The 70,855-nt window shown below is 34.6% G+C and overlaps 6 protein-coding genes across 7 annotated transcripts in view; 1 reads left to right on the top strand and 5 right to left on the bottom strand.

Annotated features, from left to right (window-relative positions):
- Nucleotides 1–15,134: 15,134 nt before the first annotated feature.
- LOC142607887 (outer envelope protein 61) lies at nucleotides 15,135–21,768 on the bottom strand. Its single transcript, XM_075779546.1, has 11 exons — nucleotides 21,384–21,768; nucleotides 20,853–21,083; nucleotides 19,849–19,905; nucleotides 19,572–19,700; nucleotides 19,164–19,241; nucleotides 18,975–19,045; nucleotides 18,475–18,524; nucleotides 18,138–18,336; nucleotides 16,860–17,427; nucleotides 16,304–16,447; nucleotides 15,135–15,686 (listed from the first exon to the last, which is right to left on the bottom strand). The coding sequence occupies exons 1-11, from the start codon at nucleotides 21,477–21,479 to the stop codon at nucleotides 15,540–15,542; spliced, it is 1,770 nt and encodes a 589-aa protein (XP_075635661.1). The 5' UTR covers nucleotides 21,480–21,768; the 3' UTR covers nucleotides 15,135–15,539.
- A 2,083-nt stretch (nucleotides 21,769–23,851) lies between these two features.
- LOC142606948 (protease Do-like 10, mitochondrial) lies at nucleotides 23,852–30,168 on the top strand. Its single transcript, XM_075778325.1, has 8 exons — nucleotides 23,852–24,563; nucleotides 24,774–25,019; nucleotides 25,126–25,321; nucleotides 26,152–26,411; nucleotides 26,904–27,031; nucleotides 27,931–28,134; nucleotides 28,501–28,551; nucleotides 29,592–30,168. Exons 1-8 carry the CDS (start codon nucleotides 24,101–24,103, stop codon nucleotides 29,826–29,828), a joined length of 1,785 nt encoding a protein of 594 aa, XP_075634440.1. The 5' UTR covers nucleotides 23,852–24,100; the 3' UTR covers nucleotides 29,829–30,168.
- A 945-nt stretch (nucleotides 30,169–31,113) lies between these two features.
- LOC142608346 (kinesin-like protein KIN-12E) lies at nucleotides 31,114–43,932 on the bottom strand. 2 transcript variants are annotated; one of them, XM_075780100.1, is made up of 22 exons: nucleotides 43,585–43,932; nucleotides 42,925–43,080; nucleotides 42,741–42,824; nucleotides 42,453–42,572; nucleotides 41,740–41,853; nucleotides 41,398–41,490; nucleotides 41,020–41,109; nucleotides 40,840–40,910; nucleotides 40,658–40,732; nucleotides 40,438–40,525; nucleotides 39,183–39,241; nucleotides 38,836–38,899; nucleotides 38,429–38,494; nucleotides 37,341–37,496; nucleotides 37,155–37,259; nucleotides 36,092–36,327; nucleotides 35,511–35,580; nucleotides 35,357–35,413; nucleotides 35,198–35,263; nucleotides 34,054–34,110; nucleotides 33,860–33,939; nucleotides 31,114–33,641 (listed from the first exon to the last, which is right to left on the bottom strand). In XM_075780100.1, exons 1-22 carry the CDS (start codon nucleotides 43,858–43,860, stop codon nucleotides 31,451–31,453), a joined length of 4,374 nt encoding a protein of 1,457 aa, XP_075636215.1. In that variant the 5' UTR covers nucleotides 43,861–43,932; the 3' UTR covers nucleotides 31,114–31,450. The 2 variants fall into 2 exon arrangements, with proteins under 2 accessions (XP_075636215.1, XP_075636214.1); XM_075780099.1 differs by having other exon boundaries at nucleotides 34,054–34,113.
- Nucleotides 43,933–50,486: 6,554 nt separating this feature from the next.
- LOC142607105 (strigolactones hydrolase CXE15-like) lies at nucleotides 50,487–54,435 on the bottom strand. Its single transcript, XM_075778522.1, has 2 exons — nucleotides 53,610–54,435; nucleotides 50,487–50,987 (listed from the first exon to the last, which is right to left on the bottom strand). Exons 1-2 carry the CDS (start codon nucleotides 54,302–54,304, stop codon nucleotides 50,681–50,683), a joined length of 1,002 nt encoding a protein of 333 aa, XP_075634637.1. The 5' UTR covers nucleotides 54,305–54,435; the 3' UTR covers nucleotides 50,487–50,680.
- A 4,908-nt stretch (nucleotides 54,436–59,343) lies between these two features.
- On the bottom strand, nucleotides 59,344–62,491 carry LOC142607134 (uncharacterized). Its single transcript, XM_075778558.1, has 4 exons — nucleotides 62,037–62,491; nucleotides 61,898–61,934; nucleotides 60,219–60,302; nucleotides 59,344–59,721 (listed from the first exon to the last, which is right to left on the bottom strand). The coding sequence occupies exons 1-4, from the start codon at nucleotides 62,403–62,405 to the stop codon at nucleotides 59,669–59,671; spliced, it is 543 nt and encodes a 180-aa protein (XP_075634673.1). The 5' UTR covers nucleotides 62,406–62,491; the 3' UTR covers nucleotides 59,344–59,668.
- Nucleotides 62,492–64,093: 1,602 nt separating this feature from the next.
- Nucleotides 64,094–70,855, bottom strand: part of LOC142605612 (ubiquitin C-terminal hydrolase 12-like) — a 26,248-nt gene continuing 19,486 nt past the window's right edge. The window contains exons 17-32 of the mRNA XM_075777039.1: nucleotides 70,607–70,684; nucleotides 70,426–70,514; nucleotides 70,234–70,342; nucleotides 68,035–68,103; nucleotides 67,839–67,949; nucleotides 67,111–67,166; nucleotides 66,793–66,970; nucleotides 66,613–66,714; nucleotides 66,461–66,532; nucleotides 66,124–66,189; nucleotides 65,708–65,773; nucleotides 65,433–65,519; nucleotides 65,195–65,311; nucleotides 64,924–64,998; nucleotides 64,754–64,840; nucleotides 64,094–64,516 (exon numbers count right to left, since the gene is read on the bottom strand). Coding sequence (XP_075633154.1) covers nucleotides 64,475–64,516; nucleotides 64,754–64,840; nucleotides 64,924–64,998; nucleotides 65,195–65,311; nucleotides 65,433–65,519; nucleotides 65,708–65,773; nucleotides 66,124–66,189; nucleotides 66,461–66,532; nucleotides 66,613–66,714; nucleotides 66,793–66,970; nucleotides 67,111–67,166; nucleotides 67,839–67,949; nucleotides 68,035–68,103; nucleotides 70,234–70,342; nucleotides 70,426–70,514; nucleotides 70,607–70,684 — 1,404 coding nt within the window. The 3' untranslated portion in view covers nucleotides 64,094–64,474. The remainder of the gene's footprint in view (nucleotides 64,517–64,753; nucleotides 64,841–64,923; nucleotides 64,999–65,194; nucleotides 65,312–65,432; nucleotides 65,520–65,707; nucleotides 65,774–66,123; nucleotides 66,190–66,460; nucleotides 66,533–66,612; nucleotides 66,715–66,792; nucleotides 66,971–67,110; nucleotides 67,167–67,838; nucleotides 67,950–68,034; nucleotides 68,104–70,233; nucleotides 70,343–70,425; nucleotides 70,515–70,606; nucleotides 70,685–70,855) is intronic.

The following is a 70,855-nucleotide window of genomic DNA, read 5'->3' on the forward strand; positions in this document are numbered from 1 at the left end:
GTTTGTGTGCATCTGAAGAAAAAGAAGAAGATGAGGAGACTGTGTTTGTTGAGAATGGAGAAGAGAGAGAGAAAAAAAGGAGCGAACGAAAAATTAATAAAATATGGGATAAACGAGCTACAATGCCCGTGTAAATATACACGGTTACTGTAACTCATGGATGAATTTGCACAAGTTCACATGTTTTTACACCTACTAATGTGGGTGTTTTTTTGCTCAAAATGTGAAAAATTTGTACTTTTTTATTTTTATTTTAGAAGATTATGGCTGAACTGATCATGTGGATGCTCTTACTCTTACTAGGTGGGCTTCATTTCTTCTCCACGAGTACTCTTCCCCTCATAATTGATTAAGGGTGAACGTGTAGTTTGGGTGAATATATTGAGCTTAGACAATATTTCGATTTTAATTTTCTAATCCTATAAACATAAACATAAATATATATATATATATATATATATACACACACACACCTTCTATTTCATAGACATATATGGGTGGGTTGAGTTAAAATTATACTTAGTATAACTTTTGATAATATCACTGTAACGACCCAAGGAAAAGCGCTAGCCATATCTGCGCTATACCTCAAAAGGACTAGTCACTATTGAGGCTCCTTGCAGTTGTTAATAGAGTCCAGATCTACCCAGTAAATACCCGATGTGGGACTCATCACACATCCACACACATCACACAATTAATCAAATTGAGGCATCACAATCACAATATTCAATAAGTACGTATTTGGGAAATTTTACCATTTTAATACATTTTCTTCATCTACACTTCCTGCTTACTAAATTCAAGATGAATTGAACATATATTAATACTTTGAACGTGTTTTTTGTAATTATAAGACATAAGTTTATAAGTTGAATAATAAATAATTTTTTTATTAATACAAAATTTGATGCATATGTCAAAAAGGATGAGAATCTATGATCAAACCGTGAATTTTTAAAATATTAATTTAATGAAAAATTACTAATTCGTGTAACATGAAGGAAAAAATTACATTATGCGTAACTTGATTTCTATTTTTCCTTGAGATAGTAACGATGTAACTTAATTTGACTTTTCATTAACTCATAATAGAATAAGACAAAACTTGATTAGAAATACATGACAATATAGCGGATAAAGCAACAAATTAAAATAAGATAAACAAGCTCGTGCCTCTCTACTAAAGTAGGACATATTGTTGAATAACATGTACATGCATACGAAGAACAATTGAGAATCTGAACTTTACATCTTAGAGAGGGTGATTGTTATTGCGAATATTACATCTTACAGATTGCGGCAATATGTATTTTCCCGCAAGACTGTTGCAAAATCTACCATTGCCTACAATATGAACATTTATGCCTACTAATTCCTACTGCCAAAGGCAAAGAATTACTAACTAGCAAAAGCCAACGCCTAAGAAAACCAAGCAAACTATCACTACTAGCAAGAAGATCAAACTAAAAAGACTGTCCCTGTAACATCGAATTAAGCACACTCATTCCTAATGCCTTAGGCAAAGAATTGCACACTATAGCTAGTGAGATATACCAAAAGCCAACGCCTAAGAAACCAAGAAAACGATCACTACTATCAAGAATCAAACCAAAATGACTGTCAGTAAACTCACAAAGAAGCCTTCTTGGCTCTTGCATGCATGCATGAATCTTAACCAGTTTTCCGAGACACGCGACAATCCACGTTTTCAAATCTTCTATAAGAGACAACAAAGCAAAGCCCGTCCGTTTCTTTATTGCGGAACATCCACAACGTAACAAAATCTTGAAACTTTCGTAGTTCATGTTCTATACTGAATTCTCTCCACCCATCACAAAGCATATAGTCGTTCTTGATCACTAATCTCCTCTTGAACCTCATCGGGAACGCCTCGCCTTTTTCATCATACGCCGTGACCGGAACTCCACCGGGAGCATTTTTCTCTTCCTCATTCAACAATGGGAAGAGGCAGGTTTCTACAACTGGTTTGCTCAAGAGAAGAGTAGCAGCGGTGAATTCATGTACTTGCAACTGTTTGAAAAAAGGTGTAGAGCACTGCCCATCCTTGATTAACATGGCAATATGTTCCGGCACTGGTGGCATCTTTTCGGGCTCGTGGTCAAAAATTGTGGACAAAATCTTTCTCTTCTCGGTCTTTTCCAAAGTCGAAAACTTCTGACTCAAGCTGCTTTCTTTATCTCTTGCTCTACTGGCTTTATCAAGAACACACTTTCTTATCTTGTTCTTGTTCAGTGGCTCCGAAGTCCTAGCACTATCCTCATGTTGATCCCGTAACTGTTCCTCGAGACTTGGAGCAAAAAGTTTCGAAGCCACTTGCGGTTCTTTCTCGTTGAATTCCACTTTGGACATGATTGCCTTTGAGCCTTTACCCACATTTTCTTCTTCTCTATCCCTCATCATCATGGATTCACTTAGAGAAACAAGTTCCTGAGCCACTTCCAGTTCGTCCACGTATTTGAATTCCTCTTTGGACGTGCTTGCCTTTGAGCCTTTGCCCATATTTTCTTCTTTTCTGTCCCCCATCATGGATTCTGTGAGAAGAAAGAGAAGTTTTTTTCTCAGAAGAGAAGAGAGTTTCTTGGAGCGGTGAGAATTGTTTATAATCTAAGAGACTAATTTCTTGGAGCGACATGTAAAATGACAAAGGTGCTACTTAGACAATATTTTATAATATTTTTATAATAAATTATAGATAGTTACTTATTCGTTTAAATTTAAATCTAATACTATGATTATCTTTTGCCCCAACAATAACAACCAATAACACTAATATTATTTTTTGCTTTCTAAAAAAATAACCTGTTATTTATAATTTGTTGTAAAAATATTGTGAAAATATTATGAAAATATTATTTCTCAAAACGATGTGGCTGAAAATTTTTAATTAATAACTGATCTGCTTTGTTAACCCACAATTTATAGGAAATTTCTTTTATGGAATTACGTGGCATGCATGCAACCCAATGAGAAACTATACAACTGACAAGTGTGCCTTATACTTTTATGATTAATTAGTTGCATGCAGCCCAGTATGTTGCACCAAATGAATGAATCATTATATGATTTTCTCGATCTCATTTGTTTAGTTTTTGTGCAAGAAGAGGCAAAGTGTGGCCCATATGATTGAGGCCCCTAGCCACATAGAAACACATGATCTCACAATGCACTAGTACAAGAATGGGATAGATACTTCTTTTCTTTTTCTTTTTCTTTTCTTTTTCTTTAATTTAGCAGCCAATTTTTAAATATTTTTTAGGGAACTAAGTATAATTATTTTACATTCTCAAAAAAAAAAAGTATAATTATTTTAGATGCAAATTTAAAATAATAAATAAATAAATAAATTTTTAATTTTTTTAAATTTTGGAGGACCATACCTCCCTTGGTCTCTTTGTTAATTCCGTACGTAGTGGGAAACGAAAAGTTTACGTGTATATAATTGTCCCCACCCCCTAACTTGTGATAACCATATTAAAACGATAAATTCATTTTTTTTCACCATCTCAAATCACATTATTTTTGTGGAGTAACCTATCCTTGGCTCAACAACAATGTTCGTAGCTATTATTTGTATTTAACATATGAGAAATACTATATTTACAATATTCACAACAAATCTTAAGTTGCAAGTTATTATTAACTAGTCAAAAAAGTAATTTCAGTGATAATAGGTTTAAATTAGAATTACTAATAACAATTTACCACTTATAATTTGTTGTGAAGATGTTGTAGATGTAACACTTCTCTTAACATATTAATGCAATTCTTATTTGCTCTTGAGTTACTCAATTTAATAAAATAAAATAAACGTAAACAAAATAACTCAAAACTTTAATACTAGTCACTTCCTCAAAAAATTTCCCCAAAAGTAGTTTCTTCCGAAATAGCTACAGGGGCCTGCGTAGAGTACAATAAAAAGTGTGATGCACTCTATTAAGAAAACAGAACGGCTGAATACATCTCAAAGTAGACAAGAACCTGCCACGAGGCTTGTATGTTCTGGAGAGAAATGCATCTTCTTCCCGTTTACAAGCCAACTAATAACTGCCAATAAGTCTTCATTTGTAGGCACAAACCAATATATGGGTAAAGCTTCTATCCAGTGAAAATTTCTATTAGACACGTTCGGATTTGGACACGTGTCCAAGAGTGAACACATATCCACCATCCAACGTGTCCAGTGGAAACTTCCACTGGACACAAGCCACACCCCAATATATTTCTTTGAGAAGTACCGAAATGCACGGAATCTCATTTGGTTGGACTTTTTGATAAATTTCAAATGAGCTGGAAGTTTATACTTCTTGAACCTTTGCTTCCCCTAATTCCAAAACACAACAATAGACTTGCAAGTTATAAACTGAAAACTTATTGCTGAAAATTGAAAATTATGTAGTAAAATAATTTTTAAATGTGTAAATAGTGCCGTGAGACCCATTTTTAATGAAAAAGTTGCTGAAAAGTGGAGTTATGGACCTGTGAACCGTGCATTTGTGCATTGTTCACTGCTGAAAAGTCAATAATATGCGGCTGAACCAAAAAAAAAAAAAACTGAAAATGTGAGGCTTCAAAACGCAACGTGAAAACGTTGAATCCAAACAGGCTATATATATCGCAAAGGAAAAAGCTTCTCTTTGATAGCAGTCTATAAGGGGGTTCGGAAAGCATTTGATCATAGATAGAGACTAAAACGTCCATTTTTGAAAGGCAATTTGAAAAGGGTTATATCTTTCTTGTAGTGCCTTTCATTCCACTATTCTGATCGAGAAAGAATCTCTTCCGAACGACCAAGTCATAATGAGATTAAAAAACGATGCTTCCTTGGCCGTGTGGAACATGGATTAGCATTATGTCATTCTTACAAGAAATCCCTAGCATCTCAAGTGATTAGGCAGGGATAGGATTTGTACATTAGCTGTCACCATGATCGGTTACTCGAACATGACACCCCCATTTTCAAGATTTATAGTAGCTACCATTTCACTGCACAACTGACTTTCATGGTTGTCATGTGATTATAGGTTTTTTTTTTTAAAATTTTTTACTTTATCATATGTGGCATTCAGCATTATCTTCGTCATTTGACCAAGAAGCATCACGTTGGCTTTGAAGCAATTGCAAATGTGAATCTATGCTTTCTATGTTCCAATCGAGTACCATTTGCTTGGATGTGTTTAAAAGCCTCGAGATAACTTACAAAAAAATAATTTCTAGATTTGGATTTTAATTTTCTAAGGTATATATATATATATATATATATATATATATATATATATATATATATATATATACACACATTGATAACTCAAAAAAGAAAAATAAAAAATAAGGATCAATGTAGCTTGATTGGCTATGTGCATTGATAACTCAAAAAATAAAATATAAAAAATACCGATACTTAAATACTTTATTCCATTAACTCATAAAAGTAGCTAAAAGACAAAACTTAATTAGAAACTCATGACAACATATATTGGATAAAGCAACAAATCACACGCATGCACTACAAAAAAGGGGTCTATAGTTGCGTTTCAAAAACGTGGCTATAGACCCCGGAAACGCGGCTATAGGCTATAGCCGTGTTTACAACCCAAGCCTAAGCGGCGCAGCAACAGCCCTGCGGGTCTATAGCCGCATTTTTATAAGCGCGGCTAAAGGTCAGGCCTAAAGCCGCATTTTTAACCACAGCTATAGGCATAGGGTCTATAGCCGCGTTTTTAAAAAACACGACTACAAACCCACTTTGAGTTGCATTTATAATTGCGGGTATAGGTTTTATTAAAAATTAAAAAAAAAATTCTAGGTTTTTTTTTTCCCAGAAAATTCAAAATTCAAACAAAAAAAATTCAAAATTAATCACAAACCCAGAAAATTCAAAATCAAACACAATATCCTCATAATACAAACATAATATGCTCCAAAATATAATAACACAAACCCATGAATCTCCTCTCATTCAACAAAACCAACCCAAATCTAACACTAAATCCACTCAAGGAACACAAAAGCATAAGCCCAAAAACAGATAAGAACAAGCTCAAGAACACAAACCCATTTAAACATAAGCACAATATCAGCAACACAATAGCACAAATTCAAGCACATATCCAAAAAATTCAAAATCAAATAATTCCACCAATGTAAAACTCATACATATAAACACATAAATATTACTCCCAATGCTCATAAAGCTTAGATAAAAAATAAGCTCTAGCAAAAGTATAATACCCATAAGAAGATTAGAAATTTTTTACCTCAAATAGTAGAGATGAGTGAACCTTAGCTTTTCCAATGAAGATTTCCAGTCATCCTTGCTGGAAAAATGAAAAGAATCCATTGTGTTACGTTGAGAGAAAAAGAAAAGAATGGTTGTGTTGAGAGAAAAAGAAAAGAAAAGAAGAACACCGGGCACAGAGAGAAAAGATGAGATATTTTGAATTGAGTGGTAGGGAGCAAATGGGGTAGGTGGGGGGTCAGGTCATCACTTTTTTATTTTTTAAAAGGTAGACCTATAGCCGCGTTTTTAAAAACGCAACTACAGGTCCTACTTTGTTAGAAAATATAATATTTTATTTGGCTACATATCTCAGCGTATCCATTTTTTGTTTTTTGTGTTACCTATAAATGCGGCTATAGGTTAGGTCTATAGCCGCGTTTTTAGGAAACACGGCTATAGCCCCACCTTTATAAAAAAATATTTATTGGGCTGTACATGCCATCGTTTCTAAAAGTAATATTTGGCTGGACCTATGGCTGCGTTTTTAGAAACACGGCTATAGCCCCTAAAAAAACGCAGCTAAAGACGCATACAAACACGGCTATAGACCTTACCTAGAGCTGCGTTTTATAAAAAACACAGCTAGAGGTTAGGTCTATTGCCGCGTTTCCTAAAAACATGGCTAGAGGTTAGGTCTATAGCCGCGTTTCTTTTAAACGTGGCTATAGGTCAGGTATAGCTGCATTTTTTTATAAACGCGGCTACAGCCCGCATTTTTTGTAGTGATTGCTTCCAAAAGTAGACAATAAAATAAGATAAACAAGCTCGTGTGCCTCTCTAAACTAAAGTAGGACATATAGTTGAATAACATACATACGAAGAAAAATTGAGAATCTGAATTTTACATCTTAGAGGGTCATTGTTATTACGAATATTACGTCTTACAGATTGCGACAATATGCATTTTCCCGCAGGGCTGTTGCAAAATCAACCATTGTCATCAAACCCTGTAATATGAACATTTATACCTACTAATTAATTCCTACTGCCAAAGGCAAAGAATTACTAACTAGCTAACTAGTATGATACCAAAAGCCAACCCCTAAGAAAACCATGAAAACTATCACAACTAGCAAGAATCAAACTAAAAACATTGTCCCTGTAACATGGAATTATGCACACTCATTCCTACTACCAAAGGCAAAGAATTACTACTACTACCTAGTGAGATACCAAAATCCAACGCAAAAGAAACCAAGAAAACGATCATTACTATCAAGAATCAAACCAGAAAGACTATCAGTAACTCACAAAGAAGCCTACTTTTGGTTCTTGAATGCATGCCATATCCATATATTGCTCGACTAATTATTGATTGGCCTCCGCTTCATGCCATGATCCAAATCGTCAATTGTTCTAAAGGAGATGACAAAGCAAAGCTTTTCCGTTTCTTTATGGCCGAACATCCACAACGTAACAAAATCTTTAAACGCTCGTAGGCCATGTTGATTACAGAATCTTGTCCACCCTCGAGTAAGCATATAACGCTTCTTCTTGCATGAAGTTTGCTTGAACTGCATCGGAAACGCATTGCCTTGTACATCATACGCTGTGACTGGAATTCCTTGCTGACGAATGACATTATCTCGCAGCTCTTCATTCTTTAACAATGGAAAGATGAACTTTTTTACAGCTGTTTTGCTCAAGTAATGACGATATTCCTTGAATTCTTTTTCTTGCAACTGCTTCTAAAAAGGTGTAGAGTATCTATTATTCTTAACTAAGTTGCCAATATTTCTCCGAATTGGTGGCATCTTTGGGAGCTCATAGGCATAAATGTGGGACTCAAGCGTGATTTGAAGGCCTTCTGGTTTAGCATTTTCCTTTGGTTTTGGATTACTGGTTGCTCTACCATTATCAACAACACACTTTCTTTTCTTGTTCTTGTTCTGTGCCTCTAAAGTCGTAGCACTATCCTCATGATCTTTGGACATGCTTGCCTTTGAGCCTTTACACATATTTGCTTCTTTTCTGATAGGTTAAAAATGTATTGACCCCTTATGATGGATTGATTGATTAATTAGCCAAATTTAATTAATTAATCAAATTAACATACAATGTATATGGCAGCACAAACAAATCACCAAATAACTAAATATACAGTAGAAATTAAATGACATGGTGATTTGTTTACGAATAAGGAAAACCTCCGAGGCAAAAATCTCACCAAGTGATTTTAAAGTCACCATTCTTGAGAATCTACTATTATCAAAACAAGCGATTACAAGTAAAGGAATCCTAATACCTTATCCCAGTCTACAGTTAAACCCTTACCCTAATACCCAATTGGACTTGTTTTGTAGTTACAATCTCTTTTTTTCAATGCACAGCTCCTAGTACGTGACTAATTGATTGATGTGCGGATCCTAGTACGTGACTTGATCACCAACTTGAGAAGGATGTTGACTACAAAGTTTTTCAGTTCATCACACGATGAAGATCATGAAGTTGCTTGGTCACAAAACCCTACGGTGTACAAAACACAGCAGCTTCTTGAAGATGAACTAGGGGCAATATTGTCTCCGGTCACAATTTGTATAAACAAGACTTTGCTCAATACTTGCACCCTAGACGACCTTTAAAATAATCTTTATATATGTTTAGGGTTGTGAGAAAAGAAAGCCTAAACACATACTCACGGATTAGATGAAAATTAGCTTTGAAAAACTGAGTTTCATAAACCTCAATAGATAGCCATCTATCGAGCTAGCTGTTAAGTGACGAGTTTCAGCAGTTTTTAAGCCTCGATAGATACTAGCTGTCGAGATTTAAAATCTAGCACTTTTTTACTTGATTCTCGGACAGACTTGCATGGCTTCAATACTTGGACTTGAACTCTTGTTCCTTGAAGTATTAAACACATCTTAGATCTACCCAATTACAAGTAAAGTGCGTTTTGTCAAAGGATTAGCTAATACATAAAATGTTGACATATGTTCCTAACATCAAATCACATATGTCATAACATTTTCTGTTTCTTTTTCTATCCCCCACCACGGATTCTGTAAAAAGAAAGAGAAACATTTTTCAAAAGAGGAGAATTTCTTGGAGCGATGAGAATTGTTTTTAATCTAAGAGACTTTCTTGGAGGGATGTGTAAAATGAAATGGCTGGAGGTTTTTAATTAAGAATGATCTGCTTTGTAAACCCACAATTTATAGGAAATTTCTTTTAAGGAATAACGCGACATGCAACCCAACGAGAAAATACACAACTAATAGTTGCACCTTATTCTTTTATGCTTAGGCTGCGTTTGATTTAATGTGAAATATTTTTTGAGTGTAAAATATTTTCAGGTGAAAATATTTTCAAGTGTTTAGCTGCATTATGAAAATTGTTTTAGAAAATATTTTCATGTGTTTGGTTGCATTCTGAAAATGCTATTTTTCTACTAGTTTCTTAGCCATTTTCTAAGCTTCCAAACAAATTTTATAATAGAAAATTTTAATATATAAACTTAAAAAAACAAAAATGAAAACAAACCCTTTCCTTAAACTCAAACAATTCTGTCAAACTGAGAGAGGGAGGAAGAGAGAGTGATCAAAAATTGAGGGAAAGGGACAGGTAGATCGAGAAAGAGAGAGATCGGTCATGGGTGGGTCATGGGCGACGATCTCAGCGGCGCGGTCTCGGCGGTGTTGGGGTACAATCACAGCGGTGTGATCTCGGAGGTGAGGTTGAGTAAGAGAAGAGAAGAAAAGGGAGATAGGTTTGAAGGGATGTGGATCGGGTATTGTAGATGGTGGGTTTGAGAGAAGTGTTTCGCTAGCAATGTGGGAGCGATGAATCGGAGATGTTGGAGGTGAGATGGGCTTCGCCGGCGTGAGGAAGAGTTTTGCCCTGGTGGATCGGGTACATTTGGAGCTCGAAGTGGGCGGAGGTGAGGTTGAGTGAGAGAAGAGAAGAGAACGACGGCGTTGCTCGTCGGAGGGTGGGTGGACCTCAGACCGGCGTCTATGTGTGGGGTGGATCATTGTCTCTCTCTCGTTGGTGCATGGGGTGGAGCTAAGGTTGGGGCGGTGGTGCTTTCTACAATCTGGGGTGGTGCGCCTACTCTCTCTTCTTGCTCTTTCTCTCTCTCCCTCTCTCTTCGGGTGTTGAGTTCGGAAATCATTTGAAGGTAAAAGAGAAGTGTAAATGATTTTCCGAGTCAAAGGGCTTATTTTACAGTCAAAATTTAAGATTTTCCGTTTGACCAAATTTTCTATACGCAATTAAACACACGGCAGGGTGTAAAATATTTTCCCGAATCCATTTTCAGCCAAAACAAACGCAACCTTAGTTGCATGCAGCCCTGTATGCTACACCAAATGAACCAAATCATAAGTATGGCCCATAGAGGACCTTGCCTAGCACCACATAGAAACACACAATCTCACAATACACACTTACAAAAATGGTATTGATGGTTGAATAAATATAAGTATAATAGCAGGTTTGAGTTAGCTCAATTGGTAAAGTTTATAATGGTTGAATAAGATATCAGATCATCATTAGGAGCGGATACCATATGTTGACAGTCTCTCAAAAAAAAAATATAAGTATAATAAGTTAGACCTAAATTTTAAAAAATCTGATTGTAGACATCAAAATTTTATGATGTATTTATAGTCGTTTGAATGATCATGATCAAATACTTGTGGTCAAATTAGTTTGCATTTGATGACATGTCAAGCCCTATGTCAAGTCTTTAAGTTACCATGACTCACATAAAGAATGACACATGTCCAAGCCATGTGGCAACATCAAATGAAGAAAATCACATGGCAACGTTAAAATAAAAAACTCACATGAAATATTTTTATTAAATACAAGACCAAAATTAAAGTCAAATTTGAATTTAATTTCTAAATTTTTAATTAACTCTCAATAAATGCTAAGAGAAAAATTCCAAATTAAAGACCATTGAATTTTCTAAAAATAGAGACTTTTCATATGAGAAACACAGACAAAAACTTGGAGAGGAAAACTCTATTAACACTCTGTCAAAACAGAAAGTCATCTCTAAGTCCAAAAGAGCACCCTTACTCCCTCAAAACTCAAGCTCATTCCTACACCTTCAAATTAAAGTAGGGATTTTCCTTCAATTTAAATCAAGATCAAGCCAATGGCCCTCACATCAAATCAAGTACATTCAACTACTCATTCAACTTGGAGACATTAAGGCATGATTCAAGATCAAGTTCACAGCCCTTCAGATCGTAAAGTTTCTTGGAGATCGAATCAGAGGAGTTTATTGTATTCTTTCATTGTAAAGAGTCACATAAAGGAATATACTCACATATATACAAATCAATATAAATTGATAATTTGTTACATTATTTCGTGATCATGTGATTTATCTTTTACGAAAATTGTATGTACACTAATATATAGATTTTTTTTTTTTTTTAAAGTTTGGAGGGCCATACCTCCCTTGGTCTCTTGTACTTGTTAATTCTGTAGTTGGGAACGATAGTAACCTAGAAAAGTTTACATGTATAATATTTCCACCCCTAAACTGTGACAACCCTATCAAAACAATAAACTTCTTTGTTTAAACCCTTAAATCATTTTTTTTTTTTTGGTAGAGTAACCTATCCATGGCTCAACAACAATGTTCCTAGCTATTATGTTTCCTTTATCATATTAATGAAATTTTTATTTGCTCTTGAGTTACCCAATTTACAAATAATAATAATAATAATAATAATAATAATAATATTCATAAATAACATAACTCAAAATTTTAGGAGTTATTGTCGCTTCCTTAAAAATTTTCTCGACAAATAGTTTCTTCTGCAAGAGTCTCAGTAGAGTTTAAAAATATTGTTGTAGGGAGTGATTTAGCTCCTAAGCCCAATCGACTAGAGGACCCAGGTCCAAATAGCCCAAAACAATGAATTTGTTAGAGAGTGGGCTCTAAAACTAAGCTTTTACAGGTGAAATAATGCTTACTATGGGCCAATAATAACAAGAGACAAGGAAAAGCAGAAGGCAACCACAGTATTGAGAAATAATTCTCCTCAATCAAGTCCGAGGAGATTTGTTCTTCAATATATCACTCACTATAAGATTTGTTTACAATTTCAGTTCTTTGTACTATAGTGTTTTTCTCTGCTATTTTTTTGATCTCCTCTCTCTGAAGGACCTTCTATCTTATATAGACCCTTTTAGATGATTCTGGTCTTCCATTTGTTGATTACGCAGGCCACCACTCAAGTGCTAGTCCTATTAGGCACCTTCCCTGAACCACTGTGAAATATAGCAACTAAGGCAGCACCGTTTAAGGTTCTGCTCCACATAAATGCGGTCAGGAGGTTTGGTGGGATGTATTAAATGTAGTGGCAGCCACCAATTTTTCAATCACGTCAGTGTTGGTTCCCTTTCCAAAGCTCTTTGTGTACTGTATGGCTTAAGAAAATTAAAATTCAACATCATTTATAAGGAGCATCATTCTCCGTGCTCCGAGAGTACCTAAGAATTACTCCCACACCATTCAATAAGTATTAATTTTGAAACTTTTACCATTTTAATAGATTTTCTTTCTCTACACTCCCTACTTATCAAATTTAAGATAAATTGAATACTAATAAGTATTTTCAACATTTTTTTTTTTGGCATTTGTAAAACCTGAGTTTATAAATTGAATAAAAAATGATTTTTTTTTATTAACATAAAATTTGATTTATTTGTCAAGAAGGATGAGAACTTATGGTCTAACATTGAATTTTTAAAATATTAATTTAATAAATAATTAATTATTAAGTGGTGTAATATGAACAAAAAATTACAAGTTTAACTTGATTTTTTTTTTCTTAAGATAGTAAAAATGTAACTTTTTTTTTGGTTGAGGAGAATAGAAAAAATGTAACTTGATTTGACGATGTACATTGATAACTCAGAAAAAATAAAATACCCGGACCAAAATATTTTATTCCATTAACTCATAAAAGAAAAAGGCAAAACGTGATTAGAAATACATGACAATATTGGATAAAGCAACAAATCACACGCATTGCTTCCAAAAGTAGACATTAAAATAAGATAAACAAACTCGTGTGCCTCTCTGAAGTAAGACATATTGTTGAATAACATGCATACGAAGAACAATTGAGAAATGAGAATTTGAAATTTACATCTTAGAGAGGGTCGTTGTTATTGCAAATATTACATCTTACAGATTGCTACAATATGCATTTTCCCGCAAGACTTGCAAAATCAACCATGCTATTCAAAATTTCAAACCCTCTAATATGAACATTTATGCCTACTAATTTCCACTGCCAAAGGCAAAAAATTACTAACTAGCTAGTAAGATACCGAAAGCCAACGCCTAAGAAAACCAAGAAAACTGTCACTACTAGCAAGAATAAAGAATCAAACTAAAAAGACTGTCCCTGTAACATGGAATTATGCACACTCATTCCTACTGCCAAAGGCAAAGAATTACTACTGCTACGGTACTACCTACCTAGTGAGATTGAGATACCAAAAGCCAACGCCAAAGAAACCAAGAAAACGATCATTACTATCAAGAATCAAACCAAAAAGACTGTCAGTAACTCACAAAGAAGCCTTCTATTGGTTCTTGCATGCATGCCATATCCATATATTGCTCGACTAATTATTGATTGGCCTCGGCTTGATGCCATGATCCAAATCGTCAATTGTTCTTAAGGAGATGACAAAGCAAAGCCTGTCCGTTTCTTTATGGCGGAACATCCACAACGTAACAAAATCTTTTAACGCTCGTAGGCCATGTTCATCACAGAATTCTGCCCACCCTTGAGTAAGTATATGGTACTTATTCTTGCATGAAGTTTGCTTTAACTCCATCGGAAACGCATTGCCTTGTACATCATACGCCGTGACTGGAATTCCTTGACGAACAAAAGCTCGCAGCTCTTCATCCTTCAACAATGGAAAGAGGAACTTTCTTACAGCTTTTTGGCTCAAGAAAAGACGATAATGTTGCTTGATATCATTTTCTTGCAACTGCTTCTCAAAAGGTGTAGAGTATTCATTATTCTTAACTAAGCTGTCAATATTGCTCTGAACTGGTGGCCTCTTTGGGAGCTCATAGGCTCAAATGCGGGACTCAGGTGTGCTTTGAAGGCTTTTTGGTTCCGCATATTCCTTTGGTTTTGGATTACTGGTTACTCGACCATTATCAACAACACACTATCTTTTCTTGTTCTTGTTCTTTGCCTCCAAAGTCGTAGCAATATCCTCATCATGATCTTTGGACGTGCTTGCCTTTGAGCCTTTACCCATATTTGCTTCTTTTCTGTTTCTTTTTCTATCCCCCACCATGGATTCTGTGAAAAGAAAGAGAAACTTTTCTCAGAAGAGAAGACTTTCTTGGCGCTATCGATGAGAATTGTTTCTAATCTAAGAGACTTTCTTGGAGCGATGAATAAAATGAAATGGCTGGAGATTTTTAATTAAGAACGATCTGCTTTGTAAACCCACAATTTTGAGAAATTTCTTTTATGGAATGACGTGGCATGTAACCCAATATTTCACACGACTGTGCCTTCTCTATATATCTTTTATGAACAATTGCATGCAACCCAATATGTTAAACAAAATAATGAATCCTTAAAATAGTGTGGCTGGACTTTTTGATAAATTTGACATGACACAATGAAACTGCTTATTTTATTACCCACTTGGGTTTTAGTTCAAGTTTGGAGTGAGGTGGAGCAGAAGCCGATCTTATGTTCAAAGCTTATAAGCAATAATTCCAGAGAGTCAAGTCCCATATAGTTTCTCTCTAAAATATTTATATAAAAATAAAAGAGTCCCGATAGTTTTCTACTCACTCGTCCGGTTTCATATATATTCAATATGACTCAAGAAATCACATATCCTTAATCATTGCACGCTACATAAGTTTATTGACAATCAGTTCCGTAATTGGGGTCTCTCCTTGAGAATCCCTTTTAGCACTGTAATCTTATCTCCTCTAATTTCAGTACAGGTTTCAATAAATCAAAGAATTCCGCATTAAAAAAAAAAAAAAAAATCAATCTCGTGCATCATGTTTATCCATCAAACAACCCCCTCCCCACCCCAACCGGTTTCTCTCTCTCTCTCTCTCCCTAACCCCTTTTTATATTGTATTCCATTTCTTAATGTAAACATTACATTGCATTTTCCGTCCCTCCTGGAGATTACTGAAGGATGTTCAGCTTCAACACTCGTCAATCATCCAGAGTATGAACTTATATAGGATTTTTACATGACAGAGATTCTAGCCACCAATGTATCCCAGCCGATGAAGGATCATTGCTAAAATTAGCATGCATATAGCCAGAATCAAACCAGGTCTTCCCAGCAGCCAATTCTTTGTCTTCTTTACACCTTCCACTCCTCTTTGAAGCCTGTCTGCCCAACGCATCTGCACCAACAATTCACAGGAAACCGAAAAAATTCACATTCATCATCAACTACAGTAACAGTAAGCTGTGCAAATTTTGGATCAGACGAGCTAGGTATATTTTCTCAAGACCACTCTTTTTTAGCCTGTAACTTCACGGGACCTCATCTCCAATGACTGGTTTTTGAATCAAACAACTTAAACATCTAAAGACAATTTGAATCTAAAAACTTTCATTACATTACATAGGATGAGAGTGAAACAACATAAATTTCACTTAAATTGAGGGGTGCGTTATAGGTTTTCTTTTCAATCCTGAGACAATCTATACCAAAAATAAAGTCTCATAATGTGGTTTTCACTTTTCTTTGATATTATTTTCATCCATTTTCCAAAAGTCAAGTTGATCCAAATCATATCTAATTCACTCATGACAATAGCAGTATCATATCCAAATCATATCTAATTCAATCATATCTAAACACTTGAGGAAATGTCTTCTTTATAAATTAAGGATGCAAAGATATAGACAAACTGAACATATTCTAGAATACTATAGTGCAAATTAAAAATTTGTAGCTAGTTCTGTTATAAAGAATGAGACAAATGCATTAAAAACTTAAGTAAAGATTTGGTACCATTTTATCCAAGTCGTCTGGTGATAATGATGACATTGCTTGTTGAGCTTTTGCTGCATCTTCTCGAGAAAGCTTCATACCAAACTGTTCACTCATGTTTGCCATCATGTCTGGATTCATATTCTTAATCATTGATGTAAACATCTGCCAAAGATCATGCAAATTTTATTCATGAACTCTTTTAGCCACAGAAAATAATGTGATTCCATTGGCACAATAAACAATTCAAAGCACAAACTCATCCTTGGGGCTAAACTTTTTCAGTAACAAGCAGTATCCAGTGACCGAGTAATATCCAAAAGTAGAAACAAAAAATACACATAGAAATCGAAAATTTTCATAACATATGTAGTCTGACTGTATCAAATAAAGTTTTAAATTAATGATAAAAATTAATATAGTATCTGACAGATTTTTTTTGGGGGGACAAAAAAAATTTGATTTCAAACTGGGCTTCACTAAACATTAAAGAACATTTCACTAGGACAAATATTTTATTTTTAATCTACATAAAGCAACCAAACATCTAATTTATGCTTTTATAAAATCAACAAACCTGCCGCATTGCTGGATCTTTCATTTGGTTTCTCATCTGTTCTTGCAAATCAGGAGTCGAGGATGGGAAGGTTGATGGAGTAGAAGTTCTTAAATTTGAAAATATATCACGAGATGAACTAGATTCACCCACAACACTAGATCTATTAACTACAGGATTTTCCTGGGCAGCTGAAGATTTTGGCCCAGCATCTGAAAGCCCTTTTACAGCTGCTGCTGTAGGAAATGAGTCCATCCCTTTCAAAGATGATGCCGTTTCAAACATCTTCTGAAGGTCTTCCGGTGACATTTTATTCATCATATTAGTTGCTGTTTTAAGCATGTCAGGTGTCATATTTGGAGGAACTGAGCTGCCAGGATTATTATCTGAGGAACCTCCCATAAAATATGGGTTCTCCCCCTGAAATGAAGAAGCCATTTCAAGCATTTTTTGAAGTTCTTCAGGTGACATCTTGCTGATCACATTTGATGCAGTCTTAACCATTTCAGGAGGTACCTCTCCAGATTTTCCAGAACTCATGGCAGCCAGTGTGTCCGGATCAACAGTTGAAATAAAATTCTGGAACGATCTATAAAACAAATACACCATGCACACAAACAAAGGTTAGCTATCTTACAGATTTATAACTCAATGACTGTACAGAACATAGAAATGGATGCATCAACGGGACAAGACCTTTAGAAATTAGAATTCAGCAGGGGGAAATATATATATATATATATATATATATATATATATATATATATATATATATATATATATATATTCCCAATAGGACTACATCTTATTTCAAGATTAAATTCAGTTCTGAGACAACTTGTTGCAAAATATAGCCTGAACTGGGATATTTCAGCAAGTTTTCTTTACAAAATGAATGCATAGCTATGGAAAAGTAGTCAGGTGAAAATAGATGTTCATCCAATGTCCACTCTTAATCACTTTTATTTTGCCAAACAAAACTATTGCATTATCAAATTACTACATCCTCCATGATATATTGGGCTTAAGCACGGAATTTTATACCAACCATTGAGATTTTTTCTGCAGTACATGATGTAAATTATTCATAGTAAAGGTAATTATGTATTACTATTACTGTATCTTAGAGGATCCATGATAGCAAATAACAAAATTCAATGTAGAAAACAACAAAGACCTCACCAAATACTCCAAAACTAAATGAGGTCTGTAATATGTTATGGTCACATGCAAGTAATCTTTAACAAGAAATTATTATTAGACAAGCAGGCAAAAACTCTTTTATGGACACAAACAAACCTGATTGTGTCTGGGTCATCTTTCAAAGCATGCAAAGACTCAGAATTGGACATAATACCCCCTCTGTTAACTGCACTTTGACTCTTAGTAGAATCAACATTTTGATGTGGCTGTGCCACTGAATGCTCCATGGATGAGCTTTTATGATTTTTGGAAGAGACAGTCTCAACCCCTTCAGTAATTTCTTCAATCACTAAACCTATTAAACAAGCAAAGATCAATAATAAGTCAAAAGGTTGTATATCTGAGATATATATGCTATAGATCTCACTCATTTAAAAAGTTAATACAGGGACCCCAAAAAAAGGAAAAACAAAAAAACAAGAAAGAAACATACCTCTTCGTGCATGCCCACCCCCTTCTTTGGCCAATTTTTCCTTTGCATCCCTATGTCAGCAATTTGATACCATTTAACTTGTCAAATTTGACAGCTCAGATTCTTTATGTTAAAACTGAGAGTTAAATAACTTATAAGAGGGAATGTGAAATCCAAAAAATCAAGAATCCTGATTTCTGAAATATAAGAGCCATTTATAGGATTGGTAACAATCCCAATGGTATAAACCGTAGGTTTAAAGAGGTAAAACATGAAATGTTTAAAAAATTTTAATTTGTAAACTATTTGGATTAAATTATCAACTGATTCTCAAGGGAAAAAATAAAAAATTTCTCTCTTTTTTAAGATCTCAAAGATTAGCTGTTATTGCATATGGCTCACCACTCAAACCAAGTCCAAAGGACCCACATTGATGCATGCATCAGCTGAACGTATGACATGTTAGCTAAATACTTTCATTATTCTTTGGTTGATAGATAGAGATTGAGAGAGGAGCACACCTTAAAACATCTGCAATTGTTTCATCATCTGGGGAAACTTCAAGTGCCTTGCTCAAATCAGACACAGCATCCTAACATATTCAGAAATGTCATTAGATAACACAAGCAAATCAGCATACAGTTGCATTAATATATACATCCTTCAAAGACCTATTAGTTAATCACTGCATAAAAATACATAGAACTCACTTCTAATTGACCAAGTTCTTTGTATGCTTGCCCTCTTCGGTAAAGAGCTTTGATATTGTTTGCATCATATGCCAAAACCTGAAGTAATAAAAGAAATAAATAACTTATATTAAAGATGGAAAGACACTTACAGGCATGTGAAGAAAGTAACTGATAAAAAATTAATGTCCACTCGCATAGGCAGCATAAAGCATGACAAAAGGAAATATTTTAGCTTATGTTCTTGGATACTCTTCCTAGTTATATTATCAGTTATGCTAGGCTCCCTAATTTATTAGTTTCAATTACTACATATTGTTTTATCAGTGGGTGTTGTTACGCCAAAATGTATGGAGATAGACATGATCGATTGACAACCAATATCATATAACACAACGATACCAGAAGAGAAAAATGACTTCTTCATACCTCAGAGCCTTCATTTATGCATTCATCATACTGTCTTGTTTTCAAATAACACGACATCAAGTTGAGTGAGCATGCCAACAGAACTGTTCTGCCTTTGGAGGATAAAATGCCTTGTAAATTTTTCTTTGCCTAAGATTTAGAGAGCAAAAACAATATCATATCAGTTAAAAGGGACTCTACACCCAGCAAGAGAACAATCTCTAGGACCAATAACAAAAATAAATGAATGTATGAATGAGCAAATAAAAGGTTCAAACAGACACAAAGGTCCACTTACAAGCAAATATTTCTCCGAGGCATCACTGAACCTTCCCTGGCTGTGAAGCTCATTCCCCTGCCAAATTGAAAATAAATCCATAAACGCATGGTAGACATGGACCAAGCCAAGAGGGTTGAAGGGGGGCTATCACCCGTCTACCCACTTCTAACCCCAACCAGAAAAAATTTGACTTGTGTCGCTTGGATAAATGTACCCCCAACAACCCTCCCCTGAGAAATGCCACTCATTGACTTCTCTAAACCAAAAATTCTTCTTTCCTTTTATAGAATCGATATATATCTTAAATGCTGTCGGTCTTAGCTTTGAAAAGTGATATACAAGTGAATTTTACATTTTTATTCTCTTTTAAAATTCTTTCCATATTAAAGCAATACCCCTTGTAAGGTGAATTTGGATTTAAAGATAAAGAGAATTTTCCTCCAACTCACTACATAGAAACTCAAATAAGCATCCACTAGTATTTTTGGTCACATGACCTACTTAATAGTCACATTACTTTTTAAATGAGTTAGTAAACCATGTGATTTAATACATGTGGATGGCCTAATAATCCACCACATAATGGTATGGAAGAGATTCCTCCAAGCCAAATTGAAGTAAAACTTTGTCCGTTAAAGATTATATTTGACATTTTTTGCATTAATTTATTTTCTCAATTCACACTTAAGTATTAAAATGACATGCTTAAAGCTTTAAATTTTTATATTTAAATTAACATTTTAGTCGAATCAAGGTGGGCCACATGTATTCTTTTCCACCCTTATATTCTATCCAAAGTCCCTATTATCTCTTTAATTGACATATCCTTTTTTTACTATCAATGCATTCCTTTTTACATCCTTAGCTTCAAAGTGAAGAGCCCTCACAAGCACAAGATGATTAGGCCCTCAAAAACTAATATCATGGTTGTCAAGCACAGGTCTTAATCATTGTCGAGAAATTGATCCATATTTAACATAGATAAATGGATAGCTATTACTTTGAGATGGTTAAAAATTTACCTTTTTCTTCAGCACCTCAGCTGCACTCAACTCATAGGTCATCTGAACATCAGCACGGGCACGCATAGCCGCTATCTCTTCGGGGGATGCATTAGCCATCTTCTCACCAATCTCAGCCATCTCCTCGGGACGGGTATGCTTCAACTGCTCTGCAGCCATCTTCAAGTCTTCAGGCCTCATGTTCTTCATGCCTTCAGTGGCCATCTTCATCAAATCTGGATTAGACATCATCTGCAATGCCATTCACATAATACACCCATATAAAAACAATAACTATAACCAACAAAACTATACAATTTAAAGATCCCAAAAAAAAAAAAAAATTGCAAATGTGAGTGCTAATTATAGCCCCAATTACACCCAATTCGACCATAATTCAAATACATCAATACCCAGAACTTGAAATGAAAATTTCTGAGATACCCATTTCTCAAAACTCAGAATTTAATCAAATCAGCAGATTATGTAATAACGCCAAAAGAGAAAATTCAAAATTAGAGGCATAGGTTGAATGATTAGGTAGAAAGAAACCTGTTGTTGGATTCGAGCGAAATCGGCAGGTGACATTCGACTCATCTGCTCCTGAGCGAGCCTTATCATCTCTGGATCCATCATTCCGTTAAACATTCTTCTCTCTCTCCCTCTCTCTCTCTCTCTCCAAACTTCAATTACACAGAAAGATCAAAAACTCAACCCACAAAAATTCTAACAATAACAGCTTCTTCTTCTTCTTCTTCTTCTTCTTCTTGTGATTCTGGTTTTACAGAAAGATAGAGATCTGAGAGAGTTGGCTTTAATAAATTTGGGGGGTTTCAAAGTTTCTGTTTTTCAGTTTGGGTTTTAGGGAATGAATGAATAATTGTAGAATAGAGCTTGTAATTTATTAGAGCCTGCGTGTCACACGCCCACCAAAACTGAACCTAAATTGTTACTATGATTTTCAAACTTAAAGTTAAAGGTCTAATTGGAACCGTAAGTCTACTCTCCAAAGAATAGAATATGCGTTAGGTTTCTATTTTGAAATTACCTTTATGCCCCTCCTCTTTTTATTTTATTTCCAGTGACTGCCACCGAATGCCGAATACGAATGTGACTGGAAAGGCTGATGAAAAACCCCCCCTCCCATTCCCATCAGTAAAAGTTATTTCCTAGTGTCTCACACTTCTGTAAACTTTTAATAAAATGAAGCTACATCAGATCTCACTATCTTTAAAAGCTTATCTCCACTTTCTTTCTTCTTTTGGTTAATATTTAATACATCTAACTTGGTTTTCACTTTCCTACATCGATTTTACTTATCCCTTAATCTTATGCTTTTTTCTTTTCTTTTTTGGGTTGAGAAAACCCTTAATCTTAAGCTAAAGTAAAGATGATATATTTCTTATAGAGTTTGAATTTTTTTTTTTTTTTATATAAAAACCCTTGATAATTTATGACATCCCCTTCTAGCCGTACTCCTTATTTTATAGAGAAATGATATGTCTACAATATTTTCACAATAAATTCTAAGTGGCAGGTTGTTGCTGGTTGTTATTGTTGGGGCAAAAAAGTAATCTTAGTGATAGATTCAAATTTGAACCAATAACAACTAATCACTTATGATTTGTTATAAAAATGTTATGAATCAGCACTTCTCTATTTTACATATATATATATATATATATTATAAAATTAAAACATTTGACTTTTTGTTAACCTCTCTATATTCTGCCACATCAAATTTGTTAATCCATAATTTTCCACATCAACATTTTTTATTTATATTTTTTAATTTGATTTAATTCTTTGAATTTTATATACGACTAAGAAAAACAAGGCCAAGGCTGGCCCAAAATAATTTGGGGTCTTTTATATGTAAACATTAATTAAAAAAAATTATTTAATACTAATTAAATTAAGACTAGTTGGATCCATTAAATTTATAAATTGATGAGTAATACTAATTAAACTAAATTTAATTTCATATAAAGGATGGAATATCATAGTTGAAGCATCAATTTTAACAAAAATAAATTTTAACTTGAATATATGACGATACTAAAATTGTAATCTAAAATTTAATTTTATATCTTGTTTTTAAGAGAGATAGATAGATAGATAGATAGATAGATAGATAGATATTATTTAGTGTGTAGCTTTGTATGAGATTAGTTTACAAAATCTAAAGTCTCGAACTATTAGAGGAAGATTAGTCACCATTGATGATCTAATACACTTGTAACATTTTTTTAAAAAAACATTTTAGGGTTTCAATTGAGTTAAATTTCTATTATGGCTTCCTATTTTGGAAGCCTTATTAGGGGGAAAAAAAATTACAAAATGTTCACATTATAATGTGACAATGAATTTGATTGTTGAACTTCAACAATCTAATTAATAAGGGTTTGATTTTTTTTTTTTTTTTGAGAAAAGGTTTCAACATATGATGTCTGCTCCTGATGATAGCTCTTTATCATCAAACCAAGATACCAATTAGTTTTTTGTGTAGGCGGTGATTGAACCCCATATCTCTTATTCAACCATCGAAAACTTTACCAATTGAGCTAGCTAAAACTCACGATATGATTTTTTTTTTTAATAATTGATTACATGTTAGTTTGTAAGTCTAGTAAAATTTGGCATATCCCGCATCCATAGCATCACTTGTTTAAAAAAAAGTAGTCAATCATTTATAAAATTTTGGGCGACTAAGGGCATGTTTGGTACATCAACTTAAACACATATTTTCAATTTTTAAACAACATTACATGTATTTTCACACGCTTTTTCATCCACGCATATTTTTAAAAAAAATAAAAATTATTGTTTAAACACACATCTCAAACCGACCCTAAAATTGGAGCCTTTATTTTTCCCAAGGAAATCTTTTTTTTTTTTAAATTTATGGGGGCCTTAGGCCTAAGCTTTGGGACCGGCCTTGGAGAAGAATTAATACCCTGACCTATTATGCGACTCATTCTCTTCTGAATCCCACCGTCAAAATCAAAGAATCTGCAACCGAAGTCAGCCTTGTTTGAAGAGCAAATTCCGAACCAGAAAGGGGAAGTTGGATTGGGGTTGGGCTCAGCAGGTACTCAAATTCGGGCCTGAAAGGTAATCCTGATGAGTAGTAGAAGCCCATTATTTTAGAGCCCTGCTTAAAAAACCTACCCACATTATTCCCTCTTCAACTTCTCCGTCTTCGTCTTCGTCGTCGTCTTCAGCTTCTTATTCTTACTCACTCGTACAGAGAGAAAGAGAATAGAGATATGCTGGGTTCAACAGTCCGTACAGTACGCAGGGTCTCCTCCTCTTCCAATAATAACTTATTGCTGAAAGATTCAATTTTGAAGCGCTTCAATAACACTAGCACTGATAGTATTTTTATTAGCAAAGCTAATACTTATGTTTCTTCATCTTCATCTTCATCAACAACACAAATCAACAAAAACAATGAGACCCATTTGTGGAATGGCGACTGTTATACTACTACATTGGCGGCTCACGTGCTCAGAAACAGCAAGAACAATAGACAAAGACAACGCGGCGGCGGCGTTGTGAGGCATCAACAGCAGCAAAAGAAAACGACTACGACGATAAATAAGGAGGATAAAGATAGAGATGCAATAGAGTTGGCATTGGATTCGGTGGTGAAGATTTTCACAGTGAGTAGCAGCCCCAATTACATCCTCCCTTGGCAAAACAAGTCCCAGCGTGAATCCATGGGTTCTGGTATTTTTCCCTATTTTCCATATACTCACTCTCTTTTAAAGGGCAACCTACAACTTTACCCAAGTTTGAAATTTGATACTTTTACCCAACTGAAGTTAGCGAAGTTAGCGAAGTTAGCTCAGTTAAAACTAAATTTCAGCTAAACCACATGTTTTGAGAGAGTTTTTGTGCAGTGCAATGAGAGTGTATATATGTGTGATGTGAATGCAGGGTTTGTAATCCCTGGAAGAAAGATAATTACAAATGCTCATGTAGTGGCTGATCATACGTTTGTACTTGTGAGGAAGCATGGTTCTCCTACCGAGTATAGAGCAGAGGTTCAAGCTGTTGGTCATGAATGTGATTTGGCTCTTCTCCCTGTTCAAAGCCAGGATTTTTGGGAGGGAATGAACTTCTTGGAGCTTGGAGACATCCCTTTTCTACAACAAGCTGTTGCTGTTGTTGGATATCCACAAGGTTTTACTTTTTTTTTCTTTTTGTTTATATATTTCTTGTATCTATTGATCTGTGTGTCAATATGACTAATCAACAACATTAACAACATAGTGTAAATTAATTGCAGGCGGGGACAACATTTCCGTTACTAAAGGTGTTGTTTCCACGGTTGAACCCACACAATATGTACATGGTGCAACCCAACTTATGGCAATTCAGATTGATGCAGCCATCAATCCGGGGAATAGTGGTGGCCCAGCAATCATGGCCAATAAAGTTGCTGGCGTAGCTTTTCAAAACCTTTCAGGTGCTGAAAATATTGGGTGAGTTGATTTTCACTTTGGTTGATGATAACTCATCTTCATTTATCACTTCCACTTCTATACTTTGGATCTTATGTTCTTTAAAATCTGCTACTTATTTCCTGATAGCATTTACTTCCACTAACTCATAGAAGATTTCATTCTTATCGCATGTCTCCATTCATCTTCTTATGCCATGCGGCATCAAATTAAATTCAGTCTGTTTAAGGGCATAGCAAATCTTGGTTCAATGTATCCCTATGATGTATCAACTTTGTATATTTGAAATAGAGATTATAAAAAAAGAGTCTTGCATGTTATTTTGTGTGGTCTTGCATGAATATTCTCCAAATCAAGCACAAGGCTTCCACTGGTCAATTGTTCTACATTAGAGTTGTTAATTCTTCATCATATGTGTGATTCCTAGGCTTTTTTCATCTTCCTAGATGAAAGCCACAGAGCTTGGCTGTTCCTTGCAGGCTGTCCTGCATCTGGAGAGTTTGGAAGGATCATGTCCACCAACATTTGGTAATAAGTTGACAATATCAGTGTGTATTGGTTTCAATAATGGATACAATGTATACGTGAGATTGCATTATCCTAGGGAAACATAGTTGTTATTTGGCATTTGATTTTATATCAACTTAAATGAGATCAAATCCACATGCAAACAGAATATATGCTATAAATTATCAAGCGTAATATCTTCAAACATTTTACTTATAAATAATAATAACAAATTATCTAGCATAATTCATTTCATCATAAAGTTAAAGTAATTTTTTCCATATCTCCAACTGTGTAAGACAAATTATCTATGAAAATGTTTTCCTTCATGTTGGATTGTGCAGTTATATTATTCCTGTTCCAGTAATAAAACATTTTCTTGATGGTGTTGAAGAAAGTGGAAAATATGTTGGGTTCTGCTCTCTGGGTTTAGTATGCCAGCCTACTGAAAATGTCCAACTTCGAAACCACTTCAAAATGCTCCCTGAAATGACTGGGGTACTTGTGAGCAAAATTAATCCTCTTGCAGATGCATACAAAATCTTGAAGAAGGATGATATTATCCTCGCATTTGATGGTGTGCCTATAGCAAATGATGGAACTGGTACTCGCTTTCTATTCTTTATTTATGATAATCCAATGTAAAATTTTTGTGGCATGCTGGTTTGCATTGCATGCTACTACATTAGCAAGTATGGTTATTTTGATTTAACGTAGACTTTGTCTCTACTCTTACAAAAGGTACAAAATTTTAATTCAGTTCTGAGTAAAATAAATTGAGAGCAACCCTTAAAATGTAATACTTAGATATTATTTCCCCATACTGGTATTCTTTGCGCAAGAAACAGCATATACATTGGTTTATTGGTATGCCTGCTCTGAACCAAATGATGAGAAGAAGATTGACATTCATTCCTGCTAGAAAATATGTTTGTATAAACTATTTTTTTTCTCTTTTTCCCTATTACTTTTTCCCCTTCTCCTTTTCTCTCTTTTTTTCTTTTTGATTTATCTTCATATTTCAAGGTGCATTTTTGGACATATGTTGTTCTCCCCTTACATTCATAATTTGTATTGTGATTTACACACCACACAGTTCCTTTCCGAAACAGAGAGCGGATAACATTTGATTATCTAGTGTCAATGAAGAAACCCAATGAAACAGCAGTAGTTAAAGTTCTGAGGGATGGCAAAGAGTGTGAATTTAGTATCACCCTTCGACCTGTAAGTCATTCTGCTTCATTTTTAAGATCAATAATCTCGTCCTAGACTGAATAAAATATCCAAAGTTGCTTGAACTGACATAAATTAGATGAAAAATGGAATTTTTGTTTTCTTAAATGAAAAAGAAAAAAAAAAGAAACAGTCACTTGTAAAGATACTACTCAAAGAAGAGAGAGAGAGAGAGAGAGAGAGAGAGAGAAGAGAAAAGGCAAGAGTTTTGGTTGAGAACAAAACAGTCGTGAATTGTAATTTCTGTGAAGTAAGATTTATGTAGCCAACCCCCTATTGTTAGAATAAGTCTAACACTAGCGTTGGTAGCCAAAGGGGGAGGGGAAGAGAAATGAAAAAGGGTGAAGGAAGGGGAAGAGAAGGGAACGGAATGGGAAAGGAAACTATGTCTTATTTGTAATTTTGGTTATATGGAAGAAAGTAGAAATCCAGAAGAAAAGAGTATGTGTTTATTTTGTTTGGTTCCTAGAGAAAAAGGAAGGGTTCGTGTTATATTAATTGACCTTTATGTCCATATATGACAAAAATAGTATGCAGTGATAAAAAGGAAACCATGAAGGTATTGGTAATTGCAAAAGTAAGTCCCTTTCTGTTTGTTTTTGCCCAATTTGGGAGGTAACAATTTTGTAGGCCCAGGTGGAAGGTTTATTTCTCCCTTCCTAATTTGGTTGCTAATTAGTTTGAGAAACTTTTAGGGTGGGTATGGCATATAAATTTTCACATGACCTAGCTTATTTGGAGGACGTGTGCTATCTGGTTCAAGAGGATATTTTTAGGATTACACATCTTTGATTGTATATGTTTGTGCCCTCAATGAGTACTTCAACATTTCATCTGGATTAATTCAATGGTCTGTCAATTAACTGAAATTTTATTGTTGGATTTTGCAGCTGCAGCCATTAGTACCAGTTCATCAATTTGATATACTCCCAAGTTATTATATATTTGCTGGACTGGTCTTTGTTCCTCTCACTCAGCCATACCTTCATGAATATGGTGAAGACTGGTATAATACTTCACCACGTCGATTATGTGAACGTGCACTTAGGGAATTGCCTAAGAAGGCTGGTGAACAACTTGTTGTCCTTTCTCAGGTCTGTAGGCTTCTTCAGTTCTTTGTTGGGATTTACCAGGTTACATGTATTTTGGTTTGTTGATTGAATAAGCTGGTATTTGACTCATTTTTGGGGAGGGGAAGGGGGGTTTACAGAGTCATTGGGACAGTTCATGAGCTTTGCTCTTGTTTGGATATCCTGTGCGCTAGGACTGCACCCCCTTATGTTGCCATATGAAAATTTTCTACTAAACAGAAAATTGTCTCATTTATGTTAAAAGGCTTCTAAAGCTGAATCTCCATCACATCATTAAATTCATTCTTCGATTGGACACTACATTTTTGTTATATTGGTTATGTACGGTAAAATACTTCATATTTGGTGACATATGCTTCTATTGTTCAGGTACTGATGGATGATATCAATGCGGGTTACGAACGTCTTGCAGAGTTACAGGTGCTTATATTTATCTTGTTTGTTTCTCATAACTTTAATGGGTCTCTTTTAACTAGCTGTAAATAGGCACAGACAATCAAAATAAGAACAAGGAAGCTTAAGCCAGGCACTTGATATGTCTGTAAATTTTCTACGTCCAAATTCCTAAGTCTACACTGAAATAATCATACCATGGGTACTGATTTTCCTGTAAATCTCTATGGTCCAAACTCCAAAATCAACTTACTAAGATTTTTATACCATAAGTGTTTTTATCTGTAGAAGAACTTTTGTTGGTAGATGCAAATATTAAGCAGAGTGGACTTTTGGAGTGGGAGATTTAGTTTGAAGCATAGCAAACTACCACTCCCACTCCCTGGTTACATAAAAACCTGGAAAATGCAAACTACCCCCTTGTGGTCTGTCCATAATTTATGAAACAACCTTAAAGTTTGAAGCATAGCACATAACCCCCTTGTGGTGCAGATTAATACGCAAATGCCATATATTCTTTCAATGGTAATGGAAAAATTCATGCAGGGTTGCGACTTGTGTGTGCCTATCTAAACTCCCTGAATGCAAGGACGGGATAATTTTCCACCTCTTTCTCACAGATTTAAGGCCATCTTTTGGCCATTATCTTTCATTTAGCAAGATTACAACTAGTTCCTTCCATGATGACTTATGAAATTAGTTGAAAAATGATTTGCCACCTCAAGAGTTATCATGTGTTGAGAAATGTAAGATAACGTCAAAAAATATCCTTAAATCTCTTGGAAAGAGGCCAGGTGATTTCACACTCAATCTGCTCTTGCATTCAGGGCTTTTAAATGGGCACGTGTGCCCTACATGCACTTTTCTATCACTATTGACGAAAAACATTACATTTTCCCTTTGATCTATCCACAATTTGGAGGTTTTATGTGTCACACTTCAAATTTCAGGGAGTTTCCTTGATAACGGAGGTTTATTGTAATTCCTTAGAAATTTAGTCAACTTGGAAGTTTTGCCAAGTACATAGCCAAGTTGTTGCTGAAAATTTTTAATTGTATCATGCGCAGGTCAAGAAAGTGAATGGTGTAGAAATTGAAAATCTGAAGCATTTATGCCAGATTGTGGAGAACTGTAGTAATGAGAGCGTGAGGTTTGATTTGGATGATGAAAGGGTCATTGTACTGAACTATAATTTGGCGAAGATTGCCTCCTCTAAAATTTTGAAGCGACACAGAATACCTTCTGCCAAGTCCAATGATCTTATTGATGAACAGAACAGTTTGGAAGTTGGGTTGGCCTGCTAGTGCTCAAGCTGAGAAAACCTAATTGAAAATTGTGGCTAGTTTATTTAATTAGTGGCTAGTTTATTTAATTAGTGGCCAAGGATTTGAGCAGAATTTTCTTCAGATACCTTCTTCCCAAATAGTGGCTAGTTTATTTAGTTAGCCGCCCTCTACTTCTTCCTTCATAATTATTAGTGGCTAGTTTATTTTAGTAAGAAAGGTTGAAGATCCAAATTCATAAAAAGCGAGTGTCTCTACGTATCTATGATAATATTATTGATAAAATAATTTCAATTACAAACTATTTATTTGTTATTCTAGAAGTTAGTCTGTTTATTGATACAAACCTAACCTAATGTAGGTCAACAATTGAAAGTTATGACATGCTCAAAATCGCATATGGAAGTTTGTTTTACATTTTTAAAATTTTACCAGAAAAAAAAAAATGGATCCAGGATTTGATCTGTTCAATGAGATAAGGATAAAATAATATAGAATTAATTTTTTTTTGTTAGCACTTAACCTTTTTACATATTCAATTGTTCAAAATACACAATTGGTGTTTATTTACAAAGTTGTGTACCTTGGTGTTTGGTTTGTTTGGAGTTCATCGGGTTTTGCTGAAGAGTGTGGATTTGCTAGTTTCTTGACAAAGATCAGTTTTGGTCTGTCATCAGAATATAATTATTTGGAAAGCTGTACCCCATTGTTTGATATATAGCACATTGTGGCAGAAAATAAATGAACTGTCTAAAATGGATCTTAAAATTTTTATTCTTCAAATCTTTCTCCCTTGTGCCGCATCCAAGCCAAACGTATTTGATTCTGAAGAAAGTTTTGTGATTCCTCTCGCTGGATAGATAGCACCTGACTTGCATTCAAGAGTTGAGACCCTAAAGTGGCCACTCAGACAGAGACCAGACAACCTATGCGTAATAGACAATACATAAAGAGATGGGACTGTTGCGTATGACACATAATTTGGTCAAATCCTTCTAGCCTCCAATGTAATCTGAATTTCTATAATTTGGTCAAATACTTCTTAAAAGATCTTGGATTGGAAAATCGTTGGAATTGGTCTACTATGGAAGCTGTTTGTTGTTGTGTAAGTTGGACTAGCTATCAGCATCACCCATACGAAGCTTTGTTAATTTTCTTCACTTCTTGTTTGTTTTCTTTTCTCCATTTGAATCCTCCTCCGCCCTCAAACTCAAAAGAGGGCCCCACAACATCTTCCAATTCTCCACAGGAAAAAAAATACACACACACACACACACACCTGTATTTCCATCTGTCAATACCCGTATTTTGATTTAATACCTGTATTTCGATCTGTCAATATTCGGTTTAACATTCCACAAATCAACTTATACTCGACTAGGCACGAGCACACATGTACTCTTGACACTTGCACAACCCAAAATAACAAAGTCGTTAAAAACATAGAAAACAACCTTACCAAACGAGAATGACCTGACATATATAACAAGATATTACTCTTGGCATGGTAATCAATGCAAGAGCAATTATACATAAAGTTGATAGTCAATTACAAATGTGCATGAAATGAATCACAGTTTTTGCTTGTGGAATATTCAATGCTATATAATGACAAGTTAAGCAGAAGACTTAACTGTCAAATTTCAATGGCATTCCCCTAGCAATGATTTTGCCTCCAAAACAGATGCCCGAACATTTTGCAGCTCTTCCTTCATCTTCTCTGATAAGCAGCATGAATGACAACTTGTACACTCCAATAAACCAGTTATCATCTCCATGGCTGTAGACCTTGCATTTTGTAATTCTTCCACTCTCCTCATCTCCATCTGCAATTCTTCCTCCACAATTTTCAACTCTGACTCCTTCAAATCTGCATCATACACATGCTGCTGGTATTCAACAATCATATTTTCAATTTCAGTCTTTCCACTCTCTCTCATCTCCAACAACGTCTCCTTCTCTTGGAGTACACCTTGTAGTGCCAGCTCCATCTCTTCCACAGACCTCAAACCTTTCTGTACCTCTGCTTGAACTACTTGCATCTCTGTTTCTGCCTGTCCATACTTCCTGCTCAAATCTTCAGATTCCTTTCTTATGGTCCCAAGTTTTTCCCGAGACAGCTTCATCTCAGTTTGCAACTTGGTTTTCTCCTCCTCGGACTTGAGCAATTCAGTGGCTTTACCACCCAAATGTAATATTTTTGGTGAGGGGTCTATTCTCTCAACGTTATCTATAGCGAAGAGAACTTTTTCGTTTTCTTGTTTCCTGTTTTCTTCCTCCAGTTTTGATTTCAAGGACGCAAGGTTGTTCCTCAATTCCACTTCAGATTGCTGAAGCTTCCTCTTTGCAGTCTCAATTTCATCCTTCTGGGTTTGAAGACGAGCCAATTCATCTTTCTTCCGGTCCACATAAGAAGTTGAAGCAATTACCCTTGTTCTGGCCCTAGCTTCTCGTTGTTCAAAATAAACCATAGATGAAAAGAAGTCAGACAGAGTGTATTTGAGAGCTGAAAACTTATTGTCAATAAGAGATCTTCTTTCTTTCATTTCCATAGTAGAGACTTTAAGTGATTCAAATTGTTGCATCTTGTCCTTAATTCCATGTTCCATTTCTTCTATATTTCTTGAGAGCTTATTAACCTCAATAATTGCTTTCTCAAGTGAACCAAAATTAGTAATACTTTTAGCAGAATCTAAAAGTTGTTCATCTGCCCTTGCCAGCTTCATTCTGATTAAATTCAGATCTTCTGACAGCTTTACAGCATTGAGATTGGATGGGTCGGTTTCCATGTCAGAAAGATTCCCAGCATCAGTCTGAGTTGCAGAATCTGCTTGACAATCCAAAGGATGTAAGCCAGAGGTACCAGTTTCTTCATCAGATATTTTCACTTCATAGGATGCAACAGGTTCAACTAAATCTGTGCTTTCCTCCACTGACATTTTTGTTCCAACAAAGCAAGGAGGTCTATCTGACTCAAGATATGCATCTCCTTGAGGATCAGTTTGATTTTCTTTCATTACTTGAGAATCTCCAAGACCTAGGCCGGAATCAACTTCCACATTTAATCCAGAAATATTGTTTTCCACCGTGGGAATTTCCACTCCTCCAGATTTGGCAGGTTTCGCAAATGCATCACTTCTATCCTGCAGGTTCAAGCCCGGGAGACCTGTCTCCCCAATCAAATCTCTAACCTCCACAGACATAGGAAGTTCACCTGACTCAATATGATCCATGACATCAACTTCAACAAGCTTTTCTGGGCAATCAAAATCTAATTTGGATTCACCTCTTCTCTGTCCAGAAGAAGAAAGCATCTTCTTTAGCTCATCCCTCTCCTGCATGGCTCTTTCATATAAACCCATTAATTTTTCGTTCTCTTCATTAATATCCAAAAGCTGATGCTCTAAGTTTTCAATCACATTTTTCATCTCAAACTCTTTTTCTTTGGCAAGTTCAGTGAAACCATCAGTATTCTGAGCTTCAGTGCCACCTTCTTCGGCCCTGTCAATTTTATTTGTAGTTTTGTAGTTACCTTCTGCAGCAGCCCTTTCATACAATTCAATGAGTTTATTGTTATCCTCAATCAAGACCTTAAGCTTCATCCGCAGTTCATCATTCTCTTTGGATAACATAATTGCTGTCTCATGAGCCTTTGCTTCTCTTTGACTTGCAGCAGCAATGGCATCAACCATTGTTTTCAGCTCCATTTGGTCATTGAAATTGATAATGGGAACATCAGTTGGCAAAGAAGGAAGCTCAACTTGCTGCATTCCTTCTTTAGTGGTTCTATAGGTTCTCTCTTCATCAAGTTTTGTTACCAAGTCATTGACATTTCTGCATGATTTTATAATTAATAATGTTAATGGTTGAAATGACAAGGAGAGAATAAAAGTTAAAAATATTTTTAAAAAGAGAGAGAAAGAAACAAGATTCTACAAGTCACCATTGGCTATAGAATAGAGTAGGTCAAAGTGTTATATACCTAATTGGTTTATTATGCATTTGAACAAGATTTCAACGTTAAAACTGGTATATGCAAATCACACAATTACCTTTCCAATTTTTCTTTCTCTTCCATGCAAAATTCTAGTTTCTTGCGGAGTGTGTCCATTTCTACTTGGTTTTGTATAGCCTGTGATAAACAGAATTTGATGTACTCAATGAGAAAGAAACCAAATTCTATCATCTAAAATAAATTTGAAATTGAAAGAAAGAAACTTTGCATAAAAGAAAGCAAATAGAATACCTGCATGCGGAGGAATTCATTCTCCTCACTCACTGAAGACCTCCAAGGCGATCCAGGCTTCTACATTGAAAAATGTAAAAACATTAAATAAATTTTTGCATATACAAATCTGATGCAAAAAAGATGAGTATAAACATACTGACAATAAGTTAAAATTCATTCCCAAAACTCAAAAAAAAAACTTCTTCCAACAGTTTTAACTACAAGGAACATAGATATTTTTTAACCTTGAAATTTCACAAAGGGCACGGTCATTGTTGTTGTAGGTGGTGTTGTTGATGGTCCAGTTTTACATATAGTACTAATGATTTGCAAATATGCAGTTGATTGCAGGCTGGCAAGGATGTGGAGTTTTTCCCTTTGATATTCTCCATTCAAAGTTATTTTGATATTATCTTTTAACTTTTGATCATTTGTGAACATAAATAAGGACAAACTACGCATAAATAACTACTTAGGTGTAAAATTCTAATGACTCTCAAAGACTCTCAACATGCAGACTTACAAATAACACTATCATGATACTACACAAAAAATAAAATAATATTTCAGCCAACAACCATACTGTTTCTTATTTAGTTCCTTATACAGCCATCCTTTTGCAAGGTTTATGTTATTTTATCTTTCCAAAATAAACTCTACTTTTCTTTTTCTTTTTTATAAATAAGTTTTGGCCACATGGGCAAGAGGGGTACTGTTTCTTATTTAGTTCCTTATACAGACATCCTTTTGCAAGGTTTATGTTATTTCATCTTTCCAAAATAAACTCTACTTTTCTTCTTCTTTTTTATAAATAAGTTTTGGCCATATGGGCAAGAGGGGTAAATTCAAACTAGCAACCTCTACTTCATTAGTTCTCAGCCGATTGTCCTTAAGAGGTATGACCCCAAGGAGTTAAATATCTACTTCTTAGTTTGCAGAGGTCTTAAAACAATGACTATTATCAGATACGTGCATGTCATCAAATCATTCAAATGAGGATACACATGAACAGAGATTATCACTTTTCAACTTTCAGTTTCTAGAACATGACCAAATTACATGCTGAAACAGCTTACATAAATCACCTGACAACTATTGATCAGTATTTCAAACGTATAGCCAGGAAAAATTAGCTACTGAAAATGATGAACCTGGATCTCACCTGATTGGAAATCTGTAGATTACCATCATCCTGAACTTCTTCCATCACTACATCTGTATTTGCTTTCTACAATATAAAAAGTTTCAACATTTTACGTAAACAAGAAAACTTTAGACAATAAAATTACCTTAAGATTTCAAAACAAAGCATGGAAATAACCTGAACCATTGAGGGATCTGATTCATGCATAAGTTTCCAATCGAGTGCTTCTAGCAACTGCATAATTACTCACAAGTCATGCATTTAATTTCGGAAAGTAAGTTGGCCATAGACACTGAAATAAAAACATAGGACATTTAAGCAACTGTTTTACCTTGTTTTGTAACACCCCAATCTGTTCTTTCATCATCTCCCTTTCTCCTTCCTCATAAAATGACTTTAATCTGTATGTTAAAGGATGAATAAGTAACAGAAGTACAAAGTCTTAAAATTTTATATTACTTTTGGATAAAAATATGTGGGTAAAAATTTATTTTTTTCCGGGAACAAAAAAACCAAATGTATTTATAATTAGAAAATGCAAACAAATCATTGAAGCCAACAAGACAAACACCTAATTCCTGATCCTGGGACCTCTTAGGTTTCTTCCAATAGAACTAAGAGGCATCCCTCATATATGCAAAACTTTTATATGATAGCAATAAATGCTTTCACACATTTTTAAGTGTTAAATTTGAAGAACTTTTATGAGATTGATTATGGAGATTTGCTTCCAATTTCAACTTCCTTTAATATAATTAACAATAACAGTTTGCTTAGTTCTTCAATTTTTACATTTTTATCAACGTGTTAAAATAAATTTCTGCTGAACTCATAGACAGAGAAAAGGTAAAGAAAAAAATAACATGTTGAATGGAACAAAAAGATTCAAGCTGCATAAAAATAACAACAAACCTTCTAATTTCTTCCTTTAGCTGCAGATTTTCCATAGCAAATCTTGTCACTTCTTGGTTCCGAGCAACCTGACCTCGAAGGACCTCAATTTCCTTCCAATGTTCCTCCTTTTCTTTCAGTAAGTGTGTCTCAGCTAAAATCTTTCCAGAAGCAACTGCTTCTAGCCTCTTTATTGCAGCTTCTCGAAAACGTAGCCCCATTTTTAAAACTTTTATCTCATTTTCTCTTTGTTTTACCTAATTCACCCCAAAACATGAAAACTTGTATTAAAAAAAAATTTTTAAATGATTTCAAAATCACAGAAAATCAAGTTATTATATAAAATAAAAGTACTAAGAAAAGCAGCATTGTCAAAGGCAAGCCAAAGCACCTCTGAAGCCTTGAGGCAAGACATGCCTTTAGTGACACGCTCACCTTTTAGCACTTAGGCAAGCACCTTGCATAAATTTGCAGGCACTTAAGCTGAGTGCCTTTCTAAAAGTTCCTTTATTTAAAAGATAGACCAAATAATTCCAAGTGAAAGGGCTTCTTTACCTTCAGTAAAAGTATGAGTTTTTCATTAGCAAAGGTCGGTAACTAAAATCAATATACTTGAGTTTTTTTGGTGGGTCCTAACAGATCAGAAAATGGCCAAAAACGGTAAAACCAATTGGGAAAAACAGTAGAGCACATGTTTGCAAAAAAAAACAAAATTACTATAATATTCCAGTGCATATAATTTGTGTTCATAATATGTATACTATGTTCACTCAAACGAGTACCCCTTTTGGCACTTCATGCCTCGGGCTTAAAAGGATTTCAAAAACATACAGAAGTAACACAATTTATGAAGGAAATCAACGGCCATTATATCAAATATAAGGTTGCGACATCTTTTATGAATGCAGAAGCTGTTTCTCGCATACTTAACCATACACAACCTAATCAACCTACACCATTGTGCAAATATTTCTAGTAATGACTAATGAGCAGCTATAAATCCATTATTGTGTCAAATATTTCTGGTAATGAGCATCAATAAATCCATTAAAAAGTCAAGAATAAGACAGTTTTTCAGACATACTAACTGCACAGCTGCCTGATTTTCAGCGGTCAATGCCTGTAAAGCAATGTCTTTATCCTTCTCCCTCCTGAAAGCCCCAACAAGGGCAACTTCATAATCTTTTTTCTGAGAAAACAATGTAACTCATCACTTATCAACAATTACATGCCAAAAGATTTCTTAACCTAAAGAAAGAATAGTTTATACCTGAGACATCCTTTTACCAGAGGCAAGTGGACTAAATGATCCATGTAATCCTTCCCATTTAAAGGATCCTGGAGAACCAGGAAAGCCTAATGTTGAAGTATCATTGTCCTGATTTTCACCCTCACTTGCTAACCCCCGTAGTCGAGATACTTCTCTCTAAATATAATACAGATGATACACATAATAATTATTACAAATCACCAGAAAAGCTATAAGATATACATCTAACTAGTCTTATGAATCACTGATCTAGTAACACTGATAAAGAGAACAATATCCAATAGATGACCATCAATTAGTGTAGTGAGTGTGGGAGAGGAGTGAATTTTATTACTTGATCTAAATATACAAGTGATATTATATATATATATATATATATAATGAAGGTTCTGTTAAGCCTACTAGTAAAGTCTCCATGGAGTTGTACTATGGAGTGATACCGTCATCAGAAGAGAAAGGTACAAATTTATACATACTGAGAGAGCTACCCCGATTATTTTTCATTCATAAACTACACAGTACACACACACAGTGGGTCTTGAACTAAAAATCTCACCCTCTGCCTTACTATTACAAGAAAAGGAGTTGTCATTTGAACTAAAGCTAATGGGAGAAAGGGATACCCTAATATACAGCTGATTGCTGCTTTCAAAATAACCCAGGAAAAAAATGATTCCATAAAGGTATCACTTTAAAGTACACTCTAGGTTTAAACTTTAAACCTAGAGTGAATAAACAGAGTAGCAGGGTTAAGGTGTTTAACATCAGCGCTTTATAAACACAAAAATAAAAATAAAAAGATAGGTGAAAAATGAACCTCCCTCCCCACACACACACAAAAAAACACTCTATAGACAAATTACCAAACACTATTTGCAATCATTAAGTTTCTAGAAGATTTACAGTTGTACATGGTGTCCGATAAATATTTATTTTCCATACAAGGCATTAATAACTGGCTTAATTCATAAACCTCCAAGGACAGATTTTAGAGAGGAAGGGTCAAAACTAATGATGTATGTGACAGAAAGTACTAGCAGGTTAACACCTCAAAATAAAGGGGGGAAATTCTGTAATAAGAACGGTACCTTGAGTTGTTGAATTTGTATCCTCATGGCAATGACATCTCCAGATGCATCCTCATTGACAATTGCCTGAAGAAATGTAACAAATGCTTTCAATAAGCAAATAAATGGAGAGGCGTAAAACACATGCCTCAGCAAAATCAGATGAGCATCCACAACAACAGTTCAAATATCAGAATTAGCAGTGTTGTTCACAACTAAGTTCAATATTTCCCATGATCTTATTAGACAAAAAGGATAGACAAATAAAAAACAGATGAAGTCATGTATCACATAAATTCTATCATCTGCTAGTGCATCCAAAGTAGATGGAAAATCCTTATCTACTACTGGAATACCAGCAGCATACATACATACATACTTTGCTTGTACAATTAAAAAAGAAAACCTAGCAAGTAAAAATCACGTACATTGTTCTTAATAAATTTAGCACGTTGTGCGAACTTCAATGTGCTTAGTGTCTCCAATGAACAGCTGCAAAAAACCACCAAAAATGTTACACATAAACAAAGATAACTAGATAATTCAAGCTTATTACTTTATGTAGAACAAAAAATTTACAAAATCAGAACTATGGGTTCAGTTAAGAGTTAAGACAACACTCTTTCAAAAAAGTAGAATAGAAAATGAAGGAACAACGTTTATCTACAGGAAGAGAACTCTAAAATGTGTGTGTTTTGTGTAGATTTATACATAGATAGATAGGAAAGCTCAAACATTAAAGCAATGAAGTTTTAAAAGAAAGAAATTCACTGACCAACTAGAAGGACTGATGTTTGCAATTATAGTTGTTTTCGAATTCCCTCCTAGAGAATCCTGTAAAGAATAAAAAAAAAATTTAACTAGAGTCATTAGACAATTTTAAATCATTATAGCAAGTTTTCAGATTGTACTAGAAATTCAGACTTAAGTTACCTTTTCTTCATATAAAGCATTACATTGTTCTAGCAATTACTTCATCATAAGCTCATAATTACTGCCAAAATTTCCATCTATCTGAACAATAAGTATTTTGCATTCATGGCAATGTTTGCAAACTAACTGCAAGCTCCAGCCACCAACTCTCTTGACAATACCAAAGAAACTTCACCTAAAGAAAGGGAGGGAGGAGGAAAGGGAGTACACTTCCACTTAAAAATGAGCCTATATTGCCCAAGTGCAAGAAATTTGTACATACTTTTTCAGCTAGGTGCAATAGTTACTGCAGAAACTATACTTGTACAGACTAACAGCTCTAACAAACTCTCAACCTATTATTAATATGAAGCACGGGTGCGGGTGCGGGTGCGGGTGCGGGTGCGGGTACGGGTACGGGTACGGGTACGGGTGCGGGACTCGGCAATTTTTGAAAAAGGTGGGTGCGGGTGCGGCAGGACTCGGCAATTAAAAAATTATTAAAAATATTTTTATTTATATTTTCTATATATTTTTACTATTAAAATATTCTTAAAAAACCTATTACTAATTTACTATGCCTTGATTCACAAAACAAAGAAAGAAAAAAGCAAGAAACACAAAACACAACACAAAACCAAAAAGAAAACACAAAAGAAGCAACAAATATTCAAAATAAAATTAAGGAATGATAGATTTAGGGTTTTTGGGTCTCATTTAGAGCCGATTTCAGCTGTTGCAGCATGATTCGAGGCCTATTTCGGCCTGTTTCGGCCGTTTCGGTCGCCGGCCGATATGGCCCGATACGGCCGAAACAGCCCGATTCTGGCCGAATCGGCCCGAATCGCGAGTCGGCTGGAAAAAAAAGGAAAACACGTGGCCGACGCGGCACCGACGCGCGAGCAGCGGCGTCCCTCACGCGTTGCCACGTTGCACCGCGTCAGACGCGGGTGCGGCACCTCCGGCGCCGTGTCCGTGCTTCCTAGATTATTATCTCACATTCAAATACTGATCTGCTCCATGTTAAGATATGCGATTACTATGTAGCAAGTTATATCCCATTAACAAAGTAACACAGTGCATCTCAGAATTATCTTCTAAAAGATATCACCACCTACCTGAAGCAAAAATGTTAGCTTAGAATCCCGGTAAGGAACATGGAGTGACTTCCCATTTGACATGTTCACTAGGTTCATGATCACAAGTCTGCATATATTAAAACCAACAGCATAAATGAATTGTAATATAAAGCCACTAGATTAAACATCAATAAGAAAAACAAAAACAAAAATGGCTGATATAATTTATTAACCAGTCATAATAATAGATGAAACACACCCCAATGTCGAAAGAGACTTGTTGATATTGGTAGCTTCCTTGAGACGTTCACCTTCAGCACCAGAACTCTTCTGCCTGTGATCAAAACATATAGACAGCAGCAGCGAGTTAAGTTGCAATTTATAAGTACAAGTTTTAACTCCACTTGACGATATGTGACATTCTTCTTTGCATTGACTTACCTTTCGGATCCAGCTAAATCAACAAGATTAAGCCGAGCAAATCGATGGTGACTTACACCTTGGGAATCCCACTGATAATTAAAAAAACAATTAGAATTATCAAAAAATATAAAATTTGGAAAATAGAATGAAGAGCAATAGAAGTAAATGAGGGGAAAATTTATCATAAATTTTACTCACCTTACTCTCAATGATGCAAGTAAATACACTGTGAGAACGACTGCTAGCACGATTCATATTAGTAGCAGCTACCTTTCTGTTTGATGCCCCCTGGAAACATAAAAAAGGAAGGATTATAAAAATTATATGTACTTAACCAATAATAATAACATCCATATCAAGTGGCTAACTTCTCTACAATCTTAGACTTAGACTGTATGTAGGACATATAAAAGTCTTTCTAGTACATAGTCCAAGTAAGAAGAAAATGATTCTATATATGATTAATTTACTCAAACTATACAACCTTTTAGATTCACCAAATATATTTAAGAGTGCTATATTACTATGAATAATGAAGTAGCACAAAAAAGAGCATATCATAATGGTGTTATATACTTGAATAAGTTGTTGAATAACATCTCGAGCACTTGTAACTTCTATTTCCTTCAGGTTCTCTACATAAACGCCTTTCTTAATGTCTTCCCTTATCTGTAACATAGACACCAAAATAAGGAATTAAGTTTCCTGGCATACTAATCAAAACAAATGGAGCAGCTCAAAACTTCATTGTAGCCATCAATCCAACAAGATCATAAGAGAAATTGTTCTCTATTTTTTAATGACCTCATAAAGAAGAGAAATTTGCAGAAATATAAAACTCTTTCTGCACTAATAATGTGCATTTTTTTTGTAGGCATAACTGGTTGGTCAGAACTTTCAGCAAAAAATTATCCATACCTGCAAGTTATTAGAGGAAGGCTCTAAAAGATCAAGAATCTGTTCATTGTATATTTCCAAAAATGAGCATTTACAAGTAAATCTCAACTTTTCATCTCTACGAGCCTCTTTTTCCTGCATACCAAAACCGAGCCATTGACAAATGCATTGAATTTCTTGCAACAAATAAACAAAGGTAGCTTAAAGAGTAACTTTTATATCAATGGGACTAAAATTTGGAAGAAAGGAAGTAACAGACAAAATAAGACTATGATCAAAGGTTTAACCATATTTGCATGTCGAGAACATTTCAGGCATATATAAAGAGACAGGAAAAATGAAACACATTTTACATGTTCAAATCAAAAACTAGAATATAAAGATATAAAAATTTTAGAAGTTGAAATGGTTTCATATAAAATGTAATTTTTTAAATATTTTTTGATAGATAGATATATAGATAGGGAGAGGGGGAAGATGGGGTTTGAATTACAAATATTACATTAGGCAGCACAATGGGGGTCACTACCATCGAGCTATCACTTGAACCCCAAAATGTAAATTAAATATACCTAGTATGGTAGGAAGAAACCTCAAAAATATTAGTTTCAAATGATCATATGTCATATGTCATTGGTGTCTGATCCAAATGATCATATAAGAAATGAGGTGAAGCAGAGGACTCTTATGTATGTACACACATAATGCCAATCCTAGGGTAGTTAGGCACATACCTTTTGAATCCTTGTGAATAAATGTTCAAATACTCTAGGTGTCATCCCACAATTTACACTGTGTCTTCGAGTGCCTCCCTCAATGTCTCCAAGCATAGTGTGAGTCTTTCCACTTCCAGTCTAGATACAAACAATTATATATAATAAAAGCAATACTAGGTCATATTAGAATGCAAGCTAAATTTAGAAAATACATTAAACTTTGCTGGCAGATTAAGTATAACATGCTGGACAGAACTAGCACAAAAGACCTTTGAACTATCCAACATCATTGTTGGGGAAACTCACTTGGCCATATGCGAACATGCAACTGTTGTAGCCTCCCATGCAATTCTCTACCATCGGCAATCCAGCCACTTTAAATAGTTTCTCCTGTTGTTGCATCACTTAAATGAGGCCCAACCATGGCATTGGGAAAAAAACACAACTAAACGCAACAGAACAGACGCAATAATCAATCTAATAAGAGTACCTGGCTGACATTCTCATCTGCAACAACATCAAAGGTGAAGCGGGACTCGGGGTGCCCGGTCCAAGTAATAGTCTGACAACTCTCTTGCCTAACACATTTGGTGTAGCCTTGTAGTGATATTTCAGTACTACTAAGCGGACGGACTCTAATAATAACCTACACATTATAAGATCCGAAAAACAAAATAATTTGAGTCAAACAGTATTAAATCACAAAACAATAATATTTTTGGGGGAAAATACTATTCTAAATCTTATGGTTAAGGCGTGTAACAAATTAAACCTTCAACCTATATTAAAACCCGACCACAATGAGCACGTTTAATTTGTTAGATTTGAAACTAAAACACTAAAATTTATGAGTTCTGAATTCTGATCCCATCAACAAGTAAAATGCCTAAAATTTTCTGATTCTAATCAAGTTCTCAAGCATCCAATAGAACTTTTGGTCTTAAACAAAGCATTAACTATTTAATTAGGGTTTTCCTTCTAATCAAGCATTCAACTACATAAAAGTGACAAGAAATTTAATTCACATCAATTAACGATATCAGTACTAGTAGCATGAAATTTAAAGACCTAAACTAAGTTACAAAGCAATAAAAAAAAAAGCTCAAACCTCACTCTTGTATACATATATTCACCAATTATAGTTACGTACCTGCACATTGTGATCTTTCCAGAAGGAAGGGTCTTCGTCGAAGTCGAAGCTCTGCGTGGACGAAGATCCGGCGACGGAAACGGTGTCGTCTTCGTCCCAGTTAGAGATGGTGCGAACCACCGAATTGGAGTGCGCGAAGGCGGCATTGTTGTCTTTGGAGGTAGATTTGAGAAGATCGGGAGAAGAGTTCGTCGAAGAGGACTTGGAGGCGTGGTCATGGAACCCGAACCGGCTCTTTATTGCGCTCGCCGTCTCCGATATGAACGCCATTTTCATCAACGAGAGTTTCTTTGTTGCAGTAGTCAATGTGAGAGAGAGAGATTTTGGAGGGTGAGATTTGAAATTAGGGGAAATGAGGGGAATCAAGGGTTGGTAAAAAGAAAAGTGGGAAGGGGGAGTGATCGGACGGTGGAGATTTGTTGAGATGCAACGGTCGAGATGGGGTAGCGGACCGTTTGAGATCGCTATTTCAAATTTTTGAACTCTGGAGCCATAAAGTAACGTTGTGTATGTGAGTTGGATTGTTACGACTGAGAGGAGGGACACGCGTGCTCTTGCCTCGTGAGGAGCACTCGCGATTATTCTAAATAAATAATTTTTTAATTGTTATCTGTATTTATAATTAAAATATATTAAAAAATTATGTCCATTTAGTAAGAAATTTCTAGTAACGTTATTTGTATTTTTCGAAAATACGTGAGTAAAAAAGTGTGTAAAAATATCTATAATATTGTTTAAATACTGAAATTTGTTGTTTAAGCAACGGTAACAAACGGGCCCTTAAAATCTTAAATAACACCTAAGTGCGTTTTCACCAACGTAATTGTTCTCTCAACATTTTGAACTCATCATGTTTATAATTTCACATGAGGTAGCAATATTTTTTTCGTTGACGTTCATATTAAGAGATGAAAATGGTAATGTATATGAATGATGTACTACAAGGGGTATATAAGAATAAATGTCATTTCACTATGGTAGTTTAATCCAACTTTTAAAAAAGTTTTTTTTTTTTTAATGTATCTTTTAAGAGTAAGAGTCTGATACCCCTATAATCATGACCTACAAAAGTTACAATTGTAGATCGTACTAAGAACATTCACAACAATTTGTGTAAATGATTTTGTCTATTTTAGCATAAAACCTTACTTTTTCTATTTTACAATACCACTTTTACAAAACAATCACATCAGTTAGGAGTGTTTGTTTGAAGGTGAAATAGGATGGATGGGAAATTTTTGAAAAAAAATGGGAAGGAAATTTTTTTGAAGTGTGTTTGATTGGGTAGGAATAAAGGAAAATAAATGGTGGAATCTAGGTGTTTTCTCCCCAAGCACACCAAAATGTTTTCACCCCAAAATGGAAAGAAAACTGAGTAGAGATAAATTTTTTCTTGATTGACCTTCTTCAAGTTGCCTTTATTTTTTTTTTTTCTTCTCCCCAGGGCAGTAACATTGCATCTTCTTCTTCTTTTTCTTTTTTCTTTTTTCTTTTTTTTTTCTTTTGATTTTCTAGGGCTTGAGCATGATAGTTTTTTTTTTTTTTTTAACTAGACGTAATTTTTTTTTAACATGATTTTTATTTTTTTAATAAATTTGGGTGATTGCTTTTTTTTTTTTTGTGGTTATTAGTCACTTTTTTGTTTTAATTGGGCATCATTTCTTTAACAATGGTATATGAATAAATTTATTCAAACTCATTTTTTCCATCCTCCACTTTTCCACTCCTAACCAAATAAAAATGAGAGAAAATAAAATCTTTTTTATTCTCCCACTCTTCTATCCTCCCACTATTTTCCATTCTCTCACTTTTCTACCCCTCCAACCAAACCGACCATTACTCTATTCTACATTCTATTTTATTTAAAAGCTCATATATACTCTTTATTTTTTTTAGTATTTCATCTCAAGTCTCTCTCTCGCTCTCTCTCACCAGCACACGCTCTCCTCTACTCTTCCATGTTCAGAAATCTCTTCTCTCTCCTCTCAACCCTCTGCTTTTTCCTCTCAGACCTATTCTCCCTCACGTTCTCCTCTTAGCCATCAGGTCTCTCTTCTCTCTCCTCTTATTCCTCAGCTCTCTTTCTCCTCTCAAATCTCTCTTATTTTAGCTTTCTTTGTGGCAAACTTGAAGAAATCTCTTTCTCTCTCTCTATTGGTCAAAGCTTTGGGTTTGGGTTTGATTTTGATTTTGGGTTATGGGTTTAGTTAATGGTTGGTTTTGTGTTGATTTTCTATTGATTTTGGGTTTATCAAGTTTGATTTTCCATTGTATTTGGGTTTTTTTTTTAACAGTTTTTGGTGGTGGTGGTTGGGTGGTGGCAGTGGTTGGATGATGGCGGTGGATGGGATTTGTGTTTCAATTTAGGCAGTGTTGGGTTACAGGTTCTAAGACTAAGAGAACAAGAAGGAGAGAGAGTCTGCTTTAGTAATTGTGTAAATTTACACCATTTTAACCCAACTGATGTGGGAGAATTTTGAGGTTATATTTGCGAAATTGGTCAGTTTTTGTATTTTACATTCATTGATGTGAATGCTCTAAAAGTCTATTTGGATACTGCTTATTTGCTGAAAACTGAAAATTTATTACTAAAAACACTATAGTAAAATAATTTTTAAAAGTGTAAATAGTGTCGTAGGATCCAAACTTACATAGAAATTTGTGTTTTGCTGAGTTTGGCTGGGTTGTGAACAGTGCCGTAGAACCCAGCCAAAAACGCAAAACGCACAAAACTCACTACGCAAACGCACGCTAAGTGTTTGTTTGGTTAGAGATAATAAGCTTAGCTTTTTATGTACAACTTTTTAAAACCTCTTTTTTTTCTTAGTTTTTCTTATTTTTTTCTTATTTTTCTTACTTCTTTAAAAGTACAAGTATACTTTAGCAGACTTTCAGTAAAAAAAAAAAAAACAAAAAGTTAAATAAGTTATTCCTAAATGGACACTAAGTTAGACCTCAAAAATTAGACCTAAAGGAAAGCTCAACGTGCACACTCTTCCACCCTTTATAGTTAATACCCAAAGAACAACCCATACGCATAACGAGAAACGAGAAACCAAAGCCCAACAAGTTAAAAAAAAAATGATAATTAAACACCTAGGGCTGTAAATGAACTAAGCCGATCATGAACGACTTGGGCTTAGCTTGATAAAAAGCTTGTTCATGTTTGTTTGTTTATAAATAAGCAAAGCTTGAGTCTTAGTTTTAGGCTCATTTAATAAACAAGTCAAGCCCAAGCAAAAAAAATTGTTCATGAACAAGCTCGTAAGCTATTAGGCTTGATACACAACAATTCAAGCATATGCTCATTACACATATTATAATAATGACATGGCCAACATAAGACCACTACCTATATTACCTTAATTTTTTCTTTCCCTTTAAACTGATCAATAACCACTTTAGACTACAGCTACATTTAAAAATAAATAAATAAAATTAAGTAGGCCACATATGATTCTTCCTTATCAATCATCTAAAGTAAAGTTATAAGATATTTTAGTATTTTCTCATTCATAATAGTTACAAACAGGCATTTTTCTAGTCCTTCACCATCTAACGTGAATGTAAAAATTGTATTTTGAACAATTGCTGAATTTAATTATGTAAATTATATCTGAATAATGTCTAATCATAAGTAAGACTAGATACATGATAAAATAAGTATACTATTTTATTTTTCTTTTTTCTTAATTTTAGAGATTTAAGCACTTAATAACGTAATTTTTTTAGATTTCAAGCTCAAAAACTTGACCTGGGCTCGAGTTTGAGCTTGATATTAAGCTTGAGCTAGGCTTGACTAATTAATCAAGCCAAGCCAAGCCAAGCCAAGTTCAAGCTTTTTGGCTTTCCCACGAGCTTAAGCTCAAACACTATTATTAGGCTTGACACAAGCTCAAGCCAAGGTTAAGCTTTTGATTTTTCCTGATGAATCAAGCTTGAACATGCACTACTCGACAAAGCTTAGCTCGTTTACAGCCCTATAAACACCTAAGCACAAGAAATGAGCTCAAGCTCACGCACAATATCTTACATGTCCAAAACCTCAACCAAAATGGATGCAATTATACCTCTCATTATAGTAGGCCCAATGATGATTAGGTGGTTCAAATCAAGGAAACTAAATTTGAAATAAGATCTGAAAAATATACTTTATGCTCACAAAAATTAAGTACTTGAAAATAATCCACTAGCTTGCATCAAAGCAACTAGGTTGATCTCATGCTAGTGTCACTCTAATTAATCTTTGCTCTTCCATGTGTTCACCGTGCAATTCACCCCAACCCACTCACAAGATTTAAAATAACTTTAAATCTCAATCATTTATACTAATTGCATCAGGTGCAACGCCCACAAAATCTCAATCCACGAGAAGTAATGATTACAAGCCTACCTCTGCTTATGGGCAATTATACCCCTCATTATAAGCCCACTATGACCAAAATGATCACTTGGCTAAAATCAAGGGGACCACAATGGATGGCTTGGTCTGTAAGATGAGACTCCCTTTTCTTGGTGGACATAACTAACTGCTCATTGTGACTTTTGATAGATCAAATGATCCAATTGACCACTTATTAGAGACATATAAGATCCTCATGCACCTGTAACCGTAAGAGCTCCGCAATGAAAGCATATGTTGATACCTCCTTGACATCAAGGAAGAGAAGAGCAAAGCGTTGAACTCATATCATGTGTCACATTGAAATAAGGAGATCTTGCAAGTTGGCAATACTGATGAAAAGGTGTTGTTGGCTTTCTTTATTTTAGACTGGGGATGTGAGACTTTTGTTCATCAGGTGATTGTTGCACTTCTTTTTATTTATTGAACAAAAAAATGTTGAAATTATGAGAGTAAGGGCATGTACGATAGCAGATTTCAACCAACAACTTTCAATGTTAAAATTGTTAGATAAATATTATGAAGTGAATAAGAAATTGACTCTTAATGTATCTACTTAAACATGATATTGAAGGGGTGAGAATCCTTGAGTCCCACATAGGAAATGATAGAGAATATGAGTTGTGCGTTGGATATTGAGTTGGGTCTTAGGCATGTGTGGACTAGGCCAACTTATCCAATTAATGTGTCCACTTAAACATAATATTAAGGGGTGAGAATCTTTGAGTCCCACATAGGAAATGATAGAGAATATGAATTTTGGGTTGGATATTGAGTTGGGCCTTAGGCATGTGTGGACTAGGCCAACTTATCCAATTAACAATAATATTTTTTTTTTTTTGAGTCAGTAAGTCTGTATATAGTAGCTATTTCTGAAACAGTGTATCTGTTCAGTAATGTATATTTCCATAGCCAAATATTCATGAAAAACAAATTTTCAAAAAACTCATTCAAAGAGAAATTTTTTGTGCATTCATTTGAGTCAAAGAAAGAGAAAGAAACATAGAGTAGTTCGCAAAGCACAGACCTTGTGTGCTTCTTCTCCGTGTTGTAGATCATTTTGTCCTAGGAAGCAGACATCTGTGAGTCTCAAAGCACCACATATCGTGTGAGGGGCGAAATCTGCTTTAAGGAGTTTTTAATTATTTGCAAATTCCTTCTTTTATATATATATACACAATTTTTTTTTTTTTGTCTATCTCATCTATTTATGTTCTTGCTTATATTTAGACTTGTATGCTGTTCCTTTTGGTTAATCACAAAAGTAAATTATTGAAATATATCCAACAAAAATTGATGATAATTCTTAATTTAGAGTATTTAAAACATTTTTTATGGAGTTTAAAATATGTATTTTGAGAACTCATCCACGTTAATTTTTAGTTTTTCAGTAATAATGATGAAAAGCAATGTTGTAAATAAGTTGAAAATTGTGAGACCCACTTAACAAGACCAAACATAACTGAAACTCCTCTCTCTCTCTCTCTCTCTCTCTCTCTCTCTCTCTCTCTCTCTCTCTCTCTCTCTCTCTCTCTCTCTCTCTCTCTCTCTCTCTCTCTCTCTCTCTCTCTCTCTCTCTCTCTCTCAATAGCTCTTTTATTTGGACTCTACCTCATAACTCCTATTAGATTCTTCAAATTTATTCACACTCCCTTATCTATCAATGACTCAACTCCTTTTAAATTCTTCAAATTCATTCATGCTCAGATCTATCACCCCTTCTTTCAAATCCATTTAGAACCAACTTTCTCTCAAATCACATAAATCCTCAAATCTTCCCCAGCTACCCCCTCAATTGCTTTCCTAACCTTTATTAATCCACATAATTTCTTAGCCACAATTTATTACAGAATAAAATACAAAACTTACCTTCTAAGATTTTCAGATTTCATTTCAGTCCTCTAATTTTGCTTTTGTTCATTTCAGTCCTCTAACTTTCAAGTTTATTCAATTAAGGCTTTTTCATCAACTTTTGTTATATGTTTTGGTTTTTTTTTTCAATTTTATAAATTTTTCTTCAAATTTTTTAGATTAAAAAAATTCAATTAATGATTAAAAAATATTTTCTATATTTTTTTTTTCATAAAATTTTAACAAAAGTTAATGGAAAAGTTTTAATTGAATAAATCTGAAACTTAAAAGACTGAAATGAACGAAAGCAAAATTTGAGGACTAAAATGAAATTTGAAAAAAGTTAAAGGATCAGTTTTGCATTTTAGCCTTTATTATATATGGAATCAGATACAACATATTCTTCAACCCCAATCATGTTTGACACCACAATCACTATGAGTTGCTTCTCTCTTCAATTGTTGATTGGGCTTTAATTAGTTTATAATAGTGTCGATGATTACTGTGAGATGAATGTTTTAATTAGTTTATAATACTTTATAATAGTTTTAATCAGTTCATCTTTTCCACCTAGTGAGATAAACCTTATTCATGCATCGCCTGCCACCCTAGTGCCAACCCAAGTGCTAAAGACAAAGTGGATCTGAGGTGCTTGACTACTAAACCCCTAAAACAAGGTTAGTACAAAACAAAGTAAAATCCATATGTATATTTTTCAATCCAAAAAACATACAAGATGGGTAACGAAGCAAAGAACTTCTCACAAAGAAAATTGAAAAGGCAACCCGGCCAACACCCTTACAGTGGAGCTTTCATGTAACATGCCCATGAATGCAGTCTTAATTAGTTGGAATTTTCAGCAATGAAACGTTTAATGATTTGCATCAATTCATTTGCTGCTTCAGAATTAGGATCTATAGTGAAAAAGCCATGTTGCTTTCCTTCAAACTCAACGTACTCAATCTTCTTTCCCCAACTTTTGAGCCTCCTTGCATAACCTTCAGCTCTGTCTTTCAGCAAGTCGCTTCCTCCAGCTACCACTAGAATGGGATCAAGATCCACTGTTTCAAGATTGAGGCTTAATGGCCCAAATGGGTTTACATTTGGGTGATCAGTAGTTTCTCCAATTGGTATAGATAGCCTCCAAAACCTAGCCAATTATAAGTTATATTAGTGATACTTGAGCTTGTCGATTTTATTGGAACATCTTTTAAAAGTACTATAATTTTAGAATAATTAGTGGATGTCCCGCACGATGCGCGTGTTCGTTATTAGTTATTTTATAATACTCATATGTGTTATAATGTTTGAAAAATTATTTTCAATTATGTAGTATATGTCACTAAAATAATGAATGAAAAAAAAAATTTGTAACACAATATATCCATTAGAAACCATAATTAATTAGACTCTAAAATTTCCACTATATGCTCTTTTTTGTTTGATTAGGTGTACATGTATATTAATTCTTACATTTGATCGTTTTCAGTATAAATTTTTTTATTATTTCCTTTTTTTTAAGTATTTTTTTAAAAAGAAAATACGTGAACTTTTGAAGGCTAAACATCTAAGATTTAAGGTTTATAATTTCTAATTTGCAAAACTAAATATACATGCCAAGAGATTACAAATAAAACAATAATTAAATAGGGAAATATAAACGTATACTATTTTATATCTTATGTTTAATTTTACTTACATCTGAGTACTTTAATCACTTAGAAATATTAAACACTTTCCAAAAATATAAATAAAGACAAAAAACACATACCTTTTAAAAACCCCATATGTTGTTAAAGCATTGTATCAATTGATAGTGTTGTTAAGAAGTTTAGATCATATGCACCTGAAACCAAAGCCAATTTCATACTATTTTTTACCCTAATTCCTCACTCTTTGTCTCTCTGTCTCTCTATCTCTCCAGTTCTATTTTTCTTTTGGCCTTTTGATATTTTGTGAAACTGGAATATATAAAAGAATATGAAAACTAACATTGAATGGAGAAAACCTTTCATTTATTAAATTAATGAAATTAAAAGTGGAAGAGCTTAAAAAGTTGGAAAATAGAGTAGAATAAAATATTTTAATTTTTTGCATTTATGGCTTAAACTAATCATTGAAAAGAAGATGGGAGGTGAAAAGTTAAATGAAAAAGTACTCATACAAAGCGCTACATGGCCGAACCTCATGCACTTTTGCATGAGTTCTCTGCTTTTTATATATATAATGATTGATTGATTGATTGCAATTGCTAAAATGGTTTTTTTTAAATAATTTATTTCATATAGTATGTAATTTATCTTTAGTCTTTGCACTTTGTTTTAATTTTCGTACTTGTCTGAATCCATTAGCCACGTAATGAAACAAAACTATTACGTAGCGGTATTGCATGCTACATCTGTAACACCACAACGTGACAAACGGTTCCTTGAAACATGTGTAAAGTCTGACGATAATATTGTTGTGATTGAGAGAGCATTAGATTAAAGAAACATTTAGGACAATTAGAGCCCATTAAAATAACATATACCTCCCACAAAAATAAATAACATATACCAAAAAAATAATCACCAAATTGGGTCATGACTAAACAGTAATCATATACCAAATGAATTTTGGTTATTTTAGCCGACAGGGTGGGATCAAATGAAGACATTTCAATCCCATCCCATCCCTTCTTTAGAGTAGAAAAACTCACGTGAAACAGAAAGCAATATAAGACGCTAAAAGATGAAAATATTTTGTCATTCCTATCAAGGTTATTTCAAGTTGTGAGACTATTAAAAGATATAAAACATATGTTTTGATATGATAATATATAAATAATTTAAATATATATTAAATAAAACATATAAATGGAGTGATGGACATTCAAAAATCAGGATAACAAGCAAAACCTATCTAGCATGGATTAGAGCGGGTCAAGAAAAGTGGAGAATTTTTATTATCTCTAATCAACATTAAAAAAATTGTATGAATATAAGGCTTAATATCATGAATTATGAGTGCTTATGCATAAAAATAAGTTTTAGGCAATGTATTAATTTCATTCCGAACCCCATTTCAGTTTGTCTAGTGGAATCAGTACCGACTTATTTCAGCGTATTGTTTTAAGATATTTCGGGTTCCTAAAATATATAACATAAAATTATCTATTTAAAGAAATAAATATCAAATAATACAAATCATTTAGTCTTAAGTCCTAAACATCAATATAACATCACACAATAAGAAGATTTATAACAAGTCACTACTCATTACATAAGCCCATAATAAGCCAATAAAGTTTATAACAGAATATTACTCCTCATCATCATCATCATGTATGAAAAAATGATCAAATTCATCATAAAAAGAACTTCCACAAGAACTACTAGGACCCATTGGAAAAATTGTCAAAAGAGTCCAAATACCGTATTTGGACTCTTTAAAAAAAAATTAAAATTGAGAGAGCATATAAAAAAACAAATAAAAGACCATAGCACATCTTTGAAGGTAAAAACAATAACCCCAAAATTCATACTGGCCGAATCTTGAGTTTCGACTAATATTTGCCGACGCATCCCAGAATGCCCCAAACAAATGTTATTTTTCATAACAATTGAAATAGCCTGCTATGATTAGTCTATAATATTACTAATAGTGTTAATAAAGTTAAGGTGATATTGCTTACTATGTGAATAATTGTAAAAAAAAAAAAAATTAAAAAAATTCTCTAACATTACTGAATTGGTATAAGCCTATAATTAATAATTAAAAAACAAATGCAAACCTGTCAATGAGCTCCAAATTGAGAAAGGCATCCTTAGGTCCTTCAGCCTCAGACTTGGTCCTAACGGTCCCACCAAAAAAAGGTGCCAACAGAACATAACCCCTCACACGAACCGGAGCCAATTCAGGCGACCCGGATCTGACCCGAACCGCCAAATGATGAGCCATATTACCCCCAGCCGAGTCACCCGAAATAAACACTCGGCTAAAATCAGCCACGTCAGCAAGCCAAGCGTCCTTCCCCTCCTCCTCAGACACGGCTTGGGCTTGGAGCCACTTAAGAGCCAAGAAGCCATCCTCAATAGCAGCCGGGAGCCGGTTCTCGGGAGCTAGCCGATAGTCAGGAGCCACCACAACGGCTTGGAGCTGAGAAGCGAGCTGAAAGCAGTAGTTCTGACAGTTGGGCCAGGCGCGTGAGCCGATGCAGAAGCCGCCACCGTGGATGTAGTAAAACACTGGGAGCTTGGAATTGGAGTTAGCCGCCGACGGATTCGGCTTCGGCTTGTAGAGCCTGAGCTGAAGGTTGTTAACGGCGTCAAAAACAACGTCTTTCCATAAAACGGAACCGTCATCTTGGACGGGGACGTTAAAACTTGGTTTTGGAGAGCGCACAATTGAGCCATCACTGTAAACTTGAAGGACTCCTCTGCAATCGTCTATTACACGAGGAGTGGTGGTGCAATTAGTGTTAGACATGCTTAATTTTTGTGAGTGCACAGGGAAGGGAGATGAAGAAGGTTTTTACTTTTTATTGAGAAAGAAAGAAGGAAAGAGTTAACAAGTGCAGTCTGGGTTTAACTGTGGCTATGGCTTCTTGTTTTTGTTCTTTTCTATGACTGAGGTTTATGTTTGACAAATGTTTCAAACCAAAACACATTTTGGTCCTATTGATAATGCACTATCATGATATCATCACGAACTGACGTTTTTTATTTGGATGAAGACATGTGTGATCTATATTAAACTAATTGTCGAGGGTCTTGTAGCTCAGTTAAGATCTCATAATGTATCTAAATCAAGTTATAAATAAATAAATAAATTGACACTTAGCTTCATGGAACACATGTGAATGGTGTTTGTCACAAATAGCATTTTTTTTTTTTTTTTGGACAAAAATACAATTTTGCGGTCACAGTTAATTTAGTCCCCTACATTTTGGGATCATTGATAATTACAAAGATGATGTCTATTTTTAGAAGGAGTGTATACATAGAAGTTGGAAAGCAATAATTAATATAAAGTCCGAATTTGGTAAGGACGAGATGTAAAACCTTTGTAGAGATTGTCACATCATCATTTTATTTAAAATTCAATACATCCTACCACACCTAATAACATCTCAATAAACTGTCAGTTTGGTTGAACTTATATGCAGTTATTAGAATTGATTGGGAGTGGTTGTACTTATTCTTAAATATATGATAAGATGGTGTGACATGTTATAATTAGAGGAGTAAAACGTGAATTTTACACCACATATTTACCAAATTTAATCTCATTAATATATTTGATTAATTTTCGTTTAATTATTTCACTTAATAGTCTTTTAGTTGACTTGTCTTATTTGAATTTGAATTATATTTCAATTTCAATTAAGATTTATATTTATTTGCTTTCTTAGTTTATCTCTACCTTTATTATGTACCTGTTTGGGTACAGTTGAAACACAGTGCGTCTGCGTTTTAGCATTTTTTTTTTACCAGCACCTCTTGTACTGTTCATGAGACATGAACAGCGCATTAAGACAAATGAATAGTGTTTTGTAGTATGAACAGTAATCCGGAATTTTTTTTTTGTTTTTTTTAATTTTCAGCAAAATAAGCTGTATCCAAATGCACCCTATGTTTCATACTAGGTGTATAGTAGGTAAAAAGGTGTAAGGGAACAAATGGGAAGATCGGCTTTTGTATTATCCAATTAATTATTATAATAAAACCATAGATCGGAGTAGAGTCTTACTGTTGACTCCTATTTCACAATTCATTCCATTGTGTCGTTCTGCGGTAGCGCAGGCTCCAACTAGCTCCACATCATAGTATGCCTTCTTTTCTTACCTCCATAAAACCTTTTCTTATAGTCCATAAGCATGAGGACATGCCTAATTTAGAGTGCATTTTAACTCACTAGTAAACAGAAGAAACAAGATATTGAGAATAAAATAAAGGGTCTGGATCAGGTCCAGTGCTGCTAGTGCATTGGATCCAGTTAGATTGTGACATGTGTCCAAAAATGGACACGTGTCACCATCTCAACAGGTCTAGTGCCACTGGACACTGGACCCAAACTGCTCCCTAAAATAAATAAACCAATATCAATATCAAGAGCACTACGGGAAATTGCCCATGAATTCTAGTTCAACCAATAACTTCTCTCCTTACAAGTTGCAAGTGTCTGATGTGAAGAGTGATGTCATAGGTTTAAAACTCATTGGGTACATGTGTAACTTACCAATTAAAAGAAAAAAGAGCAATATGAGAAATTAAATCTAAAGACTAATGTGGCATTTAGTACAAGAGAATCCACATTATTCTTGGCATCCAGATTCCTAAGAATGTGATTCATTGCAATCTGGATGCCTAGGAATGTCGTTATTCCTATGTTTGGTTTCATTTAGAATCTCTTAAGATTCCTAGAAATGTGGATGATAATATTTGGATTATTCCTAGGAATCTTAAATGAAATATTTATTTTCTCATTCTATTCTTAGATTTGAATGTGAACTACCAATAGGGGTGGTAATACGTGTTCGCATGTCGGGTTCGTGTTGTGTCGACTCATAAGTATCCGACTATATAGGTCAACACTAACCCGACATGTTTATTAAACGGATCAAGATCCATCAACTCTAGCACGACCTATTTATTAAAAGGGTTAATCGTGTCAACCTGTTTATCAGATTTTATCAAAATGGAAAAAAAAAAAAAAATATATATATATATATATATATATATATAGTATTAACCAAATTGAGTTATGAAAAACTAAAAAAATAAATATTTTTAGTATAAAATTCAAAACTAACGATTAACTATATCACAAATAATCATTCAAAACTAAAACATATCTAAATATCACAAGTACTCAATCATAATATGTTAAAGAAAATAAACCACAACAACTAATAAGTTTATATACCTAGGATTTGAAGGGTATATTGGTAAATTTTTATTTAATTAAATAGGTCAGACAGGTCAAACGCGTTCTATGTATTGGACACTAACTCAACCTGTTTGTTAAACGAGTCAGTAATGTCAACCCGAATATGACACTAACCCATTAAGTTTCAACGCATAACCTGCTAATTTCGTGTCATGTTGTGTTGGGTTCACTGGTCGTGTTCAATTTTGCCACCCCTAACTACCAAGTCCTTTAAAAAAAAATCTTCCTCTAAATAAATAATGAAAAGCACAATATAAACTATCAATAATTTGTTGAGCAACACATACACAACAGCAAAAGTGAATACCTGGCAATAATGGAGGGTCCCCTTCAAACTTTTTTTTTTTTTCACACTTAAAACTTAAATAGAACTTTGTTAAAGAATATATCAACAGAGTTGTTTATCCTATTCATGTTATTTTGGCGGGAAAAGATAAAGACAAGTGTAAAGATATTGATGATTTGTTTTATATTTTATTTTAATTGCTTAAATAATAAGAAATAATGGTTAAAATTGTCAATTTATAAAAAATAAAATTTCTTTTAAGTTTGGGAATTTGGATATCCACCTGTTTTAAAGGAAATCTACATTTCACTGAGAGGGGTTTAAAGGGGGAATCCAGATTCCCCTGGCATCTGATTCTCTAACGTGATTTGCAACCAAATATGAGAATCTTTAAACATATCTTGGAATCTTAAAATATTACTCTATACCAAACGCCACCTAAAAGTAAAATGCAAGAGTATACTCTTTAAACAATGGGCATATTGATTTTACACCCTTGAAGTTTGGGATTATTTGGATTTTACATCCCAAAAGTTTCAGAAATTTGATTTTACCCTCTGAAATTTGGTTCTGTTAACAACTCAAACCCCCTAGTTAGTTTTTGCCATTAATTGACACGTCACTATGCTAACTTGTTTCATTTATGCTAAATCAGCTCAAAAATTGGGAAAAATAGATAAAAACAGTGCAGTTTTGCCCAAATTTAAAACACAAAACTTAAAGCCTAAACTACACCATTTCAGCGAAGCTCTCCACGAAGCCAACTCCCTCCCAAACCACAGAGCAGAGAACCATCGTGAACCCAAACCTCAAAACCATCAACTTAACCAGACCAGGTCCACAGTGACGACACTGTGGGTGTTTGACTGTGAAAAGATAAGATAAAGTGAGCGTTTGGATCACGTCCACATTTGGACGTTTTGCGTTTTATCCTTTTTTTTTTTAGACCAGCGCCTGGTGCACCGTTCATGGGATATTAATAGTGCATCAAGGCATATGAATAGTATTTTTAGTGGGAACAGTAACAGGAAATTATTTTTTTTTTATTGTTTTCAGTTTTCAGATTTCAACAAAATAAACGATACCTAAACGCACCCTAAATAAGATAAGATGCGGGCAGCATTGCATTGTGTCGTGCTGTGCAGCTTGCGCACATGACACTTGTTTGGGATTAGCCACTGCTTTGCCAAAATTGCGTACCGTGGCTTCTATGCCTTGTCCATTTTTTTGGTATTATGGTGGTTATGGCCTTATGGGTTTAGGGGCATTCTGTTGTTTATGATACCAGTACAGTAGCTAAAATATGCACAACTTAACTCCGTAATTATTTCAAAGGGATGTTAGATTTGTAACAAATAAAAACATTTCTTTTGTTGTGATCACACTAATGTAAGTTTCATGTATTCTATATCCAGCAGCTAGCAGATAAACCACATGACAACTTGGCATTGGCCGGTTTTGTCATATGAAAGGAGAATGTAAATAGTTTAGTGTCATGGATAAATGGAAACAGTGTTGTTTGGGCTTTAAGTTTTGTGTTTTCAATTTGGGCAAAACTGCACCAGTTTTATTGTGCCAAGTCTGCCATTATTTTTCTCTGTTTTTGGGCTAATTTTGGCAAAAATAAAACATGTCAGTATGGTGATGTGTCAATTAACGGCAGAAACTAAATGCGGAGAGTGAATGACTTACAAAACAAAACTTCAGGTCGTAAAATCAAATTTCTAAAACTTTGGAGTGTAAAATTTAAATAATCCCAAACTTCAAGAGTGTAATTTGCAATATACTCAAAACAAATATAACAAACATACTTGATTGAGTATATACAATGGGTACTCACTTAATTTTACAATTGACAATTGAGCCAATAACTTTGTAACTCAATTGGTTGGCACCTCTTAACGTTTTTAACGGAAACATCCAAGGTTAAATTCCCACTCCTCAAACTATTGAATTATTATTATTAAAAAAAATAATAAAATAAAAAAACCTTAATTTTGCTTTTGAATTTGACTTTAGAAATAAACATGATTCAAACCAACAATCAAAGTGAATCATACCCAACTGTAATCCTAAAATAGGAGATTTTGACATTGTCATAATGTTCATATTTACAGATGAGGTGGTCAGTTACATTTTCACTATGGCATCAGACATGGTCTTTACTTCCTCACCTTGTCCATCAAATAACAACAACCATAATGAGACCTCCTTTCTTTCACAAACAACAACCTATAATTTTCTAAATCTGTCACTGAAATGTCATAAAATATTGTTTTTAAAACATACCTTCCACTTGTAAGATAATTATCATTAGATACAAAAAAAAATGGTTCACAGAACTTAAAAATCATCTACAATGAAAAAAAGTAATACAACAGAATTTACAATTCTTTCATTCCTTGACTTTGTCACCAATTTCCAGTAAGTTAAGGACAAGGAGAGTAGACAACAGAAAAGACGGGGATGAGGATATATTTAGGAAAAGAAAAAGAAAATTAGCAAGGTACTGGACCAGGGGGGGAAAAAGGAAGAAGAAGAAGAAGCTAGGGGCAAAATCTTACAGATTGAAAACATAGGGATTGAGAAGAGAAAAAAAAAATCTCAGACAAAGCTCACAGCCGTGTAGAATATCCAGAACCTCCACATTTCTTGCAGAAGATTAATCCTACAGAAAGACGACTGATTAAGGTTGAGGTAAAAGTAAATAGAAATTGAACTAAATAAAAAAATTCAACAATTCTAGAATCTGATATATTTTAAGGGCATAAAAGCTCAAGGCCCAAGGACCATATCATTTGTTGCTTGAAACTAATAGAATAGCACGATTAACTTCTATTTGCATGATTTTCTGTTCCAATTTCATATGAGAATAGGTCATTCCAAGGTGTTTCACATTGCATCAGAATGCAAGAATTGGTGGTCATTTGAAAATGAAGGTCACATAATAATATGTAGAAAGACCATTCATCAATATGCTTGAATGGTTTTGTGTCCAAAAATGATCATAATCCCGAAGCTAAAAACAAAGATTTCATCAAATTGCTCATTCAAAATTTCAAAATAATATGGAAATAAAATTGAGAGAATGATTAATATCAATTTTCCAAAAGCCCCATCTTTTAAACTTTTTCAGAAGTATCTGAGCGTCAGAAAGAGTAATACCTGCGCCTTTGCACACTTTACAATCAACCAAACCTGTCTCTTTCTTCATCTTACCGTTGTTACAGAACACACATTTTGTGCCACCTGCCCATCAAAGAGCACTTCTATAAACATGCTATTTTTCTTGAACACCAAATACCAAAAAAAAGGAAAAAAAAAGGAAGCTGGTCACAGTAGAAAAGGGATACCAGGGAAGATGTTTTACTTTAAAGAAATCATGTCACTACAAGCAGAAAACAGATACTGAGGGAAGAATCATGAAAAACAGGGTTAGCACATTTTCCAAAGTACTAAGCATTAATAAAATTATGGCACATAAGACCATTTTTTTAAAAAAAAAACACCGTTTACACTAGATTTTAGTATGTTGAAGTATTATGCTTCTGTAAGTTACATGCAACCATACATCTATTGAAATAGATGACCACAAATTGGGCTTTTGAGCCATTTGAAATACACAAGCACACTTAAGCAATGAGCAATAAAGTGAAGCATAGCAGTCCACTTTACACTCTCAAAATCGCTGATAAACCATCACTACATTTCATTATGCTTAGACCTTTCAAAATTCTTGCTGTACATCACTTGTCCAACCAGGAAGCAGCCATTCACAAAAGTATAGGATTAGTTATCTAACAAAGTGCCAGTCAGAAAGGAAGCAAAAGAGACTCAGATGTAACAGAAATATCGATGACATTCAACATCCCTACACACCCCCACCCTCCAACCTCAAGGTGAAAAGGAAGAGAAGAAAAGAACAGAACACAAAATTTTTTTTAAGTAACGATGTAGATCGGACCTAAAGAACCAACAGCAATCTATGAGGCCCACTACTTAATGCACCAACAAACTTAGTTTAATTTTTTTTCTAAGGAAGCCTAATATGAATTGAGTTTTAGAAAATCGAACAAATGTATAAATAGTTACAGAGATAATCCAGAGGATTTTACTGCTGCAAACCGGACCTAAGTTACCTCAAAGTACCCTTTTTTTTTTAATCCATCTGATAGACAAGTACTATTTATTTCCAAGCAATGCTACAACCATTTAAGTACGTATACAAGTTGAGGAGCCTCATAGCTCAATTGCACTTTCTAGTGTTTTCAAAATAGACATCCTAAGTTCTAATCCACCCCTCCCCCAACTATCGAATTATCAATAACAAAAAAAGAAGGTACATATTCAACAGAAACAATAGTTTTACTTGTGAAATCATCCCATATCACATGGACACCATATTACCATTATCCCAAATGATTTCCCAAACATAGAGTCTTCTTTCCTAATCAATCTCAATTAAACATACAACCTATGCCACAATGGATGACCTCTTACCTTTTAGTAAACCCCCCAAAAATCTTGGAAAATTCAAGCTGATTATCTAAAAAGTACATATTTCCATCGTGCAGTGACACCAATATGATGGCATTCAACAAAGTGCACTTATTTTCTAAAGAAGACACTATTGTTTAGTTTTCCTGCTACACGTATTAAGAACTTTCATAATAAAGATGCCAATGCAACACATGCAATATATGATTCATAAAACAAAATTGAGAAAAGCCCATTAGAAATCACCCAGAGGAAATAATTAATATGGCAAAAAGGACATCATTCATGACTTTGTTTGAAAAAAAAAAAAAAAAAAGCAAAAAGTCTTTAGAAAGCATAGTTGTTACCATTGCCAGCGCATCGCTCACACGGCACAGGATCTCCCTGCAAAAGAGTATGAAAACAAAGTACTAAAAACCAAAACTTATATTATGAAACAATGCCACATACATATAAAGAGAGGTTAATATACATACACACACACACCTTGAGACCAAGAAAAAGTGAGAGAGAAATGGCGGCTAAGACACTGAGAGTGGCAAGTAAAGTTTGGGTATCCAATTCCAACTCCAAGAGGCTATCAGAAGCAAAGCCGGTGAAGAGCAAAACCGGGAGGTTGAAGAGGCTTGTTGTTGGTACAATGCCTTTGAGTTTGGGTTTGGGCAATCTACAAATACAACAGCTGCGAGACACTTCAGCTGGAGCTGGGCTTTGTGGTTTTGTTGGAAGAGAATAATGATAATAACAATAATGAGTGGCTGTGGCTTTAACGGTAGTCTTTGAAGATGAAGAAGAAGAGGAAGAGGAAGAGGAAGAAGAGAGTGGATGGAGAGAGTGTAAAGACTGTGTCGCCATGGATATTAGATAATACGAGGAGATTATTAATATGTGGCGCTTAGCTCTGCCTTCCCTTTTCGCTCTGCCTTCCCTTCTCTTTCTTTCTACTACTATTTACTAGTAGTAGTACTATGACTACTATCTATTTTTCTTTCTTTTGTTGGCTTCGCATTCGGTGTATACCGTATAATAACAAACACTTTCACCTCTACGATTTTGTCCATGGGTTTTCTTAGGAATGATATGAAACATCTCTCTCTCTCTCTCTCTCTCTCTCTCTCTCTATATATATATATATATATATATACATATATAAAGATAATTTGTAGCTAAGAAAATGATATGAATACAACTTCTTTTACAATAAATTTTGTAAAACCACAAGCTTTACACACATTCAATTGTTTTTAACAAGTCCTGTATTTAATTAAAAACAAAATGTTTATATAGTGTGTAAGAAGTCTTAACCCTTTGGATTGCTCCATAATGATATATATATGAATTTTGCTAATGGGTGCCTAAGGTCACACAATAATTAATCATTTTTGAAAATATTTTCTCGGAAATTAAAAAAATATTGACAGTTTTTTCATTTCTCGAGAAAATGTTTCCAAAAATAGATAGCTTAACTGGACCATATATATATATATAGGCCACATATTGACCAGACCCTATATATATATATATATATATATATATATATATATATATATATATATATATATATATATGTATATATGGGCAATTCTTAGATATCCAAGACTATTTAAGTTTTTTTTTAATGTATATCACCTCCGCTTAAAACACTGACTTTACAAAATTGGAGTATAAGTCCAATCGACTAAAAGATAAATCAAGACATTTTTTTTTTAACTACAAATCTTGAGAATTACCTAATTTCAAGATTTTGAATTTGAATTTTGAGAATTACCTAGTCTCAAGATTTTAAATTTTAAATTTGAAAAGTATTATATCCATAATATTTTCATAACAAATCATAAGTACTAAATTGTTATTAGTTCTAATTTAAATCTACCAATAAATTTTTTTGTCCACTAATAACAATTTATCTAATTTGCTGTAAAAGTATTGTAAATATAATATTTTTCTTTAAATATTAATAAGCTAAAATTTGAATTACAACCTACGAGCCCAAATCAGTCCAAATTGACTCGATTGCGCCCCAGCATTAGTGACATTAGGAGTGGACATGTCCCTAGGTAAACATCTCAACTAAAAAATAAATTGCTTTTCTATCTCGGTGCAAATATGCTTTTGTTTACCAGGAAGAATCCCTATTCAACATTCAATCCCCCATCTCGGCTGGGTTGCAAAACGCATGAAGCACTGGAACCATCTCAAAACGTTGATTATACCATATAATAATCGCACAACGCCATAACCTGGCTGATTTAAAATGCAAAACAAATGGGAAGCCAGAGTGTAAAAAATAATATTTTATTTTATCTATTAAAAAAAGTGCAGGAAAAGCACTCGTATAACTCTTTACTTCCAAGAGAGAAGAAGAAAAAAATTTCATATTTGCTTCTTTAAATATTATGGGTCCCTTCTGATAACAATTCAAAGAGCATCGGCTCAGACCTAAACTCAGAAACTGCAACTGGTTAACCATCATAGACCCCCAAATTTGCTACCCACATCTAAACCGAACGAACAAAATCATGAAGCAAGAAAGAACAAATGAGTGTCACCCAACTATACCCTGTATACATTCACTAGTTCAAAAATCTTGTATATGTACCGTTCAGTTACATAGAATTCATGATGAAGGCCACTGACCTGTCACCCAAAGAAGAACCTCCATCAAAAATCGGAAGTACTAGAAGCTCAAAGGGGCTGTGGTTGACAGTAGAAGATACATAATGACTCTGGGAAAAAGTCCTCCCCATCAAACTAGGAAAAAGAATTACATTAAAATCAACAACAAAACCCCACAGACACCACCCTCGATGCTAACTTCACTTGATGCCTAAAACAAAGCTGCCTTCACTGCTTTTCCATTTTTACAGCCTGAATGTGTAGAGGGTTGTCATCCAAATGCAAGAAGGAACTTCTCCTACTATTTCCTAGTTGTAAATTTTTACAGGCTTCTCAAATGTGTGACGGTTCTGCAAAAACATAATGACAATGACAAATTAGAATCAACAGATTCCAGCATATACAGTGTTTACTTAAATACTCAACTAGCAGATTCAGAAAACAATACATCATGTAAATAGCGCACAAAAATTGAAACATATCTTGGAGACACGCATTCAGCATGTCTCCCAATTTCTCAGTCTAGACACGTCATTAAAATCTAAAACTTATATTTACTATATTTTCTTGGGAAGAGCACAGTTTACCTGACTAGCCGTATAAGCTCTTTTAGGAGCATTGTCAGAGTGCTCCAATCCAAGATACTGCTCCCAAGCACCATAAACATCTCTTCTCTATGGGCATGTCAACAAGAAAACAATTAAACAAATGTGAAAACTATCTGATAGAAAACAGTAAGATATTTCTATAAACAAACCTGAAAACGATTGGACACAATGTCAGAGTCCTGAAGGTACTCTGGACGACCTAGAGAAAGAAATGCAAACTTCCACTGGCCAAATGAAAAACAGAGGGATGTTAGGAGTGATTAAATGATTACAAAAATTTGATTTGATGCAACATATTTAGTAGAAAAAATAAGTACAATTTTGATACATGACTGATTATTAACATATCTACCTAGCCAAGTTACTGAGAGCAAATGCACAAATATGAGTAAAACATGGCATAAATGTAGGAAGATATACCTTGGCAAATTCCTCATCTGGAATCTGTAATTTCTTCTGTATTCGCTCTTTAATTTCAGCCAGAGTCTCACCCTCATGTATGACCAAGAAAAACGGTTCCCCAAAGTTCTGAATTTGCTGTATAGAACAGAAAAAAATGCAACATCCTCATCAAATAGTTTTGGTCATAAAATACATTAAAAAAAATATTAGAACATGGAATTATGACTCCAAATAAATTATTTGCAGAACCCTTTACCATCTGGTTCTGAGCTGTATCTTTTGTGAAATGGTACACATGTATTAGGCGATCATGAGGACCAAGATTTTTCTCTTCTTCTGGGATCTAAAACATTTGAAAACAAGGGGAATCCATCATTATGAACACACATATAAACAAACAATCAACAAGTCAGAAAGTAGAGATAATATTACATCCCAATCATTACTCTCTTGTTGTGTCATTTCAACCATCTGATGCAAGTATATTTAATGGAGAGAGAGAGAGAGAGAGAGAGAGAGAGAGAGAGCAACCTCTTCTGCCCGTAATGTCCAGTATTGATCATTTATGTTCTCAATCTTTTCGCTAGGAGGAAAAACCTGCATATATGCAATGGCAGGATCAAAGGGCTTATAAATCGATGAGAACCAACAAATGTGGTTACATGTACAAGTTATCTGATAGCTCATCAAAGTGACAACGGCTACAGGAAATAGTTATCAATGGAAGCCTCAAATTAAATAAATACTTTTTCCCAACCAGCTCACTTAATGGACAAAGCTTATTAGATCTGACAAAACCATTATACTTTGGGTGAAAACGCAGTTCCAAAAACATCCCAAGTAAATATTCATGCTATATATTCATAAAATTCTCTCTTTATATGAAAATTCATAGTTCATAAGAATAATAGTAAGAGCGGAACAGCAAGCAAACACAAGGCTCTCACCTTGTAGATCTTGTGATAGAAAACTTCAAGCAGCCGAAGTTCTGCATTAGGATGAGACAACTCCACCTGTTTCAGAATGCATCAAACTAAGTACCAAAAAAAGGAGAACAATGTAAACTTCATGCAGAAAGCCACCAAGGAGCCAACAATAACTAATGCAAGTGTTCACCAAGAGCCTTGTAGCTCAAGTGGCACTTCCTAGTGTTTCCAATTGAGAAGCCCAGGGTTCAAATCCCCCTCCCCCAACTATCAAATTATCATCAACAAAAAAAAATAAAAAAAAGAAGAAAAAAAAATTGCAGGCGTTAGTAAAAATGATGAACAGGTCCAAATTTACCTTTGTTTTAAGATCATTAATTACATCTCCAACTGTGCTCTGTTTTGGCAGTCTTATAGTATGAACCACAACCTAGACAGAAGTGGACCAAATGTTTTAGCATGAATAAACTATAAATTTTCAGTTTGTAAGAATTTGAACAGTATACTCACTTCTTCTTTGGTAGCATGATGAAAAGCTACTTTCAGAGTTTTCAAACCTTGTAATTCTGGTAGAGGGATGTCCAATACTTCATAGTACAATGTATCCGAAGTCTGTCACAAGATGCAAAAAGAGGGTTAGCTCTTTTACATTGTAGCAGTATGCACTACTTAGGGCCATGCGACTATTACCTGATTGTAGTGGACTAGCATATCAGACAAATGCTCTACCCCCCGGTACTTGATAGGGTGAGGTTTGGGTTGTTGAGAGTAACAGTTATGAGGGGTTAGCCTGATTTTGGATGGATCATCCAAACCAAGTTGCTGCGCTACTCTTTCTACAACATCGTCATAAGTATGAAGTTTTGACCTTCAAATTTATGTTGAACAAATGTAGAAGATAACATTGCAATCAATTAGCTCATAAATACACTAGTTAGTGCAAAAAAACACTCACAGTAACATAATATAAATAAAAAGAGTTCTACTTAAACCATTTAACTCACTTACAGCTCTAGACAGAAATCATCCTCCTTGGGTTTATCCAGAGCTCGAAAATGAACAACCTAAAATAAATCAAACCATGCATGATTAGCAATGTCAGGTGCTGCTTTACCATGTTGATAAGAGTGAAGCAAGGAGAGGTATAATTAAAAATTATATTAACTATAATAAGTAAATTGAAAAAATAATGTTTTTGTAAATTATCATTCTTGATAGGAAGCATTGAATATCAGCAGTGCCTCAATCATAAACCTCCAGACACAAATTATCAATATAAGATAGTTTAAAATGCTGAGTCATGCAGTCAAACATGTAAGACTACGAGATTAGACAGCAGTGGATGCTACAGTGTTTATAGAAAAGGACTTGAGCATCTGAGGCTTCCACAAAGAGGTGAGGCTCAAAGAACATGCACCAAGTCAATGTCAGTCACTCCACAAAGAGTGAAAGGACTGGCTTCAAACCTTGGGCAAATGTCCAAGGCATGCAATTCATCACGAATTTCCTAACAAATGAAACAATTATAACCACCCCCCCCCCCCCTTTTTTTCTCAGTACTATAATTTTTTTTTTATAAAGCTATCCAGATTCTTTTTGTTTCTATAATTATCAAGACTTTGATGACACAAACAAAAAGGAAATAATATAGAGACCAGACTGCTCCTGCATTAAACTACTACCCATTTTAACAATTATCAAACAAAACATTTATAAAAAGTTGGAGGGGAGCATACTTGGCGATTGTGAACATAATCCATAAATGAGGGAACATCTGGATAGCGTAACTGCTCACCACCTTCAACTGGAGAAGATTTTTGAAAGCAAATGATGTCTCCATCTTCAAGCTGCAAACAAACACCACAAATCAGTCAAAATACAAACAAAAAACACTATTAAATTGACCATATATATATAATTTATGGCATATACCTGGCTGGCTCGAAACGTGCACTTCTTGTCAACGGCTTCACACATGACATGAGGATCAAACTTAATTTCCTGAAAATCAAAGAATGAGTAAGATAACACCCACAGAATATAAAACACAAGATAAATCAAGGTCCCAACTAAAATCAGATCTTGACACAACCAACACAGAACTGATGACAAGGCAGTTTGATTGTCAATCAAATGAAAGCAGACCTGAATACCTGACAGTACAGCTTTGTCTATGATGCATATTGACTAAATGTAAGCATGTGCATAATAGGCACAAGCACACATTAACAATTAGTCATTTACCTAATGTAGATAATGTAGAGGAGGTTGATAATGTAGATATTTGGCTGCCATTTTGGGCTGCAAGGTAAGGGGGACTGCCTATGTCTTATCTTGGTAAGCCTTTGGTGTTTCTTCCAAGTCGACATCTATTTGGAATCCCATTTTGGAGAAGTTTTAACGTCGTTTGGCCGGCTGGAAGAAGTTGTATCTTTCTAAGGGGGGTCAATTAACTCTTCTTCGAAGTACACTTTCAAGCTTGCCCACTTATTACTTATCCTTGTCTACAATCCCCACTAGTATGGCGAATAAAAACGAAAAGTTGCAGAAAGATTTCCTGTGGGATGGTATGGAGAATAAGCAGTTTCATCTTGTGGGTTGGGATAAGGTGTGTTCTCCAATTGCTTGTGGTGGGTTAGGGATCAGGAAACTCACTTCATTAAACAAAGCTTTATTGGGTAATGGTTGTGAAGGTTTGGGGTGGAGGAGACAAGGTTATGGAGAAAGGTAGTAGCATGGGAATTGGGAAGGAGTGGGGTGGTTGGAGTTTGAAGTTGGGAAGGGGTTCGCATGGTTGTGGTCTATGGAGGAGTATTAGGAAGGGGTGGGAAAATTTTAGTGAGAATATTCGGTTTGAGGTGGGTTGGGGGAATAAAGTTCAGTTTTGGGCCTTCTGGCATGATCATTGGTGTGGAGAAGAACCTCTAAAAGTGGTGTTCCCAATGTTATATGAGATTGCAAGAAATAGGAAGGCATCTGTGGAGGATTTGTTGGTGAGCAGAGTGTAGGGAGAGGGCAGCGTTGGGATGTGAGGTTCCAACAAAGTTTTAGTGATTGGGAGATGGTGGCGGCTTTCATTCATCTGATTGAATCTCACATTCCTCTTAATGAGAATGTGGATCGTGTTCAATGTAAGTTGAAGATGAATGGAGACTTTAATATCCGTTCTTTCTATAGCAATTTGGGAGGATTTTCTTCACCTCTTTTCCTTGGAAAAGCATTTGGGGTGTGAAGACTCCACGTCGGGCTTCATTTTTTGTTTGGACAGCTGCATGGGGGAAGATTCTTACTGGTGATAACTTGAGGGGGAAAGGTTTTACTTTAGTGGATTGGTGTTGCATGTGTCGGTGTAGTGGGGAGGAAGTCAATCATCTTTTGATTTAATGTAAGGGGGCATCCCAGCTACGGAGTTTGGCCTTTAGATCTTTTGGGGTATCTTGGGTGCTGCCTGAGAGGGTGATTGACTTGATGTATGGGTGGAGGAATTGGTTGGGGAAGCATTCGTCGCAGATTTGGAATTTGGTACCGCATTGTATTATGTGGATTGTGTGGAGGGAGCATAATAGTCGGACTTTTGAGAATTTGGAGCTAACAGTGGACCAGCTATTAGCATTGTTTGTAGGGACTTTGTTTGCTTGGTCTCATGCTTGGGAATTCACTTCTAGAAATTCCATTCCAATTTTCAGATTCTCTTTCTTGTTGTACATAATTCCCTTTGTGTTGTTTTTTCTTTTTCTGTACATCTGTTTTTTTGCTGCTTCATTATTCTTGTATGAAGTAGTTTTTTGTGGATAAAATTGTCTTACATATCAACCAAAAAAGAACAAAGAAAGAATAGAAGACAATAGATTCTTTTTCTTTTCTATGAGAGCATTAACAATTTAAACTTCAAGATTTCATATCTGTGAATTGGATGCCCAACTGCTCTTAATCGCAATAATCCAATTTCTAGGTTACTAAGTCTGACCTGATCAGCATGCTCAAACCCCTAACATGGTAACCTCCAGTTTTTTTAGGTAGGTACTAAACCTCTGGTTTTATTCTTCTCACATACTAGAATAGAGTGCAGATTCAGAACAAACCAATGAAATCACCCAATTACTAATTTTTTAAAAAATATGGAAAACATACCTCATAAAGTTCAATCTCTTCATCGGGAGTATAGCCAGCCATTTCATTTAATTTTGTTAAGATTTCTAATGGCTTACCAGTACTCTTCACAAAAAGCCTCCCAACATAACTGAAATCATGGGGGAAAAAACCTAAGCCAAGTTGAGGCAAACACACTGTAAAAAAAGCAGAATTAAAGAAACTATTATTTACCGGAGTTCTTCTTTCTCAGGATCATATAGCTTGAAGAAAAGCAAAATATCATCCTTTGTCTTATCAGGTGGAGAAATAGGGCGTAAATCCTAAACAAAATGATGCAGACAATGAGTGACCACTCTTGTAAAGAATGTTACATTGGAACAACTATGAAGCCTACACTGGAAGACAACATTACCGGGCCATGCTCTACTTCCAAGAACAACTTAAGTTCTGCATTGTGAACCTTATTTGACACCTCCCGCAAGTGTCCAACCTATGATACAGGGAAGAAATACAAGATTTAGCAATTGATATCTTCACATCAGCCAACTTAAACAAACAACTTAAATCCATAAGTTTTGCGCAGAGAACAACATGAAGACAAAGATATAGCCAAAACTAAAAGATACAGGTTCTTTTTCATTGTCAAGAAAATGTAAAAGCA

The sequence above is a fragment of the Castanea sativa genome, chromosome 8, assembly GCF_040712315.1.
Source record: "Castanea sativa cultivar Marrone di Chiusa Pesio chromosome 8, ASM4071231v1".
NCBI classification, from domain to species: Eukaryota; Viridiplantae; Streptophyta; class Magnoliopsida; order Fagales; family Fagaceae; genus Castanea; species Castanea sativa.

What these genes read in the sequence shown, in the direction of transcription:
- LOC142607134 (XM_075778558.1), bottom strand. Translation starts at nt 62,405, where the DNA reads ATGGCGACACAGTCTTTACACTCTCTCCATCCACTCTCTTCTTCCTCT. An exon ending in CACTTTTTCTTGGTCTCAAG is followed by an intron (nt 61,935 to 62,036) that starts GTGTGTGTGTGT and finishes ACTCTTTTGCAG; the next exon opens with GGAGATCCTGTGCCGTGTGA. An exon ending in TAAAGTGTGCAAAGGCGCAG is followed by an intron (nt 59,722 to 60,218) that starts GTATTACTCTTT and finishes GTCTTTCTGTAG; the next exon opens with GATTAATCTTCTGCAAGAAA.
- LOC142607105 (XM_075778522.1), bottom strand. Translation starts at nt 54,304, where the DNA reads ATGTCTAACACTAATTGCACCACCACTCCTCGTGTAATAGACGATTGC. An exon ending in AATTTGGAGCTCATTGACAG is followed by an intron (nt 50,988 to 53,609) that starts GTTTGCATTTGT and finishes ATAATTGGCTAG; the next exon opens with GTTTTGGAGGCTATCTATAC.
- LOC142607887 (XM_075779546.1), bottom strand. Translation starts at nt 21,479, where the DNA reads ATGTTTAACGGAATGATGGATCCAGAGATGATAAGGCTCGCTCAGGAG. An exon ending in AAGATCCAGCAATGCGGCAG is followed by an intron (nt 16,448 to 16,859) that starts GTTTGTTGATTT and finishes GATCTTTGGCAG; the next exon opens with ATGTTTACATCAATGATTAA. An exon ending in CAGACGACTTGGATAAAATG is followed by an intron (nt 15,687 to 16,303) that starts GTACCAAATCTT and finishes TTGTTGGTGCAG; the next exon opens with ATGCGTTGGGCAGACAGGCT.
- LOC142608346 (XM_075780099.1), bottom strand. Translation starts at nt 43,860, where the DNA reads ATGAAAATGGCGTTCATATCGGAGACGGCGAGCGCAATAAAGAGCCGG. An exon ending in CTAAAGGAAGAAATTAGAAG is followed by an intron (nt 35,581 to 36,091) that starts GTTTGTTGTTAT and finishes TTTAACATACAG; the next exon opens with ATTAAAGTCATTTTATGAGG. An exon ending in ATCTACAGATTTCCAATCAG is followed by an intron (nt 34,114 to 35,197) that starts GTGAGATCCAGG and finishes TTTTCAATGTAG; the next exon opens with AAGCCTGGATCGCCTTGGAG.
- LOC142606948 (XM_075778325.1), top strand. Translation starts at nt 24,101, where the DNA reads ATGCTGGGTTCAACAGTCCGTACAGTACGCAGGGTCTCCTCCTCTTCC. An exon ending in TTAGTATCACCCTTCGACCT is followed by an intron (nt 27,032 to 27,930) that starts GTAAGTCATTCT and finishes TGGATTTTGCAG; the next exon opens with CTGCAGCCATTAGTACCAGT. An exon ending in AACTTGTTGTCCTTTCTCAG is followed by an intron (nt 28,135 to 28,500) that starts GTCTGTAGGCTT and finishes TCTATTGTTCAG; the next exon opens with GTACTGATGGATGATATCAA.